The sequence below is a fragment of the Pseudochaenichthys georgianus genome, chromosome 17 (assembly GCF_902827115.2).
Source record: "Pseudochaenichthys georgianus chromosome 17, fPseGeo1.2, whole genome shotgun sequence".
Taxonomy (NCBI): domain Eukaryota; kingdom Metazoa; phylum Chordata; class Actinopteri; order Perciformes; family Channichthyidae; genus Pseudochaenichthys; species Pseudochaenichthys georgianus.
In genome coordinates, this window is record NC_047519.1 from 8310905 (window position 1) to 8382993 (window position 72089).

General features: G+C 41.2%; 2 protein-coding genes across 5 annotated transcripts in view; one reads left to right on the forward strand and one right to left on the reverse strand.

Annotated features, from left to right (window-relative positions):
* Positions 1-21746: 21746 nt before the first annotated feature.
* Positions 21747-49772, forward strand: LOC117462831 (Y+L amino acid transporter 2). Of its 4 annotated transcripts, none has more exons than XM_034105172.2 (11): positions 22749-22895; positions 23854-23921; positions 32431-32955; positions 40724-40849; positions 40923-41067; positions 43368-43491; positions 43606-43709; positions 43797-43893; positions 43978-44127; positions 45212-45395; positions 48110-49772. In XM_034105172.2, the coding sequence occupies exons 3-11, from the start codon at positions 32436-32438 to the stop codon at positions 48202-48204; spliced, it is 1545 nt and encodes a 514-aa protein (XP_033961063.1). In that variant the 5' UTR covers positions 22749-22895; positions 23854-23921; positions 32431-32435; the 3' UTR covers positions 48205-49772. The 4 variants fall into 4 exon arrangements, with proteins under 4 accessions (XP_033961065.1, XP_033961063.1, XP_033961064.1 ...); XM_034105173.2 differs by having other exon boundaries at positions 23857-23921; XM_034105174.2 differs by lacking the exons at positions 22749-22895; positions 23854-23921 and adding an exon at positions 21747-21932.
* An 18053-nt stretch (positions 49773-67825) lies between these two features.
* The window catches only part of ccdc39 (coiled-coil domain 39 molecular ruler complex subunit), a 20279-nt gene continuing 16015 nt past the window's right edge, over positions 67826-72089 (reverse strand). Inside the window, exon 20 of the mRNA XM_034103704.1 lies at positions 67826-68278. Coding sequence (XP_033959595.1) covers positions 68101-68278 — 178 coding nt within the window. The 3' untranslated portion in view covers positions 67826-68100. The remainder of the gene's footprint in view (positions 68279-72089) is intronic.

Consider the following 72089-nt stretch of genomic DNA (forward strand, 5'->3'; position numbering starts at 1 on the left):
GGTGAAGTGGCATTTTATCATGTTCCGAATCATAATAATGACAACTTTTTTTTTTAAATAGTTTGTCTTGAATTGGATAATTTGACTTTATTCACCTCAAACTGCTATTTATTGGTTAAATGTTTGGAATCACATTAGGTCAACATTTTATCACATGTTTTTTCATTACCTTCATTTTAAATAATGTCCCTTTAAAATGTATGGAGTAGAAGTAAGAAGCATTCAAAGTACTTTTAACAGAACATGAGAACAGTACTTGAGTAAATGTTACTTTCCACCACTGTTAAAGACACACATACTTTGATTGACGCTGAATGTGATGTCACACTAATATCATGTGACTTCCTCACTTGAAAAACCTTACATAACTTGTGTGATAGAGAACTTTTTTCTTCCTATCATATTATTGTAGTTATATATATCCAAATCGGTTTTTTTTAATCACATCCATCAAGCCTCTTTCTTCAGAAGAAGAAGTATTAGCACAGTTTGTACTTTCTCTAGCTTTAGGCAGCCATCTGCCTCTTTGTTCCCTAAATGGATTTTCTTTCCCCCAACATCAAGGGAATGTAAATGTACTTAAATTGTATAACGCTGTTCACAAGAATGAACATTTCCCTAAACTATTCCGGACGTATTTACAGTTCAACTCAGGTCTTCCCTTTTACCAAACCAGACGTTCTTCTTGTTTAAATATACACATATACAGTGGGTGAAATGTACTAAAAAACACTTTTTAAAAGTCAAACTTTTGAAATGTAGTTAGGGTTCATTCTTATTGCACCCTTTAAAGAGAAGTATCACTCAACCGCTCACACAGTTTTTTGGGTTTTGAACAAGCGACAAACTCTGGGGCAGAGTGGGGAGGCCAATAAGGAAGTGCCTCAAACTGCAGTTCATCTAGTGGCCAGTAGGAGCAGTCTGCAGAAGGGAGCAATTTCCATAGACCCCATGTTAAAATGCCCAACTTTACAGCTTTACATCGTGGTTAAAAAAAAACATATTCTCTGTATAGTTAGATTCCCCTTTCATGACTACTGTGTGTGAATTGTTTAATAACATAACCCTTTTAGTTATATTAGGTCTTAACGTTTTTGCATAAATTAGGGCGTGGTAACCATGAGTGACAGGGCTCTGCAGTGAATGTTACTTCCAGCTTGCTGTCTCTCTGCTAGTAGCTCCGTTAGCTCAGTAAGCTCCAGGATGCAACAGGGGCTCAACTGCTCGGCTGATCCTGGGAACACAACTTGAACCCGGACGTGTTTGCAGTGTTGGTGCCTGTGGAATATTCTTCATTTAAATATCGGACTTATCTTATGGCGCTGCGGTTAAAACAGACTGTCCCTGAATGCAGTTTCTTCGGTAAGTGAAATTCAAGCACCTTATTTCTTAGTGGTCTTTTTATTCAGCTAACGAGCGAGAGGAAGCTACCTCTGTGCTAATGATGCTATCCGTAGCATCCAAGTTAAAACATAATAGAGAAGTGTAAAACATTAAGAAGGATTATACTGTAGAACAAACCGCTTCTGTGTGAGGTTGGTATAATAAGGTCATCCTCGTACATTAGTTAGTTTGCTAGTTAGGTAACTGTATGCATTGATATTGTTGATTTAAATTAGCTATGTTCGACGATGCAGACAGCTAACGTTGTTGCAGTATAACTTGCGACATGACAACTCGCTACATTCTATTATTTTCGTCATAGGAATCCGGGGCGTGTACATTGAAGACCCATTGTTGACTTACCAGGAAATAAACATGTCGATCGCCTCGTTTGTCGTTTACGTTCATATTTTGCTATATCTGCCTTCCTAAGATCACTTTGATGCACATTCAGTACTCGTATGTGAGGTTGTGGGTGAGAGGTCGATATCGTGACGCTTACAGGGAGGTATCGAACATTACAAAGTAGGTTACTGTGTGGATGCCTGTTCAAAACATTGCAAACTTGAATAAATCATTTAAATTATATATTTGTGACCGACTTTCATTTGTACATCGTTCTTAATGTGATGTATAGTAGCTTTGATAGCTGTCCATAACTTCAGACAGCCTAAAAGTAAAACACAAGTTGTTTATTCGCAGCCCGAAAGCAGCATTGAGATGACTCCCATATTGATATTAGGGCGTAGTAATCAGCAGTGAACCGCTTCAACACATGTATTTCGGTGTATTCACGGCATTCATTTTGTTATTCTACAGTATTGTTGTTTTATAGTTATTTGTTAATGTAACCCAATTTGTGTTATTTGAAATGGAAAAGGATATCGTATTGTGTTTGTTACTTTCGTTGCAGTTGTATATGTCTTAAGTGTTATTTGGCTTGGCTTCCTTATTATGGACATGCTTTTATTTTGAATCAAATCAAATCAAGTTTTATTTATATAGCACATTTATAAACTATTTTTGGTCGAGCCAAAGTGCTGTACATATAATAAAAATAGCCTACAGTAGAGACACTTTACAGCAAATACAACAGCACAGATTGTTCAGAATATCAGTATGAGAAAAACGACACCCTCTATCCTTAGACCCTCACATCGTACAAGGAAAAAACTTCCAGAAAAAGGAGAGGTAGCGCTGTTGACAGGAAGTTGTTGTTGCTATGGAAACAACGTGACAGAGATAAACGGAGAAAAGTCATATCTACATATAAAGACGGAGAAAGTAAACAAGAACGTTTATGGTTAAGTGTTAGGACCCCCGAAGAGGCACAAGCTCTTACGTTGATATTGGAGATTTCAATAAATTCAATATGAAAAAAAAACGGTGGAAAAACAAACAAAACGAATATCCGAATAGTACTCCAACGAACGAATATTCGGATATTTGGGTACAGCCCTAGTATGTATACATAAATACTAGTGACTAGGGATGCTCCGATCGATCGGACACTGATCGAGATCGGCCGATACTCACTCTCTACCGATCGATCGGTGCTCTGTAAACATGCCGATTGCGAGAGCCGATCGCGAGAGCCGATCGCGAGAGCCGATCGCGAGAGCCGATCGCAAGAGCCGATCGCAAGAGCCGATCGCAAGAGCCGATCGCATGACGTAAAATACATGACACTTTTCTCTGTGTGCGGCAAAACAAGCTCGCCAAAATGGCTTCACCAGTCTGGCATTATTTTAAGGTGTCCGAAAAAGACAGTAAAATAGCGGTATGCAACATGTGTGAAGCAGAAATCCTGCAGCTCCGCCCGCCGGACCGGTAAGCGGAGCGAAACACACAAGAGTTAGACCTAACACACCTACCTCTGGAACAAGCTAAACTAGTCATTATACATATATGTATTCTTCACTGTCGGGTCACTCATTACTGGATCAGTGAGCTGCATGAGATACTACAGGCTGTCAGGAGAGGGAGAGAGGGGGAGAGAGGGGGGAGAGAGAGAGGGAGAGAGGAAAAGAGAGCACTTCCGCTCATTTCTCCCGTGTTATTATCCAAAGTGAATGTAAACTTGAATAATGTACATCATTTGAATGTAATAATTAAGTTGATTGTTGTTTGTGGAATCTCCAGTGAATGAGCCCCATTAACTGAGTTTTAAACATCACTTTAAATGGAAGATTTAAAGTGATGTTTAAATCTTCCATTTAGGCCCCGCCCACTCGATCGGATCGGCGATCGGTATCGGCCGATACTGATTCCGGGTCTGCAAAATGTGTTTGTGTGTGTGTATATACAGTTTCAAGAAAAAGTGAACCCTTTGGATTCTCCACACATAGCGTTGTGTGTTCCTTCCAAACAACTCAACTTTGGTTTCATCTGTCCACAGAATATTTTGCCAGTAGTGCTGTGGAACATCCAGGTGCTCTTTTGCAAACTTCAAACGTGCAGCAATGTTCTTTCTGGACAGCAGTGGCTTCCTCCGTGGTGTCCTCCCATGAACTCCATTCTTGTTCAGTGTTTTACGTATCGTAGATTCGTCAACAGAGATGTTGGCATGTGCCAGAGATTTCTTTAAGTCTCTAGCTGACACTCTAGGATTCTTCTTCACCTCATTGAGCATTCTGCGCTGTGCTCTTGCAGTCATCTTTACAGGACGGCCACTCCTAGAGAGAGTAGCAACAATGCTGAACATTCTCCATGTATAGACGACTTGTCTTACCGTGGACTGATGAACATCAAGGCTTTCAGAGATACTTTTGGAACCCTTTCCAGCTTTATGCAAGTCAGCCATTCTTAATCATAGGTCTTCTGAGAGCTCTTTCGTGCGAGGCATGGTTCACATCTGGCAATGCTTCTTAAGAATAGCAAATTCAAAACTGGTGTGTATTTTTTATAGGGCAGGGCAGCTTTAACCAACACCTCCAATCTCGTCTCATTGATGGACTCCAGGTTGGCTGACTCCTGACTCCAATTAGCTCTTGAAGAAGTCTTTAGCCTAGGGGTTCATCCACCCTGCACTGTGAATGTTTACATGGTGTGTTCAATAAAAACATGAAAACATATAATTGTTTGTGTGGTATTAGTTTAAGCAGACTGTGTTTGTCTATTGTTGTGACTTAGATGAAGATCAGAACACATTTTATGACCAACTTATGCAGAAATCCAGGTAATTCCAAAGGGTTCTTCTTGCAACTGTATATATATATATATATGCTCTGAACGTTCCACTTCCTGCCTGCTTTACCTTATGGCTGCGTCGCGTCGAAAAATAGACTTCAATCCTATTTCGAGCGGAGCCCAGCGGCGAGACGCTTCTGGGACGCTTCTGAGCCGTAACGCGGCGCATCTGGTGGAATTGCACCCATTGCCTAGAGTGGCCGCGATCCTTGCGGACGCCGCAGCGCAGCCATAACGCGCCGCAGACGGACCCGGTGGAATCTAGGGGTAAGAAAAGAGCCCCAAGTGCAGCAGCCAACAGAGTGCTGACTGTTGCTACCTGAAAAGAATTTCAGCCAATCAGCGTCGTCAGATCTGATAGTCCAAGGGTTACAATTTTCAATCTGTGGAATCTCAGCTTGTTAGCATAAGCTTGTTTGTGCATATCCGATAAGTATATCGATCGATTTATACCTAGAGTGCGTTAGCATTTTTTCGCTCAGGGCTCATTTAGCAAAAGGTTAGCTTCTTGTGAGTCTTGTGTTTTATTTCGTTAAAAATGGTTCTTCCCGTTAAATGAGTATGACACATGAATAGTTTATTACATTTTAAGAAGCCCTAAGACACAGTTTCGTGAGAAAAAAAAAAAGGGGAAAGCCCCTTAACAGGTTCAATGGGAATTAAAGGACCCATGTCATGGCCATTTCTACTGATCATAATTCCATTGTTGAGGTCTACTAGAATAGATTTATATTGTGCAATTTTCCAAACTCACATTGGTTTCTCATACAGGATCTCTGTAAAGTATGTGTATTCACCGGTATTCACTCTCTGTCCTAAACGGCTTGTTCGAGCTCCTGCCCCCCCTCCCTGTGAGCCCAGTGTGCTCTGATTGGTCGAGAAGCTGACCAAGGCTTGTTGCTGCTCGCACACACACAGACACACACACTGCTGCGGCTGCTGCAGGAGCAGGCAGGCTTGGCGATACAGCTAGAACAAGCGACTCATCCTGAGCACACACAAATACTCACAGCCGAAGTAAAAACAATAAGTGTGGATTGATATTGAGTAAGAAAAAGGTTTATAACGCTGTGAGCATGGGTCTGCGGAGAGCATTTCTCCGCGATCCCAACGCATACTTGCCAACCTTGAGACCTCAGAAATCGGGAGCATTTCAAAACCACAGCGGGGGTGGGGATGCTAGTGGATCACCGGAGCTGTATTAGATTAACATTAACATGCTTATTGTAGTTGTAAGTGCACTAGTGTTGTCACGATACCAACATTTTGGTTTATATACCGATACCAAGTCAAGAATTGCGATTCCGATTATTTTTCGATACTTTTCTTAAAAAAAGGGAAACAGTCTTAAATGTAATTATTGTACTTTATTTCACACCAGGACCATAACACAAACTTTTAAACAATGAGAACAATAAATAAAATAAATGACAAGAATTCGTATTAAATCAAATTAATAAATTTCTTACAGACAGGCCTCGTGGTGTCCGTAGGCTTGCCCATCTCCTTGATGGAGCATATGTGTGGGCTGGACCTGTATTATAGGAAAGGAGTGAGCAGAGGGTGGAGTTGTCGATTCTTGTTCTGTTTTCTGTGACTATCTTCCTCACCCTCTCAGACTTTCAGTTGCGCGCGCTAAAGACAGGCCCTACCATGGAAATCAAACAATAGGCGCATTCACACTGCGGTAATTTTCCCACAAAGGTTCATGCGAACTTAGTTCATGATCGCGTTCACACCAAAAAGAGCCGGTACTAAAATTAGTTAATGCGAACCTTTTTACTCCCTCGAAAGTCCCTGCTAGAGAGCAGCGACTTTCGAGCGGCTCTTTTGTGAGAAAAGAGCTATATTTCTGATTGGCTGGGCGGATTTCAAACCACGCCCCGTAAAACTCCGAAAAAGTTTTGTGAAGCCGCCATTTTATTATCCTCGCATTAGCATTATTAGCATTAGCATTAGCCCAGCGCAGAAATGCAGAGAGACTAACTTATGGCAACACAAAATAAAACATGGGAGCGGTGGAGATGAGGAGGTGTCTGCGTTCTGGCGATTTACTCGGAAGGCTTCAGTAGAAGCTGCTGGGACTCACAGCAGCTTCTACTGAAGCCAGTCCCCAACTCCGGGGACTTCCGGCCGGGGACTTTGGGTGGCAGTATACGCCGTGAAGTGGTTTGCGGCCTGCCAGTAAACCCAAAGCAGAAGAAGAAGTGACGTCAGCGGCTTCATTTGCCTAATCCACCCCCAGGGACTTTTTCCGGTGTGAACGCGATCTGTACTTCGAGTTCGCATGAACTAAGTTCGCATGAACCTTTGTGGGAAAAGTACCGCAGTGTGAATGCGCCTAATGGTGTAGCTGTATTAAAGTCCGAGTAGAAACAGTCCTGAGTAAATCTGATTTTGTCAGAAATCGGGAGAAATGCGGGAGAAATATGACCCCTGGAGGAAACCAGGAGAGGGCAATGAAATCGGGAGTCTCCCGCAAAAACCGGGAGGGTTGGCAAGTATGTCCCAACATAGTCCGAAAAACGTTTACCCATTTAAACAGTCGTGGTAGATACCTTGTTTGTTTTAAACATCATAAATACACAAACAACAATGAATACAGGTGTGTACCCAAATCTCCCGCTGGTCCAAACAAAGTAGGAACAGCATCGTTCTTCAGTGCCCTACGCTGTGCATATCCGGCATGAATCGCTGAAAGGTTTGAGAAGCTTTGTTTCGTGAAAGGCTGGCAGAGGGTGCGGCCATAGCTCTGGGTGTGGCTACTGGGTATCCCTACGTAGCGATACCCAGGAAGTAAACAATGGAAAATGAGAAATCTCCAACGAGGCGTTTTGGGGAGGTCTTTTCTGTGTTAGAGTTTTACTCCCTACAGGGTGTACTTTCAGGGTTTTTGACTCTGCAGACCGTTTACATGCATAAAAACCTTCATAACACACAAGGGGACGGGTAATAACCGGAAAAGCATGACATGGGACCTTTAAATCAATTGAGTGTTCCCAAAGCCCCGGTGTTCTGCAGTTTGTGTGGGCCTACTGTACTGTTGCACACAGTTTATATTGTAGAAACTATGTCCAGGACAAGGTGTTTCGAAGTTTTGGAAGATTCATAGCTGACCACACTGAAGATTATGGAGGTATTGATCTGTCTTCTCATATTTGTAAGCCTCAATTTGTCCTTTCCCCCTCTAACATCACCAGAAGTAATAATTTAAGGGGTAATTTCTCAATTTCTTTTACCAGGGGAGCATCCCCCCGGACCCCCCCTAGTATTGTTTGGTCACCATTTCCACAGCCCCACCTAAAATATTTCCCACCAGCCGCCACAGATAGATAGATAGATAGATAGATAGATAGATAGATATAGATATAGATATAGATATTAGGGGTGTAACGGTACACGTACCCGTACCGAAATTATTCGGTACGGGCCCTTCGGTTCGGTACATGTGTGTACCGAAGTGTACCGAACGAATATAACGTTAAACGTAAAAAATTGAGAACGTGAACAACTTCTTGGAAGTAATCTCAGGTGCTGCGTCGCAGCATTCAGAGTAATTTGCTCCCATTGTGTTCAACGCGTCATAGAGCAAACAAGTCATTTCATTGGACGAGCTGGTCAGAGGGATGCGTTCAAATGTAGTCAGTGATTTGAGGAACTGTCGAAATGGCGAACGCAGATAAAGTTGAGCTGGAAAATCCTCCAGCATCATTGAAGTCTCCGGTTTGGGAACATTTTGGTTTCGCAGTTACGTACCAGGATGACGGACAAAGACAGGTGGACCGAACCAAAGCTGTTTGTTGGCATTGTTCAACTAAAATTGGTTACGCGGCTGGCAATACATCAAACTTGCACACTCATTTGAAAAGGCATCACCTGAACGTGAATATCACCGGTACCAAAAGACTGAAGTGCAAACCCAACTCCCGCTCGCATTTAAGCCTCCACCATTCGCAAAAACATCAGACCGAGCCAAAGCTATTACAAACGGCAAATATCCTTATGTTGCCATGTTAGCAAAGCGCTACCTGGCTGTGTCTGCTACCTCTGTCCCTAGCGAGAGGGTGTTCTCCACAGCAGGAGACGTTGCTAGTGCCAGCAGATCTGCCCTTTCGGCAAGCAATGTGGACAAATACATTTTTTTTAAAAAAACATGAAAATACAATGACAAGCAAGTCCTAATGTCAAGCTGGCTGCTTAGATACAGCACAGTTCAAATACAGATGATTTCAGTTAATCGAAAAGCTGCACCTTAATGTTTATTTTATTATATTTTATATTTATTTGAGTGAATATTCACAGTTTAATAATAATTAAAAACCCAAAACTAATAGTTTATGTTTTGTGAGTACTAGTACAGTACAGTTCTAATACAGATTATTTCAGTTCATCGAAATGCTGCACCTTAATGTTTGTTTTATTATATTTTGTATTTATTTGAGTGAATAAATTATTCACAGTTTAATAATAATTAAAATATATATATATAGATATAGATAGATATATATATATATATATATATATATATATATATATATATATATATATATATATATATTAGGGCTGTCAGTCGATTCAAATATTTAATCGCGATTAATCGCATGATTGTCCATAGTTAATCGCGATTAATCGTAAATTAATCGCACATTTTTGTATCTGTTCTAAATGTACCTTAGAGGAATATTTTTCAAGTTTGTAATACTCTTATCAACATATGAGTGGACAATCATGTTGCTGAGTGTGCTGAGTGTGCTGACTTTTAGTACAATGTCCCACTGTCTGGCTCCCTGCATAAAGTCAAGTGCTCGGCACAGTTGTGGCGAAATGTCGCCGTTTTCATTTAAACAGCTCCTTATATCCGTTAGCGCAGCTAGCTAGCACCAGATGCTAACAACAACAATACACGTACACACGCCCTCCCGGTCCTCCCGATGGCCAGTCGGTGCCTGCGGGTGAGCGTGGAAGTGTGGTCTGCCGCAAGCAGGCAGCAGGAGCGGGGCTGTCAGCATCAGCTTGTAGATGCTATTTTAAACTCGATGCACTCTGAAACTACGGGGCGGCCGAGGAAAAAAAAGACATGCATTAATCGCGTTAAAATAATTAGTGCCGTTAATTTTTTTTTTAACAGCCCTGATATATAGATATATATATAGATATATATATATATATATATATAGATATATATAGATAGATAGATAGATAGATAGATGTTGTAAATGTATTATCTTTTCAATGTACACACGGCATCTATTGCACGTCTGTCCGTTCCTGGGAGAGGGATCCCTCCTCTGTTGCTCTCCCTGAGGTTTCTCCCATGTTCCCCATTAAACTGTGGGTTTTCTCTGGAAGTGTTTCCTTGTACGACGTGAGGGTCTAAGGACAGAGAGTCTGAGGACAGAGGGTCTAAGGACAGAGGGTGTCGTATTGTCATACTGATATTCTGTACAAACTGTGAAGTACACCGAGACAAATGTAACATTTGTGATATTGGGCTATATAAATAAACATTGATTGATTGATTGATTGATTGATTGATTGATTGATTGATTGATTGATTGATTGATTGATTGATAAATGATAGATGGATAGACAGATAGAGAGATAGATAAATGATAGATGGATAGACAGATAGATAGATACTTCATTCATCCCAAATTGTGAAATGTGTGGAAACAAGTATAAACATAATAACATTAAATACAAACAAAAGCAATAGACAGGAATATATGCATATACAGTAGAAAGGACACGATGAATAGTATAACATTTAATGTAGTCTTGCTATGAAGGGTGCCTAAATACGGTGCTTTTCTACAGATTACTTTACCACTGCACTGGTAAGGTAAAACTAAGCCAATTAATTATGGGATTAGTTTTGTTTCATAAAGATAAAGCAACACTTTCTCAGAATCAAGCAAAAATAAATTATAAGTTGCAAACAAATCATTTGTGTAATCATGTAAACTATAAGTATTTTTTCTTTGTTTTAACATGTCTTTTTGTTTACAGTTCTCGTTGCTTCTTTCTCAATGATCAGACTTTTGCTCTCGCTGCAGCTCTCTCGTTTTTTGTTTTCAATTTTGACACAAAGGTCCCAGGTGGGCGGGACTTTCAGGGATGCGTCCCCATTGGCTACTCAGTTTTTGAGTGACAGCCAAACCACAGATCGTATACAGTGCAACTCATGCAGCACACTCGTCGTTTGTGTCGGTGTCTCCTGGGGAGTTTTCATGAAAATATCGGACTTATCTTATGGATTGCTGTGCATTATACTTGTGTTGTGTAGTTTATACTTTATTCCAACTTTAAATATTTTAATACCTGAACACACTGCTGCTGTAAAATAATTTCCCAATTTGGGATCGACAAAGTGTCTGTCTGTCTATTTATTTATTTTATGGATAAAAAACACATCCATCTATTTTCAAGCTAAAGGTGATACACAATATAAACTATATACTGTTATTTTTTCAAATACATGTTACATTTCAAAAGCATATGGCTATGTTTAGGACAAGCAATTAAAGACTGCTTTAATTGAACAAATTCTGCAATATAAAAGTGGCAGATTTGCTTTATTAAACAGACCAGACCTAGGCTGCATACCAACACAATTAAGAACATGCTCACATCTCACTATGTTGGTCTGAAGAGCTGAAGCATTCACACAATGGATACAAACTGTGTTGTCTCATTCTATATCCTACATACTATTCCTGAGGAAGATATGAATGATCAACAGATTTGAATGGAATCTCTAACATTTTCATGTAGAATAAAGCCAAAAGAGTGATTATACAAATTGCATTTATTGAAATTTGAACCAGAAGATGAAGTCTCAAAGAATGTTTTAAATAATAATAAAATCTATTAAATGTATTTGTAAAGACATTTGGTCAAATGAAATGACACTGAGCAAGTGATAACAGCAACGCCAGCGTGGATGAAGCTGGTGCAGGTCTTTCTTCATGCCCCCCCCTCCGTGCCCCCCCCTCAGAGTTGCACAAACAACACAAATGATCAATACTTGCATATATTTTCACTTGTAGTATTATAATAATTGAAATGCTGGAGGTGTTCTATCCACGCTCAGCTACCGCACCGCAGCTGCACTGTACAATCGCTGGAGGACTGGGCTGTCACTCAAAAACTGAGTAGCCAATGGGGACGCACCCCTGAAAGTCCCGCCCACCTGGGATGTTTGTGTCAGAATTGAAAACAAAAAATGCGCAAACGAGAGTGCTGCAGCGAGAGCAAAAGTCTGATCATTGAGAAAGAAGAAAAGAGAACTGCAAACAAAATATGTGTTAAAACAAATAAAAAAAGACTTATAGTTTACATGATTACACAAATGATTTGTTTGCAACTTATAGTTTTATTTTTTAAATTAAATGTATTTTGCTTGACTCAGTTTTTTTTGCCTCTTAAACTCTTAGCTTTGCTTGATTCTGAGAAAGTGTTGCTTTATCTTTATGAAACAAAACTAATCCCATAATTAATAAGATGTGAAGTGCTTTTTAACTTTGACCCGCTTGACTGAATACACAAACAACAATGAAGAAAGAGTTATCTCTGGGGTTGCTTCGCTGCTGTAGCTCCCGGGACCCGGAAGTGGCGTAGCCTAAGTAGCCTACTTCTGACACGGTGGATTCACAAGAACTCAGATGCACGATTCTTTCTTGACTTCAGAACTATCTTTTAATATAAAAAAGACTTCTCAAAGTAAAAAGGTATCTAGGATCTACTAGGACACTCAAAAGTTCACTAGGTTCGACTAGGTTGCTCAAAGTTACACGAGGAAATACAGACATGGACTTAGTGTTGAGACAAGACGAACCGACAAAAGACAACAGGAAAACAGGGCTACATATACACAACAGTTAATGAGGCACAGGTGCAAACAATCCAGAACAGGAGATCACCATCAAGCTGACAAGTGACACACCACCACAGGAAGTGATGACACCTGAAACGAGAGGACAGAGTCAACATCAAAATAAAACTGCAAGGCCACCAGAATAAACACAAAACAATAAGCTCACAGACTCTAACGCTGAAACCTTACAGTACCCCCCCTCTTACGGACGGCTCCAGACGTCCCTGAAGCCTGAGACTGTTCTCTATCGAAGTCCGATATAAGGGTCTTGTCCACAATGAAGCTGCCTGGGATCTAGCACCTCTCCTCTAATCCGTACCCTACCCAGTCGACCAGGAACTGTCTACCTCTGCCCCTCTTCCTTTCAGACAGTATTTTGTCCACAGTGTATACTTGACCCCCGTCGACAATCCGGGGAGGTGGAGGGGGCGTGGAGGCGGGGACCAGTCTGCTCTCTTTGACTGGTTTCAACTTGCTGACATGAAACGTGGGGTGGACCTTGATGGACTTTGGAAGACATAAACGGACAGCAACAGGGTTAATCACTTTGGCTATGGGAAAAGGACCAACGAACCGGGGAGCCAGCTTCCTGGAGGCGACATGGAGAGGAAGATCCTTGGTAGATAGCCACACTCGTTGTCCGGCCTGGTACTTGGGGGCTGGACGTCGTTTCCGGTCGGCCAATACCTTCATGCGAACGGCACTCCTCTGCAACATATGGCGAACTCCCGCCCAGACCCGACGGCAGCGGCGAACCAGAGCATGGGCTGATGGTACGGTGACCTCCTTCTCGAGCTCCGGAAACAATGGAGGTTGGTACCCATGGACACATTGAAACGGGGAGATACCAGTGGCTGATGTGGGTAAAGTGTTGTGCGCATACTCCACCCAAATCAGATTCTTACTCCAGGTGGTAGGTTTCTCGGACGCTAGACATCTCAAACAGGTCTCCAAATCCTGATTCATCCTCTCCGCTTGTCCATTCGACTGTGGGTGGTATCCGGAGGTCAGACTAACAGTGGCTTGGATTAGGTGACAAAACTCCTTCCAAAATCGTGACACGAACTGAGGGCCTCGGTCTGAAACGACATCATTGGGGAAACCATGGATCCTGAACACATGGGACAACATGGCCTCTGCTGTTTCTTTGGCATTAGGTAACTTGGGCATGGCGACAAAGTGTGCCATTTTAGAAAAACGATCAATCACAGTGAGTATGGTGGTATTACCTGCCGATGTTGGTAATCCCGTCACAAAATCCAACGCAATGTGAGACCATGGTCTGTTGGGAATGGGCAGAGGTTGGAGAAGACCTGCCGCAGCTTGCCGAGAAGTTTTGTTCCTGGCGCACACAGGACATGCCGCCACATATTCTGCAACATCCTTCCACATCCCCGGCCACCAGAATCTGTGTCTCACCATGAACAGGGTCCTTTTGTTTCCAGGATGACAGGTAAGTACAGACGTATGGGCCCAATGAACAACTTGAGATCGAAGTTGCTCCGGCACAAACAAGCGATTCTGAGGACACCCTCTTGGGACAGGATTTCCAACATTTGCCTGTTTGACCTTGGCTTCAATGGGCCAGGTCACCCTCCCTATCACTCGGTCTGGCCGCAGAATGGGATCTGGACTCTTGGGGACTGGCTCAGGATCAAACATCCTGGAGAGTGCATCAGGCTTTCCATTCTGCGAACCAGGTCGATATGACAGAGTGAACCTAAATCTGTTAAAGAACAAAGCCCATCTGGCCTGCATAGAGTTCCGACGTTTGACCTTCCTGATGTATTGCAGGTTTTTATGATCCGTCCAGACCAGGAAATCCTGCTCCGCTCCCTCCAACCAGTGCCGCCACTCCTCCAAAGCAATCTTCACCGCCAACAGTTCCCGATTTCCCACGTCGTAATTCCTCTCAGCAGAAGATAGCTTACGGGAGAGATATGCACATGGATGAAGCTTGTTGTCCCCCGCTGACCTCTGAGACAGTATAGCTCCAACGCCGTCGTTGGAGGCGTCCACTTCCACCACAAACTGTCGGTGGCGATCAGGTACCGTCAGGATGGGAGCTGTGGTGAACCTCCTCTTCAGTTCCAGGAAAGATTTCTCTGCCTGTGGATTCCACACAAACTGAACATGGGGAGAGGTAAGGGCATGGAGAGGAGAGGCAATAGCACTGAAATTGCGTATGAACCGTCTGTAAAAGTTAGCAAACCCCAGGAATTGCTGAACTTTCTTTCTAGAGTCTGGCGTGGGCCAATTAGCCACGTCACTGACCTTAGCTGGGTCCATTTCCACCTTGTTAGGGGAAATCACAAAGCCCAAAAATGCCACAGAGTTCACATGAAACTCGCATTTGTCGGCCTTTACAAACAAATGGTTAGCCAGGAGTCTCTGAAGAACAAGGTGAACATGGTTAACATGAGTTTTCTTATCTGGGGAAAAGATGAGAATATCATCGAGATACACAAAACAGAAAACATTCAGGAAATCTCGTAACACATCATTAATGAGGGCTTGGAAAACAGCAGGTGCATTGCAAAGTCCAAAAGGCATTACCAAATATTCATAATGTCCCGTAGGTGTATTGAAACCCGTTTTCCACTCATCCCCCTCCCGGATGCGCACAAGATGATACGCATTCCTTAAGTCAAGCTTGGTGAATATCTTGGCTCCCTGTAACAGATCGAATGCCGTAGAGATGAGTGGAAGGGGATATCTGTTCTTAACTGTGATCTGATTAAGTGGACTGTAATCAATACAGGGCCTTAATGAACCGTCCTTTTTCCCTACAAAAAAGAAACCTGCTGCTGCTGGGGATGATGATGGCCGAATCAAGCCAGCTTTGAGTGATGATCCGATATACTCTTCCATGGCCTCCCTTTCAGGACCAGAGAGAGAATACAACCGTCCTTTGGGGATAGTAGAGCCCGAGAGAAGGTCTATGGGGCAATCATACGGTCTATGGGGAGGCAAGGAAGTAGCTCGTGTCTTGTTAAACACCTCCTTAATGTCAAGGTAACACTCTGGCACTTTGGATAAGTCAGGAAAGTCAGAATGTTTAGAAGAAGTGACACTGTCCCTATCTGACGCCAGTTTAAAGTTCCCAGATCTGGGCGGTCCACTCGAAACTGTATGAGAGGCTAAACATGAACGAGAGCACTCACTCCCCCACCCCTTAACCTTTCCTGTAAGCCAGTCCATGTGAGGGTTATGTTTAACAAGCCACGGGTAACCCAAAATGAGAGGCTGTTGAGCTGAGTTAAATAAATGAAAGCTAATACGCTCACGGTGCTCCTGATCTATGACAATTTCTATGGGTTCCGTGCGATGAGTAACTGTACATAACAGGCGGCCATCCAACGCGCTAGCCTCTAATGGCTGATCTAAAAGGACAATGTTTAAGTTCAACTCTTTAGCCAGCTCCCAGTCTAACAAGCTCTCATCAGCCCCAGAATCAATTAATGCATCCTGAGTCACAGTTTTATCATTCAGTTTCATTTGTACCTGAGTCAGTCTTCTCGAGGAAGGATCGAAAGAAGTCACTCGGCTCACCAGCGTCCCTCTTCCCGCTGATGAGCCTGATCTTTTGCCCGACAGGCTGCCAGAACATGACCCTGCTGGCCGCAGTAGAAACACAGCCGCTCCCGTAGGCGGCGCTGACGTTCCTCCGGAGTGAGTTTGGCTCTTCCGAGCTGCATCTGTTCCTCTGCGGCGCTAGGGGGCGCTGTTCGCTCTGGAGACGAAGTCCGGGTATTACTCCGCCAACCGTAGTGTTCCCTCTGTAACTCCCGTCCGAACAGTGGAGTGAAAGCTGTTTTCTCCCGACGTCTCTCTGCTAGACGTTGGTCCACCCGGATAGCCATGGCGATGAGCGAGTCCAATTCTACAGGCAACTCTAATGGAGCTAACTGATCCTTTATGGGATCCGCTAATCCATGCAGAAACGCATCAAAAAGAGCCGCTGAGTTCCATCCACTCTCCGCTGCTAGGGTCCGGAATTCGATCGCGTAATCCGCCACTCTCCTCTGCCGTTGTTTGATGTTCACCAGGGCTCTCGCTGACTCTCTCCCGGGTGCTGTCTGGTCAAAAATGTTTTTCATAGAATCCATGAATACCCTTAACGACTGGCAAACAGGCGAGTCTCAGGCCCATTCAGCTGTTGCCCAGGCTCCCGCTCTTCCCGTCAAGTGAGATACTATAAAAGCTACCTTAGCTTGATCTGTGGGAAATGCTGCGGGCTGATGTTTGAAATGGAGATCGCACTGTATCAGGAATGGACGACAGTTTCCAGAATCCCCGGAGAACTTCTCCGGTGAAGCGAGGCGGAGTGAAGATGATGGCATGGGTATTTGAACGGGGATCTCAGCAAACCCGACCTCCGCTGGACCGGAAAACTCTGCCGCAGGAACAGCAGGACGTGCCTCGAGGTGCGTAAGTATGTCACGCATCTTTTCCGCCAGGTGATTTATTTCCGTTGTCACTGTTGACTGGAAATGTTGCTGACGGGCATTTAAGTCCTGAACCCCCTGATTCATTGTTGTCAGCTGTTCCTCATGGTGATGCAGGCGTGTTCCTTGCGCCTGCAAAGCCGTCTTTAACACGGTGGAATCGGCTGAGTCCATCTTGTTTGGTCGGTTCGTTCTGACACGGTGGATTCACAAGAACTCAGATGCACGATTCTTTCTTGACTTCAGAACTATCTTTTAATATAAAAAACACTTCTCAAAGTAAAAAGGTATCTAGGATCTACTAGGACACTCAAAAGTTCACTAGGTTCGACTAGGTTGCTCAAAGTTACACGAGGAAATACAGACATGGACTTAGTGTTGAGACAAGACGAACCGACAAAAGACAACAGGAAAACAGGGCTACATATACACAACAGTTAATGAGGCACAGGTGCAAACAATCCAGAACAGGAGATCACTATCAAGCTGACAAGTGACACACCACCACAGGAAGTGATGACACCTGAAACGAGAGGACAGAGTCAACATCAAAATAAAACTGCAAGACCACCAGAATAAACACAAAACAATAAGCTCACAGACTCTAACGCTGAAACCTTACAACTTCAACATCAATGCATACGAAAGTGCTCGATATATGCTGTATTGAACAAATAAACTAACACAAACTAACTGTATCACTATAACATGATGATGATGGTGATATGAATGCATCTAACTTTCCATGGTCATAATAATACAAAACAGTGCATTAAACAAACCATCATGCTCTTACTTTGAAATCATGCAGAAATGTCCTCATCAGCAGGCCATCAAGTGGTTTCCGAAAATAACCGAGGGACACTCGGCCCGAGACCGGCGGAAAGTTTGTCTCAAAACTCAGTGTGTGTAAAAAGACGATCCACAAGCAGATATTTGAGATCCACAAGCAGAGATTTGAGATCCACAAATACAAAATGGATTCACAAATGCCTGATCGAAAGTTGTAAATGTTAAAGAGATATTCACAAGGCCGGATTAGTACCTCCAGGGGCCCCGGGGCACTGAGCGCTCATGGCCCCCCCCCCAACCAGTGGCGGACTGGGGGGGAAAAGTTGCCCGGGGATTAATTGACAAACAGGCCCTCTTAATGCGTGGCATCTTATTGTATTTTTTTTCAAATCCGAGCAGCCCTCCGGCCCACGTACAGCACCGGCCCACCGGGAAAACTCCTGGTATTCCCGATGGCCAGTCTGCCCCAAACCCAAACCCACGTACCAACAAGTAACACCATGCCTACCTCTACCAACATGTCAATCTGGCATGTCAAATCGCACACCTATTTGTCAAAAGCATATATTTCATATCAACTAAGTGATCAGTATATGTGATGAAAGATTGTGTGTGTGTGTGTGTGTGTGTGTGTGTGTGTGTGTGTGTGTGTGTGTGTGTGTGTGTGTGTGTGTGTGTGTGTGTGTGTGTGTGTGTGTGTGTGTGTGTGTGTGTGTGTGTGTGTGTGTGTGTGTGTGTGTGTGTGTGTGTGTGTGTGTGTGTGTGTGTGTGTGTGTGTGTGTGTGTGTGTGTGTGTGTGTGTGTGTGTGTGTGTGTGTGTGTGTGTGTGTGTGTGTGTGTGTGGAGATGTGAGAGGGAGAGCGAGAGATTGAGTGTGTGTGAGAGCCAGTGGATCTTACCTTTTAGAAGTGTTTCTTCCTTGCCTTTCTCTTTGAAAAGTCTGTGATTAGGTCATAAAAATCCAAGGCTCAAGGCTAACATTGCTCGCTAGCTCAACAACATCCTCCGTGACCGCCGTCACCGTTCCTTGTGGTTGCTGGCCTATTTCGTCACTTTTAAGCCACCATTCCTTGTGGTTGCTGGCCTATTTCGTCACTTTTAAGCCACCATGCCTTGTGGTTGCTGGACTATTTTGTCACTTTTAAGATAAAAAAATAAAAACTTTTTTTTATTTTCTTTATCTTGTCACTGTGGGCCCTCTTTTCTCAAGGGCCCCTGGGAACTTGCCCAGGTTGCCCATATGGTTAATCCGGCCTTGGATATTCACAGATCTTTTTTTTATTTGTGAAAATATTTAGCGTATTTGCAGATCCGTTTTACATTTGCAAATTTATTTGTGAGTTTCCAAATCTTTTAAATGCATTTGTGGATGGCGATTTACATTTACAAATCACATATTTACACACATTATTTTTATGTTCACACAAATAATGATGAGACAAATCTATGCCCATACAGACACTACGTCCATTTGTTCCAGTACGAAACATGGCCAAGACGCAAGCGACATGAGGCGACGGTGAGGCAACGGTGAGGCGACGTAAGGCCCTGACACACCAAGCAGACACCAGAGAACTCGCCGAAGCCGACTGTTGCGTCACCGTGTCCTCCTGCATCTTGGCCATGTGTCGCACGGGAACACACCGCAAAGACTTCAGTGCATGAGTGGCAATAACTCTCCTTACCAGCAGGCGGCGGTAGTGTGTATTCGTCATTCAAAAGAGGCAACAACCGGAAGACAGAGAAGAAGAACAGACTGCATGATATAAACAAACAACAAATAGCGTGTGCGTTCCATTTCCCTCTTGTCCATCGAAACCATGTTAGCACTGGAGCTATCAGCCATAAGAGGGGTTAGCGATAAGAAACAATAACAATGTGCCTACATAACTGTCAGTTGCAGCCCTAGCATTAGTATTGGTTATAGTAACAGCTACAACATTAAAATACTTCTAGGCAGATTGAGGAGGATAATGGGAGAATGAACAGAGGGGCAGAAACATCCATCTGAATAATAATAATAACTTTATTTGTATCGCACCTTTCATACAGGGGATTGCAGTTCAAAGTGCTTTACATCGGTAAGAAATAAGATATAAAATCAGCAGCAAGAGCAAAGCATAACGTGGGATAAAATAAGGCAGATATATATACAGGGTTGGGAGGGTTACTTTGTAAATGTAATCAGTTACTGATTACTGAATACATGGCTCTGAAAGTAATCCGAATACAGTTACAGTTACGTGTCTTAAAAAAGTAATCAGATTACTTTTAGATTACTTTTGGATTACTTTCTTTTTATGTTTTGGTGAACAGGAGACACAAAAGCAAAAGAAAACTGAGCGTATTTTTACTGTTTTAATGGCGTATCAAGAGCACAACTGAAACATCACCTTTGAAACGATGCAACAACATAATACACTTGTTGGGGATGCAGCTTGGGATGTGAGGAGTGAGGGACACGGCTTAGAACGGGCGTGTCGCCTTCTGTCCTGCCAGTGTTGGCAGGACATTAATTAAAATGTCGAACTCGGACTTCATTTTAAGGACATGTCGGCCAGGGGTGTAGAGCTATATTTGTTTAAGCACCGGATTGGCAAAACGGGAGACTCTGCCTTGTCTGCCTTGATCTATAAATTCATGTCTGTGACATTCACAGTAGCCTATCTGCTGCCCACAGCTGTTTTATAGAAGGAAAACCTCCTTCACTTCATGAAATCTCTGCAGCACCAGGAGGCAGCGGGAGGGTTAACTCAGAAGACGAGCGTGCAGTGCCTTTCACGCACCGGCTTCGCTGTGCTTACCTTCAGAATCATAAGGCAAAAGAGCGACCGCAGGCTGATGTGTTTTAACCACACACACCTCTACACACACACGACTTAAATGCAGACTTTTGTTCCTCCATGTTTCGTTGTTATTGTTTCACTGAGCGGACCCGCCCCTTTTTTATCGCTCCTTTTTTGGCCCATCTGCGGCGGTAAATGTTTTTGTGCGCTGTGATGATTCGGCTGTACCTTTAATAATGAATATTAAATGTTGTGAGGAAATATTTCCATCAATAATTCCAATGAGTAATCCAAAATGTATTCACTTCAGGTTTACGAAAGTAACTGTAATCAGATTACTCGTTTTTCAAATGTAACGCGAGCTGAATACAGTTACTTGATTTTTGTATTCTGATTACGTAACGCCGTTACATTCCGTTACAACCCAACCCTGTATATATATATATATAGTAATCCCAACAGGCCACCTTGTTTATGGTTTGATTCAGTTCTACATTACATTTATTTGATAACTTCAGTTAACTTTGAAGATTCCGAACACTACAAAATATAATCAAGACATATTTTATCATGTATTATAGTAGAAAGTAGAAATAGTTTGAGTAGTTTTTAGTAGAAATATCCCTTACAATAAAGGCAGTATAGTATGCCCGTGTGTCATCTCCAATAAATGGCTTCAACCATCCTTTAAACTCAGGGTTTGAATCCCACTCCTTTCTGTACTTTTGTGAATACAGTTTAGACTGTGACATGATGACCTACGTGGATGTTTAGCTTGTCACAGAGAGGCACACACACAGTGGACGAGGTGATTAAGTGACTGAAGCTGTCTCGACGCGGGAGAGTGTGGCTGTCTCCTCTCTGCTCTGACTGCAGCTGAGCTGCTGCGGGAGGCAACTGTGAGTCTGCGCGCCTGTCAGTACTATGGGAGGGCTGAGGGGCTCACGGCAGCTTGTTAACTGCAGAACAACACGTGAGTCTCCAAACACCAGAAAAGTCCCTAATAACACCATTACAAGTCGTTAGATTAGTCGTTAGTCGCTTTTGACAAAAATAAGTAGCCGGAGGGTTTGGAAAGCCGCCGAATTTAACGACAAAGTCGCCAAGTTGGCAACACTGGTCTGTGTGTGACTTCTTAAATCGTTTGTTTACGTCCCTCACTTCCGTTTCGCTTCTGATTCGCTAGCTGAACAGCCAATCAGAGTGATTGCTTGGTCCGACTGCCTGACCCGATGCATGGCCATGCAACATGTTGAATCGGCCATGCATCGGGTCAGGCAGTCCAAATAAGGCGTGTCACGGCAGACGGTGCGGGACACACCAACCTGACTAGGGCGCCGCGAATGCCCGACAGCCTCTGATGGCCTCTGACTCCCAAAATCGGGTTGGTGTGTCAGGGCCTTAAGGCGACGTTCCGTCGGGACCATACGTCGGGACGTGTTCTTTGGTGTCAGTTTGGTATGTAAGGACCTGTATGTGTCTCTAATCCACTCTATTAACACAGTTAGCTCATATAATGTGTTCATCTATAAAGGACTACTCCTTTTGAAGCGACAGGTGTAATGTATAGCCATCCAGCATATTCATATGTATATGTTCCCTGTTGCAGTGTGTATAAAAGACATCAGCTAACAGGAAGTAGAAATAGACCAAGGCTGTTGCATAGCAATGCAATACCGTGCAAACAGTTTATACAAGTGTGTTGGGGGGTGTGTTCCTGACAAATGCCTCATGTGGGCATGCCAGCTGGTTAGCTGGCCGGCTCTGTTGGGATTGGTCAACTGCTTAGAGATGTCCCGCTCCTTAGCCTCACGTACAATGTTTTGGAGCGCTAGCCCATAGAAGTGCAAATGTTACAGTGATGTCACTATGTTCTGGTGTTTCAGGCAGAGTGTGTGGGAGACAAACTACCTCTGGAGCGAACACAGGGACATTGATATTTTTTAACGTTGTGAAAACCCTTTGGCGCGGCCCCAATTCGCAGCAGTACATCTCTGAGCTTCCTGCTGCAACTCCTGTCTGTTCCTCTAAACTGGGGGCACGCTGAATTCCATGAGCTATAAGTGATACACCCTGAACATCATAGACCTAACTTCAGAACAGCTGAACTATCCCTTTAATGACCCCACCATTACATTGTGTTCTGTATCAGACAATCTCCAGACTGCATCAACCTGTCTCCCTCTGTCTGAACTGAGGAGCTGCCAGGGGGAAGGGGGGGGGCGGGGGGTCTGTCTGTCTCCCAAAATAGAACAGGGGGCACACGGCGGAGCTGGAAAAACACTACGCGGTGGGGCAGTGCATGCTGGGCCGCAGGGATTGCAACATTGGCTCAGATCTGTGATCTCTCAATGCCTGGTTCAGAGGAGGGTGACTCAGAGGAACGTGAACCTGTTGATCTTCTATAAGTGAGACCATCAAGTAAGTTCACTTTCTGTCCTTTTTACACATTTGGGTTTTATGCAGAGGAAGAAAAATATTGTGTACTTAAGTAAAAGTACAACTACCAAAGAGAAGGAATATTCTTTACCAGGAAAAGTCCTGCATCCAAATGTTACTCAAGTAAAATTATCAGTAGTCATTGTTCAGATTGGTCCATTTCAGAATAATATATATGATATGTTTTATAATGATTGATCATGAAAGTGTTCTCAAAGCTGGTGAAGGTGCAGCTAGTCTGAAGTACTTTGTAGACTGCAGGGTAGCTGGTGGATTTACTCCAGGTGGAACTAAAGTCTGATTCAACACTTGATTATATTTCACATCATTCATCCACATCTGTAAAGTAACTAAAGGGATTAAATACATGTAGTGGAGTAAAAGTACACCATTTACCTCTGAATTGTAGTGGATTAGAAGTGCAACGTATCTCAACATGTTACTTAAGTACAGTACTTGAGTAAATGTACTTAGTTACTTACATCACTGATTTTATGTCATAATTTAGCACACTACAGTATAAGGCTGTTTTCAGGTCGGATGCATAGAGAGTAGGATATGTGGAAACATATTTGTGTAAGGGATCCTCGTGTCTACGGGGTGATGTGGTCACAGGTTTGACCTTTTGCTTGTCAACTGGATGTAACTTCTTTAAGTGATTGGCCACATATCTACACTCTTGAAGGTTTTTTAGGAGTGGTTTCTTCATATATCAATCATGGCCTGATGTATAGAACATTGTATTAATTAATACATTGTTAACAATGAATTTGTATTGTCTGTCTACAGTATTTTCAGATGTATTGAGTGAAATTAGATCCAAATTCCCTCTGTAAAAATCTTTGGCTCTTATATGTCAACACGAGAAACATGAGTTGAACTTGGCTTAATTCAATGTAAAGATTTATGTTCCTAAAAATGAAAAGTATTTTTGTTAAAGCAGGGGTGGGGAACCCGCGGCCTCCGGGTCGTATGCGGACCGCGAGACCATTTGGTACAGCCCTCGAGGTAATTTATAAACACACGCAAAAAAAAACAAGCGAGTGCCTTTTTTTCCTGGCCGGTCAGGGTCCTTCAACTGAACACGAGCCTAACATGTCATGTCATCACGTGGTATGTCTCGCCTGACACATGCTGAAGTAGAGCACCGGAACACCGCTCCGCCACTTCAAAAATTGCAGTAGGCCTACCCATAAGGAGCCGTACACATGCCGCAGTTTTTGCGTGGCTGTGCCTTAGTTGTAAGCCCAGTGGCGATCTGCTCATCTGACATAGGCTACTGATCATACAGTCAATAACTTTGTTGTTATTAGCATCTGGTTAGCTAGCTATGCTAACGAATATAGGAAAAAATGTCTACAACTAGTGAGGTAGAGGAACATCTTTTGATCATTATAGTTATCCAACATTAAAGGTGGGGTAGGTAAGTTTGAGAAACCGGCTTGAGATACACTTTTTGTTATATTCCATAGAATGCTCTTAACATCCCAATAGCAATGAATATCTTAAAAAGCCTGTGACACCATCCCAACAACTGTTGTGCAATGAAATATTGGGCTACTAGTCATCTCGAACCGTCAGTTTAAAAAAGAAAAAGCGATACCGTTCCGTTAAATATCAATAATTTCGAACATCGCGGGGAAATTCCTTGACTCATTTTGAAGTTTTGGGGGAAGCCGGAAGTGACGTCAATGCGGGAACGCTTCGAGAGCCAAACACGGACAAAGTGTGTTGTCATGCGTAGAAATGGTGAATTACTGAGATTAGGCACGTTAATAACGTTGTAATGAAGTTGACTACAGTATATTCATATTTGTCAGTGCTTTCATGTCAATTCGGCGACATAAACATAAATGATCGTGGTGAAGATGATGATTACATTAGGATTAAAAATCGGGAGTGAGAGCTGCTGAATTTCCTCCCGTCGGATGTGATATAAAAACAAATCGATTATTTTTGTGGTTGTAAACTCAAGTGGATGAAACTACATTTATTAGTGCTTTCATGTCAATTCGGCGAACATATGATACATTAAATGATGAGTGAGGATGGTGATTAAAAATCGTTTGTTTGAGCCGGTCTGCATTTACTGATGAGAAAACAAACCGATGCTTTTTGTAGTTGTAGTACACCAACAACATGGATTAAACGTGTGTTTTTTTTACCACAATGTTGGGGAAATTAATGGATAAAATGCACGGATTATTATTATTATTCCCACTCCGATCGGGACACTAGGTCCACCGTTTCCCCGCAGCGAGGCTCCCCCCGTTGACAATGTACGTGGGCTGGGTGCAGTGGCAGACTGGCCATCGGGACGAATCCCGATGGGCCGGTACCGAAGTGGGCCGGTCGGATAAGTAACTAGCACATCCCCCATAGGCGGCGCGTGAGGCTCAGGTTTGAGAAGGCTAAATAACTTCTTTTACCTGACGCTGCCCGCCTCCGGCGTCTATAGAAAAGAGATCAACTCAGTGTGCGGAGTTTAAATCTCTCAAGTCATATTACAGGATAAAGGAAATACAGTTTAAACTGCCGTATGCAGAGAAGACGCCGACGTGTCGCACTTATCATTCATATTACATCATCAATCAGATCATCGATCATATAATATCATAATATATCATATATTTCCTTATCTGAGTCAGCTTCTCCAGCCTCATCTGGCCGTGCAACACTCACAGTGTCACAGACTGTATGCAGAAGTATTATTTAACACATTATGTTGACGAAACACTCGAGACAAATGTAATTAAAGTCAGATCCAATCGTGTCTTAGACGTGAACGCGCTCTCAGCTGGAGAGAGAAACCCTGGCTTGATTTACCGAGTTGATAACCAGCGTCGTAGGACCGCTTAGCGATATCTCGTTTGTTAGTTTGTTGTTGTTAGTTTTTTTGTTACTCAAACATATCCAGGGTCTGTTGAACTGGCTTCGTAGTACAGGGCACAGGTGGCTAGCAGCGCTAATGTCAAAGACACAGACATTATACATTATATTTGTATTTTACCAGGATGCAGTGACACAAATATTTACATATTTACATTTACTATCTACAGCACCCTGACATCCCCCACTCCCCCCGTTGACAATTTACTAGCGGTACCGAAGTGGGCCGGTCGAGAGTCCCGGGATGATTTTTAGTCCCATTCCACCACTGGCTTCATGACCATATGATCGCCCATATTGACGCACCTCATTCCTAAACTTCTAACAGATACAACATAAAGCGATCCTTCAGCCTCATATGAGCTCTCAGACACGTTCAACATTAACCTGTCATCGCTGTCTGAGCTTGCTGCTGTGTGCGCCATCGTGCGTTTACATCTGACTGTATATATATAAAGGTTTACATGCAGAAGCTGGGATCCTGGACGGTGCAGCTGGAGCGCTGTGCCCGCAATGACGTCACCCATCATTTGGCGGGACTTGAAGAATCCCCGAGAAGATCCAGAAAATTGTCAACATTGAAGGCAGATTAATGGTTATCAAAGTACAAATATCCAAAATCAGTTCAGTAACGGTTTTCAAGGGGACAATATGTACTCAAATTGATGGGTTTGGATGATGGGGGAAAACCGTGTCACAGGCTTTTTAAGTGCTTTGACAACAAATCCATAAAAAAATGTCATCTGTGGAAGCCGTAGTACTGTAAAAAGCACGGCCCGGCTAAAATAACTGGATGGCCTACCTGCTTGTCAGTCTTCCATCTGTGCACAAACTAATCTCGTGCCCTCATTAGCCGCTTTTACACCAAGTACTTTGCCGTACTTAGTGCCGGCACTTAGTGCCCTGGCACTTAGTACCCCAAGACACTAAGTACAGATTGCGTTCACACCAGAATAAGTTCCCTGAGGGAAGATTACGCAAATGAGCCGCTGACGTCACTTTGTCTTCTTCCGCTTTGGGTTTACAGGCAGGCCGCAAACAACTTCACGGCGTATACTGCCACCGGAAGTCCCCGGCCGGAAGTCCCCGGAGTTGGGGACTGGCTTCAGTAGAAGCTGCTGGGACTAACCCTAGTCCTAACCCTAACCCTAACTCCCAGCAGCTTCTACTGAAGCCTTCCGAGTAAATCGCCAGAACGCCGACACCTCCTCATCACTCCACCGCTCCCATGTTTTTTTTTGTGTTGCCATAAGTTATTCTCTCTCCGTTTGTGCGCTGGGCTAATGCTAATAATGCTAATGCCACAAATACAATGGCGGCTTCACAAAACTTTTCAGAGTTTTACGGGGCGTGGTTTGCAATTTTTTGGTGTGAACGCAACATAAGGGGTACTAACGGAACCAAACAGGAAAGGTACGGGGAAAAGTACTCTGGTGTGTGGTGTCCGGTGTGTTATGTGCGCGTTCATGTGTGTTGGAGGAGGGGCTCTGTAAGGAAGTGGCAGATTTTTTCCGGTTGTGTATTTTCAAATTCTAGCGCCCTCGAGCTGGTTTCTCCAAAATTACCTACCCCATCTTTAAGAGAATAAAGGAAAAACTGGTATTAAATACTATATGACAGTAAAAAAATAAGTTGTTATTAATAAACAAGAATACAGTTTAAAAGTGATTTGTAAAATATCCATAAAGAAAAAATAAAATCTGCTTACAGTTCTGTTTCATATGGGTGTTGAGAGATGTATCCATAGATCTCCTAATGTTGCTCTCAAAGTGCACCAGATTGATGGTTTTAACAAATCTTCCCGGTGGTGCATGCCCCCGGACCCCCCTAGAGGAGGTTATGTCCCCCCCACACACTTAAATCATGTTCACATGGATAGGACACTAAATACATTTGCACACATCTTGTGTCCATATCTTTTTGTTTGGGTGGTCATGCCGCAACCGTGCACGTGAATGCATGCGCGAGTCATGGTAAAATATCTGGATTAAGAGGTTTCTTTTTCTTTGCACAGCATGAAAGAAAGGCGAAATGAATGGGCTGTGATTTTAGTTTTTTTAAGCAGAGGTTGAGTTCAATAATTTGTATGGCCCTCGGAGGATGTTGTAAAAATTGAAATGGCCCTTGAGAGGAAAAAGGTTCCCCACCCCTGTCTTAAAGGTAGGTAAGAATGGAGAAACCAGCTCGAGTGAGCTAGAATTTGAAAGTACGCAGCCGAAAAAAATCTGCCCCTTCCTTCAGACTTCCTTACAGAGCCCCTCCTCCAACACACACGAATGCGCACATGACCAATGAGGGCACGAGATAAGTTTGTGCACAGATGGAAGGCTGACAGGCAGGTCGGCCATCCAGTTATTTTATCCGTGCCGGCTCAGATGATTGGTTGTGCTTTTTACACTACCACGGCTTCCAGATGACATTTGTTATGGATTTATTGTCAAACCATTTAATACATTCATTGCTATCGGGATGTTGAGAACATTCCATGGAATATAACAAAAAGTGTTTCTGAAGTGAATTACATACCCTACCTTTAATGTAAGAAGTTTCATGGTGTTTTTTTAAATGTATTTATTCATCAGTAGGGTCTTCCCTTAATTCCAGGCTTGGGCATTACATGTAACATGATTACATCATCAGGATACAAAAAAGTATATTCCCTTACAGTTACGGAAAAACCAAAGGTAACTTTTACATTTTAAAACAATGGGATTACTAGCAAGATTACAATGTTACATTACATTTTAAAATAAGTATGCACATGGGCACACATTTCTAACCCTAACTTTAGTCAACAAGTCCTCCAACTCATACGACCAAATGGGTGGATTGTTTAAGCCCTTATTACGACCAAATATGTTGTTTGTTCAAGCGCTTAATACGACCTATAATTACGTTTTAAAATTGTCGGCCTCTAGTGCTCCCGTTGAATGCAAACGTTACAGAGGGTTGTTTATTCACAAATAACCCTCTCTGTAAAATCCTAAATTGTAGGATAGTTTGGCCATTAAAACGCTTTATGATTAGATTTCTAGCGAGAAGTATATATTGTACTTTTAGAATCCACGTCCAGTCGATATGTAGGATCTATAGTTTGATAGATATTACGAAGATGATTTGAGATTTCGTCAGGAGAACGTGTATATGCGGCAAGCTTCCATGTAAAGTTACGGGTTGAAAACAGTATTTCCGGTCTCGCCGTTTTCATAATAAAACCAATGATCAAATGATTTAACAGTGATATCTGCACTACTCATCCACTAAAAAACATCAGTTTATCCTAGTTAATTATACGACATTAATTGGTTTAAATTCTGTACAATGCTTTTGTGTTTTTCCCATAGGTTTTTCTCTTTCGATTCTGAGAGACACATTTCTGTTTTCAGAGGTTTTGATAGGCTAAAATCACGCCGCATTGCACGTCGGGATATGGTGTTTATGTGATATGAAATCGGAAAACATTAAAAAAAATTATAATAATACTTTATTCCGAGTGTTCTTGCTTTTCTCTTTGAAAGTCATCACATAACGGCATTGTAATACACGGTTCGGCTGCATTAAATTACATATCTGCCCTAGATATGTATTTATAGAGCCCTGATCAGAAGACCTTTTGACAAACTGGAAGAGATGCCGCCAAAACTGAATACGTGACGTGGACCATAAATATATCAACAATTAAACAACATCTTCCATTTCTTTTCACACAATACGTCTCCTTGCAGTATCAACACTAATTCGGCTGACTTTTATATTTGATCCAATTAGTAGATAGTCTGTATTTACACCATAACGGTCTGTATTTACCATAACGGTGCACAGCTGATAGAAAGGGACTTTTTTGTAGTTTTTAAAGATATTACTGATTTTCTGAACTACCTTTCCAACTCCTCATGCAGTTGACTGTTACAGGTCTATACAAGTTCATGGTACAATGCATAAGCTTCACATCGAGAGACTGAAACTGTATTTTCCTTTAACGTTCTGTTTTAATTTCACAATAAAGTGTATAGTCATATTATGTACGATATTATTATGTTATTAACTAGACCACTGGTCTAAACCGCACCTCCTAGTAGTTAAAGCACGTTATTGAATTTAGTTGTAGAATAAGTTATATTTGATGAAAACATTTAAATATTAAGAGTAGCCTACATACAAAATAGGGGTCAATGATAGAAATATAGAATGGAAAATATCAAGAAGATACTGTAGTGATCTCTACAATAAAACAGTTTAGTGCAGGACGTCCAAAGATATTAACAGGAGGATGTGCAAAACAGACAAACTGATAAGGCTGAATTTTACTCAGGTGTAACTAAAGTCTGATTTAAGGGTTGTTTATATTTCACATCATTAATCAGAATCTGCAAAGTAACACAAATAAATATAGTAGAGTAAAAATACCAGGTTAACCTCTGAATTGTAGTGGAGTAGAACAAAGTAGTACATGCTGCTGTAACAAAAACATTTCCCAACTTGGGATCAATAAAGTATCTTAACTTAAGATGATCGATGGCTACTGCCATATTTGCTAAATGTGCATCTGAACCTTGACAAGTGCATGTTTCAGGCTTATCAATTAACAACAGGAGGGGTCACAGACATAAGACCAGCTGTCATGTGGTATTAATGCTGCCCATTATGGACACAAGCAATTTTCACCCATGTATTAATTATATGTTTTAAATTTGATAACACCAATGTGTTTCGTATCCCCTAAACCTCCAGGGATGTATACAGTTTAATACTGGCAACTTCTAATTGTGGGAAATACGAAAACGTCTTTTAAAACTACATTTCCCAGTAGAGACGTGCCATAGAACATGTTGCAAAACACACAATAGCCAGCAAGTGTAATTCTGGGGGGGAGGGCCGGGCTGGACCCGTCCAAGTCCAGTTTTGCAAAGTCTGGCGTGGTTCCATTCCATTTCAAAGAGCTGTTTGACAGCGTAACCTTGTCGCACTGCCACTCCAATATCCAATCACAGAGCTTGAGGGCTAATCACGGGGTTTGTAAAGCAAGGCGGATGTTGTAGTCCAAAACGATAGCTGGGGATTCTGGGTAGTGTAGTGTCTTCGGAAACTCTGTTGTGTCTAAACTCCGAAAAAACAATTTGTTTCTCCGAATCGAAGGTTAAAAACACAAAAGCATTGTACACAATTTAAACCAATCAATATTGTTTAATTAACAAGGATAAACTGATGTTTTTTAGTGGATGAGTAATGGAGATATCACTGCGTAATCATTTGACAGTGTGGGGAATACTTCCGGTTTTATTATGAAAACTTCGAGACCGGAAATACTGTTTTCACCCACGCTAACTTTACATGGAAGTTGCCCCATATACAGTACACGTTCTCCTGGCGAGACCTCAAATCATCTTCGTATATCTATCAAACGGTAGATCCTACACATCCACTTGACGTAGATTATAAAAGTACAATATACACTTCTCGCTAGAAATCTAATAAAAAAGCATTTTAATGGCCAAACTATTCCACAATTTAGGATTTCCCAGAGAGGGTTATTTGTGAATAAACGACCCTCTGGAGCGTTTGCAATCGACAGGAGCATGTTGTTTCTTACACGACCACTAGAGGTGCTACACTTTAAAACGTGACTCTGGGTCGTATTTAGCTGCTGAACAATCTACCTATATGGTCGTTTTTTGTAGGAGGACAGGCTGACTTTAGTATGTGGTCATGTGTTTTGCACTGTCATTGCTGGTCTATAGACTACTGCACACAAATGCTTAATGATGCTCAAAGGTTTTTCTTTAAAATAAATACCAATTTAATAAATATTTTCCATAAGTGAAAGCCATCTTATCGTTGTTTATTTTCAATTTTTCTATTGTTTACATTTCAATATATGATATTGCGGGTTTATGAAAGTACTGGAAGGTAATCAGGTTACTTCATTTTTAAACAACCCTATTATGCTTGTTGGGGTTTCCCCTTTCCTGTAGTGTGTGCTATAGGTTTATGTGCATGTAAATGATATGCAAAAGCTAAAATCCCCAATTTCCTTCAAGAGGGAGTTTCTCTCCCACAGAACCTCAGCTGAATTGGACTACTTTTAACTTCTGTACATCACTATGTGACCAGTGTTGTGCTAGTTACTGAAAACCAGTAACTAGTTACCATTACTAGTTACTTCATTTCAAAAGTAACTCGGTTACTTTACTGATTACTTACACCAAAAAGTAATGCGTTACTGTGAAAAGTAACTTTTTAGTTACTTAAAAAAGGGCTCCCATTAATGCCCTTATAGCCTTCATTTCAGTACTGTTATTGTATTGGAGAATAATACAATCTGTTGATTAACTTGACATGCATTATATGCAAATCACAACAGATCTGCCCAGATAACCAATCAGAGCAGACTCTGGTTGCAGACAGAGGGTGAAAAGAGGTGCTACAGCACAGGCAGTATTAGAAAAATAAAGAGCTTTTTGGACATTAAAGCATTAAGATATGTCACAGAGTAGAGGCACAAAATACAAATATGAACCTGAAAATGAGCATAATAGGGCAAATACATTTTGTACAGGTAATTAGTAATTGTAACGGATATATTCTTGAAAGTAACCCTCTTAATTCTTTCCCTATTATCCCCAAAAAGGTCCGATGGACGATCTAAGGAAGAGGTTGGGGGTCATGTCGCAGACAATATGTCCAAAGTGGTGGGCTTCATCTGAAAAGACTGTAAAGGCCCCGGTTAATGAGAAAGATGAGAAAATGCAGTTGAAGAGAGAGATCTCCCTGGGGAATGGGATCTGCCTCATCGTTGGTAACATGATCGGCTCCGGGATATTCATCTCGCCCAAAGGTGTCCTGATGCACAGCTGCTCCTACGGGCTGTCGCTGGTGATCTGGGCCGTTGGAGGCCTCTTCTCCGTGTTCGGGGCTTTGTGTTACGCAGAGCTCGGCACCACCATCACCAAGTCTGGAGCCAGCTACGCCTACATCCTGGAGTCCTTCGGAGGCTTCCTCGCCTTCATCCGTCTTTGGACATCCATCCTGCTGGTGGAGCCGGCCAGCCAGGCCATCATCTCACTGACCTTTGCAAACTACCTGGTGGAGGCGTTCTACCCCACATGCAGCCATCCGTACGATGCTGTCCGGCTCATCGCTGCAGCCTGCCTCTGTAAGAAACACTTCTCTCTCGCTATATAGTTTATCTCCCAGAAAAGCAGCCTCAACTGCTATGAAACATTAAAGGTCCCATGTCATGCTTTTCTGGTTATTACCCGTCCCCTTCTAGCTTTTTCTGCATGTAAACGGTCTGCAAAATCGCAAACCCTCACAGTACACCCTGTAGCGAGTAAAACTCTAACACAGAAAATACCTTGTCTATGCTGCCCCAGAACGCCTCGTTGGAGATGTTTCCTTCTGGGGCATATTGACGTAACGAAGTCCAAATGGACCAATCCGCGGAGCTCCGCACACACCTTCTCACTCAGCCTTGTCTTTTCTTAGCCGCGGTGCAGCGCGGAGCTCCGTACACACCAGGCCCGGCTCCAGGATGAAATTACTGAGGGGGCTGATAAAAAATCCGAGGGGGCAATTTTTCACAACAACGAAAAATACTGGCAATGTAATTAATTGACACACCAAGCTTTTTTCCTTCTCACTGCTCTACAATCTCTTTGGTTCTTTATTTGTATTCTGGATTTACCCCTCTCATTCTGTTCTTTTCCTCTGATCTTTAATAATAGATAGTACATTATTAGATGGCTGCACTTTGGTTAACAGACCAACATTGATTTCCTCAATGTATAAATTGACAGGCTCTGTAATTATACCATAACCTTTTCTCCTCTATCCCTTAACTTGTCTTCCTTTACAGATTTACTTACTTACTTACTTACTTACTTACTATCTACTCTATATCAGGATTAAAGAAAAATTAATCAGGTTGATCTTTTATTTCCAGGATTGAATGTTCAAACCAAGGCCTAAAACCTGGCATTTCATAACAAAGTGACTAATATATCAACCAAATGTAATATTGGATAAAATACTACACCAAATGGACAGACACAGATAAACATAAAGTCCCCTGGTTTGTCTCTAGAGTCTAACTGCCATGAGAAAAATCCAATCAATGTTCCAAAATCCGTCACTAGATGTCGCTCATTGTACCCAGTGGCGTTTCTATATGTACAAAAGTGGTGGGGCACAAAAAACTTAGATGTCTATATATAAGCTTCTGCAGTGAGGTTCATGGCTAGTGACGCACTGGCACTGACTCTTCAGGTTTACAAATATATATATTATAGCTTTTTTTGTCTGATGCTTCATTTAATTTTAAACAGACAGTTCAACAAAAGGATACCCAAAAAATGTAATTTTATCATTTAAATATTGAATTGTTCTCTCTTAGTAAGATCCCATTTTCAATAAAATTGCAATCTTACCTTGACTTGAAGATGAAGTCCATTTGCCTATCCTTCTGGACAAAAATCGCTATTACTTTTTTGTTTCACTTGGGGTTGAGGCTTGTTTACACGTTGCTTGACTGCCTGCCCACATATCTGATCTAGACATAGTAACGTGTGTTGGGGAAAATAATTATTTAATAATTGTGACATTTATTTTACTTTTCGATGGATGAATGATGCTCAAAGAGAGGGGGCAAATAAGACAACTGAGGGGGCAATGCCCCCCTCTTGCCCGCTCGTGGCGCCGGGCCCGGTACACACACACACTCGGAGCTCAGACTGTGAGTGTGTGTGCTCTGGCTGAGCTCTGCGGTGTCTCGCTGGTCTCGCAGACCCCACGCAGCAACCAGGAAACGACACCAGTAATCCAGCTCACGCTGTCCGCTCCTCGAACCTCAAAGGGCGGAGCAGCGAGCCCCGCAACATCCCGCCAACACGGCACCCAGAACCCATTCTCCTCTGTTTGTCATTAGTGTCATTTTCTGGTTGCTAACAAACGCCATTGTAACACATAATCACTGATGTTCAGCTGTAACGGTGGTTGACTAATCAGAACAGAGTGGGGGATCTGACCAATCAGAGCACAGTGGGCTCATAGGGAGGGGGGGGCAGGAGCTCCAACAAGGCGTGTAGGACAGAGAGTGAATACACAGACTATACAGAGATGCTGTGAGAAACCAATGTGATTTTGGAACATTGAACAATGTAAATCTATTCTAGTAGACCTCAACAATGGAATTATGATCAGTAGAAATGGCCATGACATGGGACCTTTAAAATCTGTGCAATTATACATTTGTGCTGAAGAATACAGCCATGAAAAACTCACTTCATTGCCACCTAGTATTTCAAATGTACCTGTGTTCAGTCCAGATTTAGAGATGATTGATTTGGAAATCCTTGAAATGTTAAGTCAAGAGATCTTTTTTTTAAGCAATAGCCATTAGATTTATGTACGAGCAGTGTTCCTTTTTAAACAACTACAGTATAACAGAATTCCCACTTAATGACACATGTCATTGTCTATTCTACTCTAAAAGACCCTAATTTACCAAAAGAAAATCATGAAAAAGACTTTCAATTGCAAGACATGCAATTGAGACCATGAAAATATTTACTGAGGTTCTAAATCAAAAGAGTAGGGTATTTTTCTCATAGACTTCTATACAATCAGACGTATAGAGTACTTGCAACGAGTGGAGTCGCCCCCTGTAGGATATTTAAAGTTAAAACCCAACATGTTGTCTATTTTCTTGGAACTGTATTTCAACAGCACATCTTTAGCTCTCCATTCAGCCGAGCTCCAAACTCTGTAACCCTGTGTGACTGGCATCAGCTATAGATAGAGCGCCACACTGTAAAAATACCGCTGCCTGGCTTTGTCCTGTGGAGAATGTAGTTCACAGAAGTGTTATTTAGGTGAGAGATTAGTTGAGTTACTGTACCCTCTTACAGACTGTGGCCCATGTGACACACTAGAGGTGGTTCTGCTATCTCCGACATAAGGACGATCTACCGAATTTTATTTAACGTATTACAGATAGTTTCCAGATGGTTGACCCTTGTTTCCTGAATGTTTTATTGTTGCGAGTGCAAACCAAGCCCAAGGAAGCATGCCGAATGTTGAATGTCTGTCGTGGTCAAACGGTGATACTACAACTTCTGTGTCAGTCAGCGACGTCATTGGGCCAAAATAGCTTATTCCCATTGATTTACATTGGAGGGGGGGGGTTTCAAAACTAAATCAACAACCCATTACGAACCCTTATTAATCATTAGCGTCTTAAAGTTATAAAATGCGCTGAAGGCCGAACCCAGAGTTATTTTCGCCGTGAGTGGGCGTGACGCTGCGGATGGAGGCGGGGTTTAAGCAAAGTACATGTACGCATTGTCTATGGGCCCAGGTATGAGTATTTTAAAGTGGACCTATCATGCTATATTTGAACAATATATTGTAGTTCCATACCTATATAAAGTATATAAATATAGTTTTTTTTGCGCAGGAAGTCTTCTTCGCTGCTTTTGTGGCAGACTACAGTGCAACTTACAGATCTGGCATATATGTACTACAGCGTCTCCAGCGCTTTCGAGCAGCAATGGCCGGCCGTGGCTCAACCCCACATTCCCATGATAGGTGGAGAGTTGGCCATATAGGCGGAGCTCCTCGTTCCTGACGTCAGAGAATTTTCAAATCTGGATCAGTCTGTATCAGATCCGTTGCAGCCCCGTTTTTAGAGATTTGGGTATGGAGGAAAATAAAGAGGGTTGTGTTTTCTGACACTTGGTGAGTTCCCTGACACACCGGGGACACATATTCATGTATAAAAGACGTACAAAAGTGCATTTTGCATGATACAGTAGGTCCCCTTTAACACTCAAGAGTCAGGCTACTTTGGCTTAAAGCGCCACTGAGCAACTTTCATAGCAATGAACAGGGTTTCGTCTCCAACACTGTATCCAGTTCTCTTTTTACATCCATGGTGCCAACTGACAAGAAAGCAGAAGTGGCCCAGCTGTTTTAGGCTTTTCTGTGTGAATTAATGTCTCAATCATGCAGAGGAAAGTACACAACAAGTCCTCCAACTGATACGACGAAATAGGTCGATTGTTCAAGCGCTTATTACGACCAAATCCGTTTAGCCGGGCCGGCTAAACGGATTGGATGGCCTACCTGCCTGTCAGCCTTCCATCGGGGCACAAACTTATCTCATGCCCTCATTGGTCATGTGCGCCTTCGTGTGTGTTGGAGGAGGGGCTCTATAAGGAAGTGGCAGATTTTCTCCGGTTGTGTATTTTCAAATTCTAGCGATCTCGAGCCGGTTTCTCAAACTTACCTACCCCACCTTTAAACAACATCTTCAATTTCTCTTCACAAAATACGTCTCCTTGCAGTATCAATAGTAATTCGGCTGACTTTTATATTTTATCCAATTGGGAAATAGTAGGGATGTAGCGATATACCGAATATCGCGGTATCGCGATAAATAAACGTTCCAATACCGTTGTGAGACTGACAAAATTTAACGCGATAAAAAAAAAAAAAATGTTTTAAACACTTTATTTAACCAGGTGGTCCCATTGAGATCATCGATCTCTTTTTCAAGAGAGACCTGTCCAACATGGCAGCAAGTAGGTTACAACATGAACATAAAACAACAGAACACAAAAGGACATCGTATTTTCAGGGCTACATTTACACCTCGAGACATTGACAAGTACCAACAGTATATGTATATCTCGCCCTGTCAATAAGCCTCACCTTCTTGGCAAAAACTGTATTGTTTTTTAAGTGGTGGAGAGACAATTCACACTGCCAAATCATATCTCTCTGTCCCACTGAGGTGGCGTTAGACTTTTTCGCTGTCCGTCATTTTGACAGACAGGATCGTAAAATATCCGTCATAATCCATTATTACCCGTTGGGTCTGAACTCGCCACTAACGTGTCGCGCTGCCCACCGAGACATGCATGCACCTCGCGGGAGCGCGCACAGCGTAAAGCAAAACCTCCCAGACATTTCAATGATCTGTACGGCAAAGTACGGTTTGGAAACTATATAATTTCCTTTTGGAGGGCATGCATAACACGGCATAACACCAGAGCCTCGCTGCGGGGAAACTTTGGCGCTGTTCCAAGTTTGTTCTAATCTGTCAAAATGACAGACTGCTTTCAGATTTTTCCGTCATTATTAAAAAATATATTCAGTTAACGCGACCACTGCTGTCCCAGCAACATCAGTACCAAGCGAGAGAGTTTTTTCCACAGCAGGGGATATTGTAAACGCCCAAACATCCTAGCTTCTACCTAAAAATGTGGACATGCTCATATTCCTAAAAACCTGTCTGATGATGCTGAGTGAGTGACTTAGTGAGTTTTACTGGTTTTCTTGTTCCAGTCTGTTACTGTCACTTTGTTTTTGACACTTTAAAATACTGCTATCTTACTAAAATGCTGTACAAATCAGATTTATTATTTAATAAAGAACATTTTTACAAGTAAACATTTTTTTTAAATGTTTTTTTTTTTTTGTATTCTTCTTTATTATTCAATATTGTGATAAATACCGTACCGTGGACTTGTTATCGAGATATTATTTTACCGTGAGTTTTTGGTATCGTTACATCCCTAGTAAATAGGCTATATTTACACCATAACGGTGCACAGCTGATAGAAAAGTAATTGTAAGATATTACTGATTTTCTTTGAATTAAAGAATGTAAATACTGAGTTGAGAGAATAGTCAGGGGTTTTGGGTGATGGGAGACACATCTATGGAATCAGCATTTCAATAGCTTACCATTAAATGACGGATATACCTTTCTGTCTATGATGTTTTACACGTCAGATATTAATGTGTAGAACTACAATATGTGAAATAATATAGCAATATCCTGTAAAATTATGTGAAAACATGAATAAAACTACACATCTTCAGATGTTATATATATACATAAGTGTCCTACACTAATAATACAAAGTTATTATGGCATTGTATGTTGTGTGTTATTTGTAACATCTTCAGAAACTACCTTTCCAGCTATTTTTCTTTACCGTTCTGTTTTAATTCCACAATAAAGTTAATAGCAATATTATGTTTGATATTATTGTTATAACTAAACTGGAAATTATACTGAAAAAGTATAATTTATTGTGTTAACACTGTAAACTTGACAGTTTTTTAACCTAGTGGTTAAAGCACGTTATTGCATTATTTGTTGAATATGTTATATTTGATGAAAACATTTAAATATTAAGAGTAGCCTAAATACATAGGGGGAAAGTAGAAGGTCAATGATAGAAATATAGAAAATAAAATATCAAGAAGATACTGTAGTGATCTCTACAATAAAATAGTTTAGTGCAGGACGTCCAAATATATTAATAGGAGGATATGCAGACAAACTAATAAGGCTTTATTTAAACATTAAAGAATACTTTAAGGTCTTCTTTTGAATAAGACAAAAACGTTGGGGGTATCTACAGATAAATATTAAGTCTGACAAAGTACTTAACGTACTAAACTATGCAATATATTGCATAGTTTATTTAGGCACTTGACTAGGGATCATACAGTCTATGCTAGGGATGCTTCAATCTCTAGGGTTAGGGTTGACTCAGTTATTGGGGCTCATTCACTGGCGCTTCCACAAACAACAAACAACATAATTATTACATTCAAATGAAGTACATATTTCAAGTTTACATCTCTTTTTGGATAATAACATGGGAAAAATGTGCGGAAGCGCTCTCTCTCTCTCTCTCTCTCTCCTGACAGCCTGTCAGTATCAGTTGCAGGTCTCCCTTGAAAAAGAGATCTATGATCTCAATGGGACTAATCTGGATAAATAAAGGTTTGAAATTAAATGAAATGAAAATCTCATGCAGCTCACTGATCCAGTAAAGAGTGACCCAACAGTGAAGAATACATATATTTATAACTAGTTTAGCTTGTTCCAGAGGTACATAAAATAGCTAAGTGTGTTAGGTCTAACTCTTAGTGTGTGTTTTACTCCGTTCACCGGTCCGTCACAGCGGGTGGAGCTGCAGGATTTCTGCTTCACACACATTGCATACCGATATTAAAATATCCGTTCAAGTCCAGTTTTGGATAGTCTGCCGTGGTTTCATTCCATTTCAAAGAGCTGTTTGACGCTCGGCGTAACCTTGTTGCACTCCCACTCCAACATCCAATCACAAAGCTTGAGGACTAATCACGGGGTTTTTCAAGCAAAGCGGATGTTGTAGTCCCAAACGATAGCTGAGGATTATGGGTAGTGTAGTGTCTTCGGCCATCCTAAACTCAGAAAAAACTATTTGTTTCTCCGAATCGAAGGTTAAAAACACAAAAGCATTGTATACAATTTAAACCAATCAATGTTGTGTAATTAACAAGGATAAACTGATGTTTTTTAGTGGATGAGTACGGCAGATATCACTGTCAAATCATTTGACGGTGAGGGGAATACTTACGGTTTTATTATGAAAACTCATGACTGTTTTCACCCCGTGAGGGTTGAAGCCAACTTTACATGGACACTGCCGTCAATAGAAATTAATTGGGGAAAGACGTAGTATATACACGTTCTCCTGGTGAGACCTCAAATCATCTTCGTAATATCTATCAAACTATAGATCCTACACATCCACTGGACCTGGATTCTAAAAGTACAATATACACTTCTAGCTAGAAATCTAATCAAAAAGCATTTTAATTGCCAAACCATTCTACAATTTAGGATTTTCCAGAGAGGGTTATTTGTGAATATACAACCCTCCAGAGCGTTTGCAATCAACGGGAACATCAGCCCATATGCCCGCAAATTGTTGTTTCTTACACGGCCACTAGAGGTGCTAAACTTTAAAACGTGACTATAGGTCGTAAGCTGCTGAACAATCAACCTATTTGGTCGTTTTCTGGAGGAGGACAGGCTGAAAGTACAGTATGTCCAATTTTCTTCTGTTTTTTTCCAGGTATGCTGATCTTCATTAACTGTGCCTGTGTGAAGTGGGGGACTCTGGTCCAGGACATTTTCACTTACGCCAAGCTCATGTCGCTCTGCCTCATCATCGTTATAGGAATAATAAAGATATCTGCTGGTAGGATTACATAAAGGTTTGAATGCATTAACGGATTAACATGTGTTTTAAATTTTGACTTCTCTTTGTGTAGGAGAAACTAAGACCTTGGAGAGTCCGTTTGAGGGCTCCTCCACAGATCCTGGAGCCATAGCTTTGGCCCTCTACTCAGCTCTGTTCTCCTACTCCGGCTGGGATACACTCAACTTTGTCACTGAGGAGATAAAGAATCCGGAGAGGTACGCACACATTCACAGACTGAAAGACAAACTAGTTTAGAGGCATGGAAACAGACACGTTGGGACTTGTTAGCTTATTTTGGTTGACTGGCAAAGCATCTGCTTGTGTACTTTGTGTACAGAATGTAAATCTATGGATTTGGATGTACTCACAGAGAATTATCCAGCAGGCAGCTGTTTAACATTTAAGGCTAAAAGGAATACTTCACCCACAAACTGAACCTTTTTATATCAACAACTAACCCTGGATAACCCTACATACTTGAAGAAAACATTGTTATGTCACGAGCCTCCTTGGTGAACAAAGAATGGGAAAAGCAGCATATAGCTGGATGAAGGATCTCTCACAGGCTCCGCCCTCTACTGGACTCTATGGGTACTACCTTATCCTGCGAGCATTCTCCCACTGAGACTTCTATAGACGTAGCCGGGCCTTGGGGCGGGCCTACCTGAATGCGCGCGCATCTCACCGTATAAAAGGAGGCCTCGCCTCCTGACTATCATCCTTTTCTCTTCAGCTGCGGAAGTGAGAAAAAGAAAAGTGAGAAAATAGAGAGCAATGGAGTCAGTTCTTGACCACAGGACCGGCCCGAAATGTCCGAACCTGATCGCGGGGGCTGATCCGTACCCCTTCTGTTTTTTGTGTATGGGGCCTGACCACGCCGTGAGCGGCCAGTAGTGCACGTCTCCACCCCACAGTGGGACCTGCCCCTAGTGCTCGAGGCTCTGGCCTCGGAGCCATTTGAGCCTCTGGAGCTCTCCTCGCTGAAAGCATTGTCGTGGAAAACAGCTTTGCTTCTTGCCTTAACGTCAGCCAAAGGGGTGTCCGAGTTAACTGCTCTGTCGGTGCACCCGAGTTGTTTACTGATTCGGGGTGACCGGAACGGCGTGACACTCAGACCGAACCCCTCCTTTGTGCCCAAAAACCTAAGGAGTGCGTTCAGGTCAGGGGCTATTCAGTTAGGGGGTTTTAGTCTTCCCCACCATGGTGGGGACAGGGAAGCTAAACTGCACCTCCTCTGCCCGGTGCGTGCGCTAGCATATTATGTAGAGCGCACGGCTGCCCTTAGACGCACCGAACAGCTGTTCGTGTGTTTCGGGGGCGGTGTGATCGGGAAAGCTCTGTCTAAGAAACACCTGGCAGGCTGGCTCTGCGAGTGCATTGCACATGCCTACGGACAGGCAGGGAGAGCCTGCCCCACGGTGATTCGTGCGCACTCCACACGGGCTTTGGCTGTGTCATTAGCCTTATTCAACAGTGTGAGTGTGGAGGATATATGCACATATAGGATATATGGTCGACGCTAGGCCCCTTCTTAAGGTTTTATCTCTTGGACATGTCTGGCTCGTTCTCCTCGTCTGTACTTGCAGGGGCAACACAGGACTGGTAGGGGGGGGGGTTGTGGGTGAGTTGGGTCAGTGGGGCATCTGACACCCTCCCCGGACGTAATGCGCCTTCGCTGTTCTCGGGCCCTCTGAGGTTCCCGGGATGGGCGAGGAGCACGCAGGGCCCTTACAGGGCTGCCCTCCTCCTGTAACCCTTGTTATATTAACACAGGCGGAGCCCTCTACTCAGGGCACTGTCTGTCCTATTCCGCTCGCTGAAGAGAGGTGTAGGATGATAGTCAGGAGGCGAGGCCTCCTTTTATGCGGTGAGATGCGTGCGCATTCAGGTAGGCCCGCCCCAAGGCCCGGCTACGTCTATAGAAGTCTCAGTGGGAGAATGCTCGCAGGATAAGGTAGTACCCATAGAGTCCAGTAGAGGGCTCCGCCTGTGTTAATATGACAAGGGTTACAATACGTAACCCAACTTTCTACTACACAGGTTTTCTGGGAGGTTGTAAATGGATGTATGATATGGTTTTTCTGTTGTTAAATGCAGTGACCATTTATTTCCATTCATCGGGACTTTTCTCCGTTTTTCTTAATTCTTCGTTCATTCACAGTAGAGTTATGAGAGGAAAATAAGGTTTACCTTGAGAATTCAAGGTAACACAGGGTTTAAAAGACATGTTAAAGCTTTAAAATTCACACAAGTGGGGTATAAACTGATGTATTTTAGATTGTAGAGCAAAGGTTTAAAATCTCTTAAAATTGTGTTTACCACAAAAATCGAAAAACCTATTCATTGACTTTGAGACGAGGAAAGTGGAATTGCAAAAATGCTGACTAATTTCCGGGTTGAAGCACTCATTCCTGCAGCTTTCAATTGCCACTTGGGTGAAATAATGTTGTCGTCACATCAACTTCCTGTAATCCACGTTTCGGTAAAACAGGAGAATCATGTTTTCTTGTTCTAGGAATCTACCCCTGGCCATCGCCATCTCCATGCCCATAGTGACCATCATCTACCTGCTGACGAACGTGGCGTACTACGTGGTTCTGGACATGCCGTCTCTGCTGGCCAGTGATGCTGTCGCTGTGGTAAGAAACAAACCATGTCCTGAGGGAGATGATTCACTCTGCTGCTAAATATAGTCTAGCTTTGGCACACTAACTTCAGACAGTGTAGTAAACCATGTTGATCTGACCCCACAGACGTTTGGGAATGCAGTCCTGGGGCCGTTCAGGTGGATCATCCCTGTTTCGGTGGCCATGTCCTGCTACGGAGGACTCAACGCTTCTATCATCGCTGCCTCCAGGTAAACAGGAAGAACTGAACTGACCAGGCTCTTATCTTGATAAACGTTCTGAAAATAACTTGCCAACTTTGTTAATGCTTCATGCAGGTTGTTTTTCGTCGGGGCCAGAGAGGGCCACCTCCCCAACAGTCTGAGTCTGATCCACCGGGAACGCTATACCCCCATACCTGCACTGCTCTTCAATGTAAGGAAACTTGTCTTTGAATAAAACTGATATCACATTCCTGAAATGCATACAAAGTAGTGTATGTGTATTGTTGTTCTGCAGGGGCTGATGGGGCTGATCTTCCTGTGTGTGGAGGACGTGTTCCAGCTCATCAACTACTTCAGCTTCAGTTACTGGCTCTATGTGGGTCTGTCTGTGGCCGGCCTCATCTACCTGCGCATCACTCAGCCAGACAGACACAGGCCCGTGAAGGTGAGGCTTTTTTATTCTTCAGATCATACTGTAATGAATACCATGCAATGCATACACATCGTGTATATGTATGGACGAGTATAAGGGCCAAGGCGGAAAAATTAGGCGACTGAGAATTAAGTATAAAGTGAAGTGTCAAGCCTAAATCTATACCAACATTTATTTTCAACATTTAAACTTTGTTCTCAATAGGCAAAACAGAATTATAAGTCTCTCTTCTTTAATTTAGTTTTTCTTATGCCTGACTATTAAAAGTTCAGTTTTATTCATTAACAACTCGAAATGCTAGCCAAACATCTTCCTTCACATTATGACTGGCCCTAAAACGTTTCCATAGATACAGTATGTGCATACATAGACAATTCTAGTTACTGTGAGTATTTCAAATATTATGGTTTGAAGTAATATTTTCTGTAATAATTGCACTTCGAACCTCCTATGTATCACCGGCAGATACATCTGTAGTTACATTAATAATCAAGATTAAAATGTATTAATTCAGACATGGTAATGTTATGAAATGCATATTGTTAAAGGGGCCCTATTCTGCTCATTTTCAGGTTCATATTTGTATTTTGTTCCTCTACTCTACTGTCACAGTATGTGTCTCCAAGCTGTCTCCATGCTTTAATGTTCAAAAAGCTCTTTATTTGCCTCATACTGCCTGTGCGGCAGCACCTCTTTTCACCCTCTGTCTGAAACCAGAGCCCAGTCTGCTCTGATTGGTTAACTGCTCTATAGGCCCATATTACTAATAATAATAATCACCTGAGAATATAGACACCAGAGGAGAGACTCCAGCATGCTAGTGGCCTAAAGGGCTCTGAGGAAGGTTTTTATTTATTCTCTTCACTGCACTTAAGTTGTAACAGCGCAAACCCAGTGACCTTTTTGTGTTAATCAAACAAAGAGCGGAAAGCTAAGAGGGTCTTTCATGCTGTGCCTGCTCTTATGAACATAACATGAAGCTCTGATGATACCATAGTTAACTAATGGTTTTAATCATTATTCTGCATGTTAAACATAAAAAGAAACTCGGATGTCAGTCACCAAACTGACCTCTTCTGTCTTTTTGTCTCCACAGTTGTCTTTATTCTTCCCCTTCGTCTACTGTCTGTGTAGCGTGTTCTTAGTCGTCGTCCCTCTGTACGGAGACACCATCAATTCTCTAATAGGAATAGGCATTGCTCTAACTGGAGTTCCTGTCTACTATCTGGCTATTTACCTGCCTGAAGATAGAAGGCCCAAATTCATACGCACGTTGAATGGTAAGTTCTCAAAATGGCCTCAATGGCCGTGTAAAGAATGTATTATTTTTTAAAGGTGCAGGATGTTTGCCATCTACTGTACTTTTTGGTGATCCGTCTTCAAAGCATAGGGACAATGTGTCGCTACTTACCAACTATACAAAAATTAAGTCAAAAATCGTGGATAGACTACTGCAGTGGTTCCCAACCTAAGATCGCAGGGGGGGGGGGGGGTGCGCCAGGCCTCAGATGATTTGAGGCCAAATATCATATTTAAACTTTTTTTTTTACATATAATTGTAAGGCAATACATGATTGTCACTAAAAGCCTTGTCTCTACATTACAATAAAAAATAATTGATTAATTAATTTAAATAAAAATTCAAGTTAGTAGCTAATATAGGCATAAAAAGACAGAAATGTATAATTTTTTCTTTAATAGAAATGTTTCTTCTGCCCGTAAAGAGTCAAAACCAGGCTTGTCTGGATAAGTGCATTTTTATAACATAGTCCTTATCCATGCCGGTTTCAGTTGGATTATTTGTCACAGTTGCTCCGATCAGATCGGTCTCCTCCATTTTGTAGATTATTTACGACTTTTGAATCCACATAAACACATGGGCAAAATCCGGCTTACTTTGAGCATGTGTTTTAAACAGTTTAATCCCTTTGTGAATTGTTTCCTTTAATTTCTTTATACAGCGGGAATCCAAATTAATTCATCCTGACGGAGCGTCCACACTACAGCTCCAAAAATAGCTTGGAGCTGGGCGTGTCTGGAGCTTGGGGATTTTATTCAAGCAACACGACCAACAACCAATCACATGAATCTCCCGCCCCCGACATACAAAGCAAAAACCCCCGGGGATTTTATGCGAGCAATATATATATAAACTCCCCAAACATGCGAAAACCTACCAGTTTTCCCCCACTGTCTCTGCCACCTCCCTCCATGCCTGGTTCCTCCGGTTTGTATCCCGGGAGGTGAAGAGGGTCTGGTCATACAAAACCGGGTGATTCGCTACGGCGATAGTTAGTTTCTCCTCCGACTTTTTTTGAAATATAGAAATGAACGACGGGATATCTCTCCTAGCTTAGACGCGGTTTGATTGGCTACAGCTTCAGCTGTCAGATTTTGGGAAACGGGATTTGATTGGCTGGCGCTGGCTACTCCGGCGTCTCAGGCGACAGAAGTTGAACATTGTTCAACTTCTGTCGCCTGAGACGCCTGAGACGCCTCGCTCTGCTACCCACAATTCAGTTCGGCGAAAAAGCGCGGCTACGTGACATCACCCCATTGAAAGTGAATGGGCAGAGTGGAGCAGATTGGAGCTTTCGACGCTGTAGTGTAGACGGGCCGTGAGTCCAATAACCATCAACGTCACTCCAACAGTGCTCCTTAATCACGCTTTCATCCTCCTTTAACAACATACTTCACAGTCATCCAGTTTGTGACAGTAGTTGTAGCATTTTTGAGACTTTTAAACTTGAATTACTGCTGTTGCGCCCCCCCCCCCCCTTGTGTGTGTGTATGGGGGGTGGGGGGGGGGGGCGCAACTTCCAACAGGAGTCATTTGGGGGGGCTCTTGGGATAAAAGGTTGGGAACCCCTGCACTACTGTATATGCCATCTTGGGGTTTTGATTTGATCAGTGCCACGTTCAAATTCAATGCAACTAGCATGGCAACAGATGATTAGCATTGGCCTTATAGCTGCTATGTTAGCACCACGCTACCTTTTAGTCTAGAAAGAAACAACAACTCACTGTCCTAGCACTATATATACATGTATCGTGAAATGCATACATGTTCTATTACACGTGATTCGTGTTTCAGAAACATGATTTATTCTGATACATTCTAGGAAACGAACACACATGACGGTCAGTAACCATAGACTTACTTCCAGGCGAGCTATCCTATCCTTAGCATTCAAGGTCAATGCTTACTTTCAAACATTTTGCGAGAATTTTGCCAATTGAGGATGACCATACATACTACTCTATATTGCTACTTTCAAGCCTGAAAATGGCTTAAAAATGCTAGTCAAGTATGTCCAGTAGCCTAATCTTAAATGAAATAATCAAAAGATCTTGCTGATACATCCAGGCGTTTTGAGCTAAATCTAAAAATCGCCTGAACATGCAGTAGGTGGCAATTTTCATGGCAACCTTTGTCACCAGTGTATGATGGGTTAATGCTGGATTTGTTGTAAAAGTGGTTCAGTGATGTCAAAGGACTACAAAAGGTGCTATATTAATGCAGTCCAGTCCATTTAAAAAAACATTTCCTGTAAGTGAATAATATTACCCAATCCTACATGCTACATGTGTATCACTAAACAATCTTGCATGCTAAATGCTAGGCTACATGCTTATCGTAACACAATCCTCCATGCCATGTGTCTGAAACCTGGGTAAGATTACTGTGATGCTACATATTAACAATCAAACTATCATGAATGCTACATGTTTATCATTACACAAATATACGTGTTATGTTTATCATTACTCAATTCTACATGCCACATGTTTATCATTACTCAAGTCTCCATGCTATGTTTATCATGACATTATCCTTCATGCTACATGCTTAGCATTATACAGCCCTACATGTTATATCAATTCACCCATGCATCCCACATGATTTTGTTTTACTTTCAAAATACAGCGTTACTCATCATGATCAGTCAGCTGTAACTGACCTCTCCACATTATTCCCTCTTTCCTCCTCCAGAATTTGCCACCATAAACACCCAGAAGCTGTTCTACTGCTGCTTGACTGAATTTGACCCTGAGACAGAAGTAACAGCAGACAGTAAAGCGCAGTGAGCTGCAGACACATACCGCTCAGCAGCCGGCTCTCTGCAGGAAGCCTCATCCTGTCCACGTGTCGACGGTCACTGCTCCCAGAACGCAGAACAGCAAGGCCTGGAGTGGGCCGAGGGGTGCGGCGCAGCACCGCTACATTTGAGAGGACTACTTCTCCCAGGTCCGATGAAAGAAATGCCTGACATCTCAAATGACTCGCGATGAAGGAGCAGGATCTGCAAACTGTTGTTTTCTTCTGAAATAATGCTGTATATTTGTGTACAGACATCAAGGAGCATCTGCTTGAGAAGATGATACAATATGGAACAAATATGGAGCTCATATTTTTGATTTTTTTTTTTTTAGAGGACTTGCTGTGTTATTATTATGATGTTGTCCTTAAATGGCATTGCAATATAATGTCTACAACACTTAATGACCCTGACTTTATTTATGTTAAGAATTCATTTTAATAAGGCTTTTCTTCAAATGACGCAACACATAACAAACAGACATTACACTTGATTAAATGACTGCCATTTGGTACACATTTTAGAGCCGTTTTTTTGTAAAAGCAGAACACTTCCTGTCACAAACTCTCATGAGCAGGCGGAGTGTCTCCACGAGGGGGCGCTGCTTCATCATGGTCAGACTGTAACTGCAGGGCCACTTCTCCAATGATAATGGACCAACACTTATGGTACCATTTATAAGATGGACATGAGTTTGTGTTCATATGCATTAGAAAATGATATTTAAGTAAAAGGTCAAACTTTTCCAAAATGAAATAATTTGTTTAATAAGATGAATGTTTACATAATAAGTGTAGAGTTGAACAGATTCAGTCATATTTACAGTTTACCAGAAGCTCTTATTATCTGTATCTGCTCAACAAGGCATTACATTGCAATAATCCTGCATGATTTATACTTAACAGTGTGTATGAGGAGCCTAATGCGCTGCAGGTTTGTTTTGTTCTAATCGTAACACATGTAGGTTTAAAGTGTTTTTCTTATACATAAGAAAAACACTTTAAACCTACATGCGTTACGGTTAGAACAAAATATCTGTCTAAATGCACTCCGTTTTTTTGTGACTTTGGTTGTACTATTTATGCTGTTTTTCAGCCTCATACTTGCATTTTTGACTCAAACAGGTTTGCATGCTTTAATGTTTGAAAAACACATTACTTTTCTCATTATAGCTGTCTGAATATCCGTCTGTATTCACGCTCGGTCTGAAACGCTCCGTTTTCGCGCCTGTCTCTTTAAGGCCTTCCTAGAATGCCCAGTCTGCTCTGGTTGGTGTGTGCTTCTGGGGCTTGTGTGTCTGTCCTGTCTGCTTTGGGCACCATCACTGCCATATGATGTGTGTATATCCTGGCGGCTCATTTAAAGAAACAGTTACTGATTAAGAGCATTTTGATACTTTGACAATGTTTATATATCATCTAGACCTGCTTGAAAATCTCACCTTAAATGTTTTCAGAATCCATTTTGGTGTTCTGTTTGACTGAGCACTCGCAGTAATTGGTCGTGTCTTGAAAGCTTTGCAATAAATACATTCTCGTTTGTATTCTGTCAACCAGACCGGGATTGTTGTGTGTTTATTCAAATCATTTATTGTGAAAACCTGTAATTCATACAACACTAAACACACAGCAACACATGGTAACATATCCTGCAACTGTCATTAAAATAAACAACTAGTAGAATATGTAAGTAAGGCAAGGCAAGGCAAGTTTATTTATATAGCACTTTTCAACGCAAGGCAATTCAAAGTGCTTTACAAAAAAAATAAAAGACATTAAGCATTAAAAAAGAAAAGCTAATAAAATAAACATTAAGGAAAAATACATGGATAAAAAAGTAACAATATTGACAATGTTTTATGTTATGAACACAAATCTTAATGAGGTATTTAGAAATACAACAGAAAGATCCATTTTAAGGGGAGACACAACAGGTGTTAACAGCTGTTAATCGACAATATAGATCAACAAAAAAGCCTGCCTAGTTGATTGCTTACAATAAAACAATTACTTTTTTTCAAAGTTTAGTCAAATGGTATGTTTAAATATGCAAATCATGCATTATCTCACGCTAACTTTTTATGAATTGAGCAGTAATTTGCTAATTTGCAAATAGACAAAAGTTATTAAAAAGAAAACCCTAAATGTAGTCACTGGAGTCAGTCGTTTTTCCTGTTGCACAAAAATAAAATAAACTCAACTCTCAAAGCTGAATAGTGCATGGAAAAATCAATGTTGTGTTTCGACTTAAGAACTGCTTTTCTCTGAAGTCCTATTCCACAGAGGAGGTGATACGGAGTGACTATAAGGTGCAGTTGGCGGCCTCGAACCCGGGACAGATCCACTTGTTGCTGAACTGTTGGTATCCCTCAGCGCTGATCAGGTCACTGCCTGAACAGAGCACACAGCACACGTCAGCGAACACTGATCGAGGTGAATTAGTCATATAGTGAATGAAGTTCCATAACGAAATACAAACCATCCATCAGGTTCTGGAGGCTGCAGTAGTTTGTGCTGTCCTCCGCTGCATTCTTAGAGGACTCAGACACTGCATCTCCCTGCACAACATCAGGATATCAGAGATGCACACCGCAACAGAAGCTGATTTCTCTTTTTAACTCTTCAATCCAACACTTTCAGTAGCTTTAATTCACATAATGTCTCCACAATCTAACGCACATTATCCAACTAATGGTTTCAATGTTTCATCAAAGCTGTGAGACTTGAACTGAGTACAATATCTTAACCTAAACGTTGACACTCTTTGTTTGCATTATTAAATTACCATTTAGACTCACAAAAAAAAGGTTATTACTATACAGTTTGCAATAAATACAAATGTTCTTTTAACAGAGTTGAAGTTTCGTATGAGCATTAGCCTGTTGTGCCATTCAGAAGAAGGACACTTACAGTCAGCTTGCAGACCATGGACTGCTCCAGGAGAAACTGGAGGTCGGTGACCTTCTTTGCATCTGGAGACGTGTGCGTGGCTTTCACCAGGTACGGAGCAGTGGACACAAGCTGCAGAGCATTTCTCGTTCAGTCAGGTCAGAGACACTCGACACAACATAATGCCAATAAGCATCCACATCAAGGTCATTCTACACAGAAATTAGCAATTCTTTGTTAATGTGCATCATTTTGTCATCAACTACAAATTATCCTATGAAGACATCAATCATTACAAGTGTGATTATGCCCACTGAGCAGTTATATACTGTATTTATATTAAAAAACAATTGTATCTTCAACTACATCCAACAACCAAACAATTTAACAAATGTTGATGCTCCATAGTTGGGGTAAGTACATTGTGAACTAGAGATGGTACAACATGTTCCCATATCTGTTGCCCAAGATGTGAAAGAATAGGTGAAGGATATACATATTTAACATTTGAATTGTTACGCAGAGTTCTGCTGATGCTACTGCACGCAAAGTATATCTTTATGTATGTCACTTGTGAACCAATTAAAATGCACATTTTGATTCATTCGTATTTCTAAACACTATAATATTTACATCATTTGGTGGCTGCCTGGATTCTGACTTTAGGTTGAATGAATGCTGAAAATGTGGATTATTTTTACAGAAATACCATATTTATAATACTTAATTCTCAATGAATGGGTTGACTGCTGTGTTTCTGACCTCGTAGGAGCACTTCTCTCCTTCATACTGACAGCTCTGCCCGATCTGCCAGGCTTTGATCTGGTTCACCAGCTTTTCCGTCACATCTGCGCACGAGATGCCAAACATCCTGCAGGGCAGAGCAGTGGGCGTCAGTTGGTCCTGTAACACTTGCTTAAGGGTGTTCAAAGCATCAGGAAATTAAATCAAATATAACATTTAGATTATTTTGATCTTCGTTTTCAGCACGAACATTAACTGAGTCCTGTCGTCTCCCCATGTCCAAGATAAAATGCGTGAGAATTGTGGCTAAACAGTTCTTTGACTTCCTAAGTACCTTGTATAACATGCGTTTGACCCTTTTACACGGCAGGTTTCACGCATCCCAAAAACCACCATAAAGCTTTATCTGTCCAGCTGGTCACATGTTGCAGAATTTACTCTGTCACACTCTGCAGCGTGAACAAATCACTGATCGAGGGGACAAAAGTATCAGGGGCCTGTATGGTATTCCCCTACTGTGACGGAGCGGGTCACATGAGTGACTGACTCCGCCACTGACAGCCGACACACACGCACACACACAACACACCAAACATTTAGGAGAAAAGACGGAGGCGCATCACTTCCGTGTTTTAAATTCCTGCTATGAACCATGCAATTATTTAATTTACGTTTGTTAATTATGGGGAATGATTATATTAAGAGGTGGTTAACCTGTTTATGTTTGGGTCGGATTTTTATGTTGAAATGTGGTTTGGAGTGTAATTGTTGTCACCTGTTGACGGTAAGCCTGGTGGGAGGGGCTACGGGTTAATAAGGGACGGGGTTGGCCCTGGAAGGGGAACTCCGGGAATGTTGCAGAGAAGGCAACAGCTGGGACGTGTTCGAGAGATCGTTGCAGAGAAGGCAACAGCTGAACACGTTTACTCTCCGGGAGTGATGAACGGCCTGTTTGTGGATTTTTATTTTGTTGTCTAACTTGTGCTGGTTCGCTATTTATTTTTTTGCTGCTGAAAATAAATTGTTGGAGCTTAGCCAACCGACTAGGCCAGTGTTTTCGGACGGACAATTAGAACTCCGTCACACCTACAAAATGTCCCTCACAAGGAGACACATTTAGATGGCTGTAAAACGGGGCAATTCAAATTGTTTGTTAAATGGCCAAATAGAAACACAAAGCAACTGCAAAAAGGGAACAGTAAGCCAGGCCAGGAATTGCTGCAAAGAGACCAAAACAATTACAGTCACACAAAACATCTATACACAATAATTAGAGCCAACAAGAACATGGTAACAAAAACACTAAGATATACAAAAAATAACCACAAATACAAACAAAACACATACAGAAAGACATAAAACTACTTCAAAGAGACACAAAATTACAGTCACACAAAACATCTATACACAATAATTAGAGCCAACAAAGACATGGTAACAAAAACACCAAGATATACAAAAAATAACCACAAATACAAACAAAACACATACAGAAAGACATAAAACTACTTCAAAGAGACACAAAATGACTCAAAAGACAATATAAATTAAAACTGCGGTCGCACTTGTGCGCGCAGTGATGAGCGGGCCCTCGCGTCCGTGCGCCTGTCGGGGAGGGTTGCTGGTCCCCCCCCTCAGTCCTCCGAAATGAGCCGTTTGTCATCCCTCTAAATTGTTAACCTGACTTTGCGTTCCTTTGTTTCTGACCAGGAAATCTTAGGCATGTGCGCCAGTTCTGTCGGTACCATTTTTCCTGCATCAACCAGTTAGCGATATGCCGACAGTGAAGAATAAACATATTTATAACTAGTTTAGCTAGCTCCAGAGGTAGATGGAATAGCTAAGTGTGTTTGGTCTAACTGTTAGTGTGTGTTTTGCTCAGCTCCGCAGTCCGTCACAGCAAACATTTAAATGTAAACCTAAGACGCAAAGAAGTCCAAGATAACAGATAAATATAAACAACCATAATGTAGATTCAATGATATGAGAGAAGTTGTAGATTAAGTGTAGACAGTATTTAAAAAAAGACAATGTTAACAGCAATGTAATAAGTATATACAGTATTATGCAAAATGACAAGTACTACATGGCACACAGATGTAATTTTTTAATTATAAGTAAAAGTATGTAAGGCTGAAGTGACAGCAGTGATGAGCATTTAGATTAATGACGGGCATATTTATCGACTGAACATGCTCATTTTCTACAGTAATGTGTCTGACCCTCCACTGATGCTGTATACTAAGTTTGGCGTTGAAAAAGAAAACATGGAAATTTAAGGTAATATTTCACTGTTTTTAACATTATGGTAATTAAAAAAAATGAAGGAGGTGGAGCTTTCGGGTTCCAGGACATAATATGTAGAATAGGTCCACCCGAATAAGTGGGCACAATTTCAGGTCATTCGGAGTTACGGTGCCACTTTGTAAAGGTTTCCAAAAATGGAAATGTAGTAGTGTGGATGAATTTGCGACATGTAAATCGTCAAAAATGGTGTATTCGCTGTTAGCTTACGACCTCCACGAGTAATTTTTCAAAAATGTGCTCCGCAATTAAGTATCATATGGGATAGGGGCTGAACCTGTCATGCATTGGAATTTTTCCGATCATTCCCCTAGGAGGAGTTCGCAAGAACGTGCATAAAATGGCTGAAAAACGCACATATTTCAAAATGGCCGACTTTTTGGGGGGCGGGGCTAATGGAATGTATTTACAAATATATCCGCAATTCCATGAGAAATGTCTGTGCCAAAATTCGTGAAGTTTTGAGAAACTATTTGTGACTAACACAATAGGGGGCGCTAGTGAGCAGTTTTTTTGAAAATGTACGTTTTTTTTTTACATTTTCGAAAAAGTCCTGGGATCTGACTTGTGTCCCAAGTTTTGCGTCCGAAGCTCATTTTATGCTATCGCAATTTAAAAATAATGTATAGGCCACGCCCACATTCTGCACATGTTGCGACACTTTGAATATAAGTTCGTAGTCGCCCCGAGAGTATGTGTAAATAAAAAACAAAAAGATTAGTCCATTCCCTCTTGAGTTATAAATTGGTGGTGTTTTTGGCGCCCCCTATAGTCCAAAATGAAAATACTTTGGTGTGCCTATTCCCCAAGACAGATTTAACGTTTCCACCAAAATCTGTAATGTTTGGATACATTGTTGATGAATTAGGAGCATTTCTTTCTAAGCCCCGCCTTTTTGCGAGTACGTGGCGGAAATATTTATCGTTTGAACATGCTCATCTCCTAGGGTAATGTGTATGACCCTCCGACGATACTGTATACGAAGTTTGGTGTTGATAAACTAAAAATTGAAATTTAAGTGAATATTTAAGTGTTTTTAAAATTATGCTAATTTAAAATTTAAATTAAAGTAGGCGGAGCTAAGGATTCCAATTGGATTATTTGTAGAGCAGGTCCACCTGGATATGTTTGCAAACTTTCAGGTCATTCGGAGTTACGGTGGGACTTTGTGAATTTTTCCAAAATGGAATTGAAATAGGTGGCGCTAGCGAGCAAGTTGGACAATGTGAACCCATTGACTCCAGAATAAGGTAGTTTTCACCAGTTCTGGCGTCCGTGCAAAATTATACAACTTTTTCAGCGTCCTAAAGGCCTCAAAAACAGGAAACGCCAGCAGAAAAAAAATAATACCACGAATAACAATAGGTATCCTTGCACTTCGTGCTAGGACGCCGTTGGGTCCTAGCACTCTCGTGCTCGGGCCCTAATAATTTCAAAGAAAATCTAAACTACTACAAATAGACACAAAACTACTACAAAGAGACACAAAACAACTACAAAGAGACACAAAACCTTCAAAGAGACACACAACAACTACAAAGAGACACAAAACAACTGCAAAGAGACACAAAACATTCAAAGAGACACACAACAACTACAAAGAGACACAAAATGACTCAAAAGACAACATAAATAATTTCAAAGAAAATCTAAACTACTACAAATAGACACAAAACTACTACAAAGAGACACAAAACAACTACAAAGAGACACAAAACCTTCAAAGAGACACACAACAACTACAAAGAGACACAAAACAACTGCAAAGAGACACAAAACATTCAAAGAGACACACAACAACTTCAAAGAAAATCAAAACAACAAAGAGACAAACAAAATCACCACAATGATAAAACAATTAAAAAAGGCTACACATCATTCAAATCTGTGTGTCTTGTATAGAGATGGGGCATTTTGCATCTCTGTGGCCTGGGCATCAAACCAAATTGATAAAGACACTGTAGATTCACTTATAGTCCCTAAATGCACCCACAGAAAACGCATACATATTTAAATGCCACACAGGTTCATCTCATCTATAAACACTGTACTAATCAAATCTACATTACCACTTGACTTTGCAGGTATCTGCCAGGGAGAGTGTGAGCGTGGCCCCCAGGAGCAGAGCCACAGACAGGAGTCTTAGGTCCATGGTGAAGGCAGGTCGATCTCCACGTCTTCTGAATGTGTCGCCCCGATCTGCCCGAGGCTTAGAGAGCGGACCACAGATCATGTGGAGAACTGGAGACGACGGTATCATTGATTATCACAGAGCCACGGCATGGGAGAGCACTACAGCAGAATTAACACACAGAGACATCTGTGTTTACAACAGTTAGGGTGCGTTCACACCTGCCTTGTATAGTCCGGTTGAATCTAACCCTCAGTGGTGTTTTTATATGTACAAAAGTGGTGGGGCACAACAAACTTAGATGTCTATAAGCTTCTGCAGTGAGGTTCATGGCTGGTGAGGCACTGGCACTGACTCTTCAGGTTTACAAATATTATATTTTGACCTAAATCAAAATATAATATTATTTTCAAAAGCTTTTTTTGTCTGATGCTTCAATTAATTTTAAACAGACAGTTCAACCGAAGGATACCCAAAAAATGTAATTTTATCATTTAAATATTGAATTGTTCTCTCTTAGTAAGATCCCATTTTCAATAAAATTGCAGTCTTACCTTGACTTGAAGATTAAGTCAATTTGCCTATCCTTCTGGACAAAAATCTCTATTACTTTTTTGTAAAAGTCCTCCTTATCTTCTTGTAGTTTCAAAAGTCTATCATAAATCTAATCTAATCAATAGATTTATAAAAGTAGGGTAGACATGTGGATATTATCCGGCTGAACAAAACGTGCATTTATCTAACAGGTTTGTTTCCGACAGATCTTATTTGGAGCTATTTTCTAAAATCCTATGGAGAAATCTCATTGCTTTTTTGTCAAGGGAAGCCATGCGCAGCTTACTTCCGGGTTTTAGGACGCCTCACTGCAGCTCTCTCGTCTCCTCTTCACACACCACACTTTTCGCGGCACACGTACTTACAGCCAATCAGCTCTGAATTATGTGAGATGACGTATGGTGGGGATGGCAGCACTATGCCCCTATATGGTCATTATTTGTTGCCACACACATTAAATAGGAAAATACTCTGAGCATGCGCAGTGTAGTTTTTACAGTCACCGTTCACTTAGACAGTAAGAGGGAGGGGCAGGATCGGGTTTTGTCCCACATGGCTCTAAACAGCTCAATAGGCACACTGTAGACACTAATTAGAAGAACACAGACTAAAACAGCAATGTACAGACGATTCAGATGATTAAACATGATCTTAAAATATATTTAATATATTTTTTTATTTTTTTTTTGCATTTTTTTGTAATCATTATTTGTAATACTTTCTGCTGACACTAGGTGGGGCTGTGCCCTAATGACCAGTCACCACTGCTAACCCTGGTAAGTTTAGCCGCTTGGTGCGGTTCATTTGGGTCGGTGTGAACACAATCCTAGACCTCTTAAGTGAACTAAACAACCGGACTCCGGTCCGGTAAAATAGGTGGTCTTGGAGCGCTTGCTTGCGAACTCTGGAGCGGTTCATTGCTGGTGTGAACGCAGTCTGCACCAAAACATAGAAAGCGTAGTATTTACGTGTCACAAGAACGCGGATATCTTCAAAAATCATTAGCGAAAGAGTCTTTCAAGACATCCGCGGTTGTTTAGTTAAAGAGTGAAGTGAATGAAGTGTTGAACAGTGTCGTGTAAAGTAAACATTCTCCGTCAGCTACATAAAAGTAAGAACACCTGTTGTCGGTGAGACGTCCTCCTTACTGCAGAACGTCTCTCATTATGTTATAATGTTTTTTAACGGACATTGTCTGATTATATAATCATATGCGCCGCTGGCCGCTGGCAATTATAAAAAAATCTTTGCATTTGATCTTTAAGCACCCACCCTAACTAACCACTGTAGCAGAACTAGCACAGAGCTACACAGAACATAAGGAGAGCACCGAGAGCCGTCTGACACAGATTCAGACCTCTCCTGTCTAACTGAGATGCACACACTCTTGTAAGAGTCCCCGGAAGGTGTGGGCAGGGATTGGTGAGTCGGCCCAACCTGCTCCAATCCAGATCTTCGGTCACGCCTACCGGAGGAGGGACAGGAAACTGGCATCCAATGGCGTCCGGGCAACGGCACATCTCATATACATATAACATACACAGCTGAAAACAATCCCAGACAGGTTAACGAGCAGACAGCAGCAGCAGCCGTGACACCCCCCCCCTTAAGACACAAACTCACAGTTTTGTTAACCATGCCTACTACTACACCTACCTAATCATTCTGAAGGACTCTAAAAGACTCGAAGGAAATCTCTACACACAATACACATAACGACCAGGGTTGTAACAGTTTGCGTGGAGGACCGCACATTTTCCCACCAAGTTAGTATTTTATAAATCGCAAACATTGCGTAGAAACTGGCGTACGCCATCTTTTGAGCGTATATCCTTTATAAATGAGGCCCCTGGTGCGCACCAGAGAAGCGGACTATTAGGTGTGAATGCACCCTTAAGACTCGCTGACTGAGGGTTGTATAGTCATTAAAAGTACAGTTGAATAAAGAGTTTGATTCATTTATTCTTGTATTTGAACAGTTTGGTGTTTGCATGCAGATAGTTAGGATATTATTTGCAGAGGTTTTGAGATAATTGTCCCTACAATTACTGCTGCCTTCTCAATGAATGGAAAGCTATATGGAGTTTTGTTTGTGTGTGGTGCTCACAGCTTTGAAGAAATTGATGAAACAATAAAAAAGCAACATTTGTTATTCCAAACAGCTACTCACCACAGAGCAACAGTTTTAATACAAGATAATGCTATGCTACATTCATTCATTTAAATAAAAAGTTATGAAAGAAAACCTTTTTCAGATAAAAAATAGGACATTAGACATCCATGAAGATATGGACATATCTTCATGGATGTCTAATGTCCTATTTTTCATCTGGTACCGCCTCCCTATTCATGACCTAGATTCCTATCAGTCAGAAAAGGTTTTTCCCGCACTGGAACAAAAGTCCTCATGAGTGATAGTGATCAGAGGATGCAGCCAGAAATAGAAAGAGTCTTCAGAGTCTGCAGCAGACAGGGCCTCTTTGCTCGCACAGGCCTTTTTCCAGATAGATTGGATCATGGATTTAGATTTGCACGATGATATTACAGTATCCAGATGAATGGGATCATACCTGGGGGTAGAGTTCTGGGTCTGGAGGTCCTTCAGTTGAACCTTCCCTGCTGCAGTGTGCTCACTCGTATACCTGGATGGATCGGGTTGCACTGTGAGAATCACCTTTTTTTATTTCTCCAGCGCTTTCAACGCGATCCAGCCTCGGCTACTGAGTGACAAGCTGCAGGCTATGAGGGTAAACTCGTCCACCATCTCCTGGGTTACCAACTACCTCTCAGACAGACCACAGTACGTCCGGCTGGGCGGTGTGCTGTCTGATGTGGTGGTTGGTATGGAGCCCCTCAGGGGACTGTGCTGTCTCCTGTCCTGTTCACCTTATACACCTCTGACTTTCAAGACAACTCAGAGTCATGCCACCTGCAGAAGTCTTCAGATGACTCTGCAGTGGTAGGGTGTATAAGGGATGGACGGGAGGACGAGTACAGAGCATGGTGGGTGATTTTGTAGAGTGGACTGGAGGAAATTATCTGCTTCTGAACGTGGCCAAGACCAGAGAGATGGTCATTGATTTCAGGAGGAAGAGGACGTCTCCTCAGCCCCTGTGCATTCTGGGAGAGGATGTGGCTGTTGTGGAGGACTATAGTACCTGGGAATGCACTTATGGGCTGAACTGGAGGATCAACACTGACGCTGTATACAAGAAGGGGATGAGCAGACTCTATTTTCTGAGGGAGCTGAGATCCTTCCACGTGTGCAGCAAGATGCTGGAGATCTTCTAGTCTGTTGTGGCCAGTGCACTCTTCTTTGCTGCGGTCTGCTGGGGGGGGGGGGGCAGCATCAGAGCCGGTGACACCAGCAGGATCAATAAAGTGATCAGGAAAGCTGGGTCTGTCATCGGCATCAAGCTGGACCCCTTTGAAGCTGTGGTGGAGAGGAGGACACTGAACAGGCTGTTGTCCATGATGGATAACCCACCCATCCTCTCCACCTGCTGAACAGACAACGGAGCTCCTTCTCCAACAGACTGCTGCAGCTCCGCTGTCACAAGGACCGATACAGGAACACATTCCTGCCCACTGCAATAACTCTGTCCAACAAATCACCTCTGGCTGTGTTGAGAGCTTCATAGTATGTTGAATACTTAAAACGAAAGTTAGTTATAATCAAATATAATCAATTATATTCTTGTATAACCCACAATGAAAATGCTTCATATTTTAGGTTTTTCTATATTTACAGCATAAACAAAACAAAATGGTTTGTTAAGATTGAGTGTAAGGCCTATAATGATTTATGCCCTACTCTCTGATAAGAGAGTAGGCAGGTTCTTTCCTCTCCTCTCACAGCAGGGAGGGGGGCTCCGAACTTAAGGAGAAACACATTGAGGCCTCAAAAAGGTGGTTATGTCATAGTCATAGAATATGTCTAGTCATGTTTTGTTTTACACAAACTTGGGAAGGTGTGTCTTATGCCAGAGCCAATAGAATATGTTGGTTGGGTATAGAGGAGGTGTTTGTGGGGTTTTCTATCCGGTTTTTTGAGCATAAAAAGACTGGCTTTTTTGGATTTCGTGGGGAGAGAGGGGGAAACCCCTGGTATACTATCTCCTGGTAAGCTCTGTCCTTCAGAGCTGAGTTGATAGCTCTCGGTAAGTGATACCTGGAAGACGTTTTTAGAACGACCAGAATACATAACATGATTAGACTTTTCCTGGAAGACGTTGTTAGAACGTACAGGATACATATACATGATTAGACTTTTCCTGGAAGACGTTGTTAGAACGTACCAGAATACATAACATGATTAGACTTTACCCGGAAGGCGTAGCTACGCACGGGAATAAAATGAATATGAATTAAGGTTTTAGATAAAAAATATAACCCCAGCATGATATGTTTTGTATGATTATAATGTGTTAAAAGGTAAAGACTCTGTATTGGTTTGGACCTACTTTTTCTTCAAATAAACTGATCTCACCTTTTGGATTGGGACAATAAAAGGGAAAATCTGTGCTCTCCTCTCCTGCTTCAAAGGTAAGACTGCACCCTGCCACACACGTTTAGGTAGGAACACACCCCATTTACTGATACCAAAATCCTTCGGGATCGCTTAAACAGATTAAAAAGAGTTGTCTGAATTGAAACAGCAGTTAATTGAACCTGGTTCTTCGGGGAGTTGATAGAGGTGAGATCTTGCAGTAAACTTACATAGACTCAGTAACTTCGGTCAGGTCAATTAGTGAGGTCAGAGTAATTTACCGGAATAAATTATCAGGACCTCACCTATACTCTAAACACTGGAAGAGAACTCTCTGCTCCATAGTTTCTCTAATACAACCTTGCTGTACATTTTACACATATATAATCTGTTCATATTTAATATTAATATTCCATATGTCATATATTTATGTATTTATATATTTGTATATATAATACCTTGTTAAATTCAACATGTATATTTTCTACTTTCTTGTTTATTTCTAGTTTTGAATTTGTATTGTTTTATTGTAAAATGCCGTGTCTTTTATGCTGCTGCAACACAAACATTTCCCAAATTGGGATCAATAAAGTACCATCTTATCTTATCTTATCTTATCTTATCTTATGGTATTTATCCAGTTCCTTTGAGATTAAAGCTGGATGCACACGATGAAGGCTCTGCTCTCTGCTCACGCTGAAGCTGGGTGCTGAGCCTTGCGACAACAAGTTTTGTTACTATGGTTTCCTGCCTTTTTCTTATTGTGGTGCCATATTGATGCAGGACATGTCCTAATGTGGTTTTAGTCTCTTCATGTGGATATTGCATTTTCCTGTAAATAAAAATATTATATATTTATTTTCCATCATCTTCAGAACATCCTGAAATTGAGTTTTATTAAATGTTCTGCTTCACATATTGTTACATTCATTTGAATACAATACAAGGTATTACATTTTCTTTTCTTTTTTTTAATCAAATAATTTAACAATTTTCAAGAAAAAGAAAAGATAATAATACAAAATATAAGTAATTTAGCATGACAAAACTTAGAAGCTTTAGACCCCAATTTTGTATGTTGCATAACTCATAACTTAAATAATGACATTTATTTCTCCAAATTAAACCATATAGAACTGGGTAAGTAACTTTGTTCCATACACAAGTATCTTAATCTGAGCATGGGAAACCCTGAGGTACAAACTGGGTTGCATGATGGGAAACATAGTATCTTGTGTTCTTCAGGATGGCCTGGTAGTGCCCTTTGACACAACCTTGAAACCATGTCTTATGCCAAAGACATGGTGCAAATTCTTACTGATATATATGACCCCCGGGCCTCTTCCCATTGGTGACCGCAGTGAGGTCCAACAGGTGCTACTGGAGACCATTCACTCGCACACTGACGATAATCCGTTTATGTAGTCGTTGACAGAGATTCAGCTCAACAAACTGCATGTGTCAGCGTCTAACACAGAAGAGATTTCTTTGTGTTCTTCTTAACGTGAAAGGAAATTGTTGAGAAGATAGAAAGCAGAGAACAGATAAAGGTGGCGGTGCAAATAAAATATTTAGTTTTTCACTATTGACGGGTAAAACATCTAGCTTTGGAGCAAAATGAGCATAACTTTTATTGTTAGCCTTTGTTGCCCTCTATTGGCTGAAAGTGCAACTATAGCAAAATAAATGTAGTTACAGTTCATTTAAAACGTCCCTCTCTTAAGATATAAATGTTGATGATTGCACTCGTGTTCTTCCCAGTCTATTCACATTCAGATCTGCTGATGTTCAGATAACTGAGGCATGTCTATGCACTGTAACTTGTATTCATGTCTTTTTTCTTTTTATGTTTATTTTATTATCTTTGCTTTTTAATGACTGTTTTTAAATGCCATTTTCTTAATGTCTTTCATTTTTGTAAAGCACTTTGAATTGCCTTGTGTTGAAAGGTGCTATATAAATAAACTTGCCTTGCCTTTCACTCTTCATTTGACATGTTTGTCATGTAAGCGCCTTGAGCAGTTTGTTAATATGACAATCATTTGTTTGCTTTGACATGTTCAGCCATATTGGACAGGAAGTCAATCACGCTTAAAGGTGGGGTAGGTCATTTTGGAGAAACCAGCTCGAGTGAGATAGAATTTGAAAATACACAGCCGGAAGAAATCTGCCACTTCCTCACAGAGCCCGCCTCCTCCAACACACAGGAACGCGCACATGACCAATGAGGGCACGAGATAAGTTTGTGCACAGATGGAAGGCTGACAGGCAGGTAGGCCATCCAGTTACTTTAGCCGGGCCGGCTCAGATGATTGGTCGTGATTTTTACAGTACCACGGCTTCCACAGATGACTTTTGTATGTATTTATTGTCAAAGCACTTCAGATATTCATTGCTATCGGGATGTTAAGAGAATTCCATGGAATATAACGAAAAATGTAAATGAAATAAATTACATACCCCACCTTTAAAGAAATACTTCACAACCAAAATGATAATGTGTGTATCCATTACCTTGACATCTCGAAGAACATTTAGTTTTTCTCGCATGCCTTCACGGTGAACTAAGTATTCGTAACAAACAAAAGTCTTGGGGCCAGCGTTTGACAACAGAAATGTACATTTATTAAAAAAATCTACAACCAAACTACAGTATTATCCAAGTGTTATGTATGCAGTCCCAAATGTATTAAATACTTTAGAACATTGAGTGAATATTTGACAAAAACTCTTTTTGTGGGCAAACTATTTCCTTAAAGATATTTTGTTTCAATTCCCACCATTAGAACCGGTTTTATTTTATTATAGTTTATATCATAGGCGAAAATCTATCACTGCAATGACGTTGCAATCTAAGATACAGTCACGAACTTCAAGATCAAGATCAAAGGACTATTGAGTTTCGAGGAAATGCAAAAATACAGGAAGATGCAAAATAATCTCTAGCTTTTCTAGTTATTGACAATCAATACATAAGAAGTCAATATGTTGAAAACCTTATTTTATAAATGTATAACCATGGTTTAATGGCTTTCAATCCCTGCCCACAACTTCAGACATCCCACGAGTCAAGTATTACAAGGCTTCTGGAGAGGATAGCGCCACATCTGACTTCTTTGTCAGAAATCCGAATTTAAATTGAAAAAGAAAAATCACATTTGGTCAGATCTAAAAAAAAAGATGTTTAGTCCTCTTCTGTAGAATGCAGTCATATGAGGCTACTGATTTATTTGTTCATGCACTTTCATTAAAAGTAATAACAACTCGGTGAACATGTGTCTTTGGTGATAGAAATATGATTGAACATCGTTACTGGAAGAAAAACAAAACAGTGTCTATGTATTTCTGTTTGGCTGCAGCGTTTAGATTTGATGTTTGAGCCGTAAACATGGTTTCAAATGTTTTAATTTTAAACAAACAACCAACAACAAAGTTATGGATAGCATTATTAGTTAATATAATTAAATAGATAATAAAAGCAAGTTAAATAAAAAAGCACAATATATGTTGTACAATTACAACATGATTTACAATGTGTGATGCACATTTACATCTTTGGCAAGGGGTTCCAGTTCAATAACCATGGTTACAGGACATTTGGGAGAAACACATTTTGATATAATTTCTGATACTTTAACTTTGACGACATGTAGGTCTATCCATTTTTACATAACTCTGTTGAGAATAACATGCCCTTCATGGTGCACATATTTATTTCGTTTGGTGGAGTTAAAGAGTCCATATTCTGCAAATGTTCAGGTTCATATCAGCATGTAGTGTCTCTACAGGGACATGTCTCCATACTTTAATGTTCAAAAAGCTCTTTATTCTTCTCACACTGCCTGTGCTGCAGCACCTCTTTTCACCCTCTGTCTGAAACCAGTGCCCAGTCTGCTCTGATTGGTTAGCTGGCCCGCTCTGTTGTGATTGGTCAACTGCTTAAAGATGTCTCGCAACATAGCCTATCACGTACAATGTGTTGGAGAGCTAGCCAATAGAAGCACGCGTGTTACATAGTGATGTCACTATGTTACATAAGTAAACAGATGAGTCCAATGGAGGCGTTTAAGGCATGGCAGAGGCAGAGTGTGTGGAAGAGGGAACTTTGGGATTGTAGCCTTTGCAGATCATTTATATGCATCCTATAGAACACACTACAGGAAAAGGAAATCATATAGCAATTTAATATTGTGTGATCAAATAACATATGCATTCACCAAGGAATTGAACAATGATAAGCATGTAAACCAGGGGGCTGTCGGGGGGGGGGTCCACTGAGGTTTCAGACTCTGGTGATTTTCTTCACTGTCAGACGGATGTTGGCCTCAGGTGCGAACTGCTGGATTAAAGTGTGCAGCTGAAAGACACAATGATGTTCATGTTCTGGTCACATCAGGTTCTGCACAGAATGTCACAAAGCACTAAGTACTGCATTGTTTCTCAGGATATGTTTTCAGAGAGAGAGTTGGACATGAATGTGGATTTGTGAAGACGGAGCGAGGCTAGCTACCTCCTGCAGGGTCAGACCTATGCTGGTCAGATTCAGCTCCTGGGTGGACTGGAGAGACGCCACCAGGACTACCAAAGCTGTGGGACCTATAAAAAGATACGTATTAAAGTCATGTCAGTCGTTAGGTTGAATGAAATGATGCAAGCCTGAATGCACTTACCGTCAACAGGAACAGCCATGTTCAGCGGGGCGGGGCCTGTCTGGGTTGTCTCTGGAAACGAACAACATTATGTCATTTTATAACCAGTTTTTAATAAGCTACGCTTCCTGCCTTCCATCTTTAACTACGTTTGTGTTATTTTACATGTGGAACATAATGATACAGGATTACCTTGAGACGTTTTTATTTATTTTGTATTTACTTTGAAACCTTATATTCTTATACATTGTGTAGCTTTTTCAACATAAGATTTCGGTACTTGACCCAAAATGATGTGCTATTTTCTATAAGCCATGGTTTGTGCCTTCCAGATTTAAGTATATTGTCTTGAACCTTAAGATACGTGTATATGTACTGTATGATTACATTGAGCCCTGAATGTTTGTATCCATTTTTTTAAATCTTTATTTATCATGACGTTTGTAATATTCTTTCCATAAGATAAGAGCTATTTGATGATGAAACTGTAAAGCTAATTTATTTTTACAAGCTGTATTGTCTGCCTTTGCTATAAATTACTTTGTGTTCTAGTACCTTGACTGTACATAATATTAATATTGAATTACCTTTATTTATCATAACGTTTTGTAGTTATTCTGCCATAAAATTAGAGGTATTTGACCAAGAATGATGTGATGATATAGCTATTTTTTATTTATATGCTATATATTATTCTGGCTTCCGGTTCAACTCACTTGTTTGTACCTTGACTCAACATATTAATATTGAATTAGCTTGAGACTTTAATTCTTTATAATGATATCATATTGTGTTACCCCTTATTTATCATAAAGTTTGTAGTTAAATTAAATATATATAAGATTTGATTTCTTACCATAAAACGATGTATTTTTATATATTCTTTTTTATAAGCACTGTCTGCTTCACGGCTTTTTGCTTTATTGTAAGCTGTATTTATTCATAGTGAATTATCCTGAGACTAGAATTTTGTTGTAGGTTATATACGGTATACATTTTAAACCTGATTCATCGTAATCTTTGTAAAATGTTTTGCACTTAAAATGTCACCTCTTGACCAAAAATGTAGTATAGTATAGTAAAGCATTGTTTATAAGCTCTCTGACTTCACGCTACAACTCACATTGTTTCATGTACCTTGTCTGTATACATTAACGAGGAATTAGTAACGATTCTTCTAAGTAGATTTCAGATCCAAATAGGATCTTGTGTTCTCACCTGTCTGAGCAGCAGTCAGCGAACATCCAGCCAGCAGCACCAGCAGCAGCAGCGGCAGCATGTTGGAGCTCGATCCGAACACAGTGAAATCTGAGAGCAGTTGTATCCCCGCAGAGCGTCTGTCTGAGTGTGACCTGTTCCAGGGAATGAGAGAGGTGTGGCGGCAGACAACAATACAGGTAAATCAACAAGTTACCTGGACTGGCCCAAACCCAAAGACCAAACAAAGGGCAACAATGGCATGTCTGTAATGCTACTTCCTCAAAGCGAAAATAATGCCCTGCCCCGCGTTGTGTCCAAAGAAAAATTTGAATCCAGCTTGAAAAAAAACAAAAAACTGCTGAAACACCGCTCTACATTTAGTTAAAAAGCAAGAGATAGATGTTAATAGTTTTTTTCTTTTGAATGTAGATGTATTTATTGAAAGCATTTTCACGTAGACATTTTTTATTTTTTAAAATACTAAATAATATTGTATTTAAAAGAACAATTTTCACAAAAAGTAAAAACAAAAGAATTAAGATAAGAGGGTCAATGTTCTTTTTTAAATAAAGGTAAAGTGAGTTTTTTTTACAATAAATAGGTTTATTTATTATACCATTTTCACAAAGAAAAAACATGGAGATAAAAGAGTTTGTATAGTTTGTCTTTATTTGAGTCACACTGTGGGAACATCCAGTATTTTAAGATTCACATTAATAAATATAATAACTACAAAGTCCTAAGAACAATACTAAAATCACCAATAAAATACTTTTTGTTGCATTAAAAGGATAGCACATTTGCGAACTGAACACTGCATCTCATCATGTGATTAAACGCCACTCTGTGCAACCATAACAAACTAAAACTATAATATCCTCCTTCTCTTGCTCTTCATCCCCAGCAGTTAGATAATACATCTGCATCACTGCGGCTTTCTTAACTTCCTGCTGCTGCTGCTGCCGCCGCTGCTCGCAGAGCTGGATCCTCTGGAGATGGTGAGAGGGGGGGAGGTCAGATCCAGGCCCAGCTCCACAGTCTTCATCAGAGGGGGGTGCAGAGCAGAGGCCCGGGGGCTGCTGCCGGCTGAGGACGCGGGAGACCTTCACCGCAGAGAGGAAACAGAGATACAGGCAGAGCGGTTATATGTCGTGTTGGTCAGTCATTATAGACGGTAACCTATATGTTAATATTGTATTTAAGATTAAGTAGATTATTGTACACAAAAAACAGGATAGTATTTGGGATATCCTCCCAATAACCTTTTTGATTCAGTTGCTATATCAACTACTAAAATGTGACATCATTTAAAATACTTCTTAAACTGGTAAATGTTTATAAGCTCGGCTTGGTTAAAGCATAACATGTGGGTTAGTCACAAACCTTAAAACCATGCCTTTGCCAGACATAACTTTGCAGTATTTACGGAATTGAGCATGAAAGCATCGCAATCTCATCCATTAGCTGTAAACTCCGTTATTTAGCCAAGCAGGACTGTGCTGCCAATGAAGCTACAAGCTAACAGCTAACTCCTAACTATAACTAACGGTCCTCCTGCAGATTTTAAAATGGATGTAGAATTATCGCCATCGTTGCAGCCCCTTCTGGACTTTGGCCGTGCACGGGCTGGAATGAAAATCAGTTTTATGGATACAAGGCTCCCATTTACAGACATCACATTTGATGCTAATCCCATGCATTTTGGGGCAAAAATAAGTTGTTTTATCCACAATGTTATTTTTGACCCATTTATAAAGGATATATTTAAATATTCATCCTACTTTGGAAGGTACAGATCTCATTTCGGCAAACATTTCAGGGCTTTGTGGACTTAATCCATGACAACTGGAGTTGAGACCAGGAGGCGGAGGCGCAGTCTTACACGCTTCTCTGCGCTCTCTCCTAGGCAGTCATCCATAGGAATCCCGAACCCAATAAAATACCCAATATTAGCGGTGTGTGTGTCTGCCCAAGGACAATTTAAGGTAAAACCTAATAGAGGTGTCATACATAATAACCTAATAAAAGTAAATGTAACAACTACTACAGTGCAACAAAACAGGAAGATTAAATGTGGTCTCTTAAACATAAGATCTCTAGCATCTAAAGCAATATTGGTAAATGATTTAATATCAGATTATAATATTGATATGTTGTCTCACTGAAACTTGGTTGAGACATGAAGAATATGTCAGCATAAATGAGGCCACTCCACCCAGCCATGTCAACACTCATATTGCTCGAGGCACGGGCCGAGGAGGTGGAGTTGCAGCAATCTTTGACTCAAGTTTAATTATCAATAATTAACCAAAATTAAATTATACCTCTTTTGAAAGCCTCGTTTTTAGTCTTACGCATCCGACCTGGAAAACTTTGCAGCCAATCTTATTTGTTACAGTGTATCGTGCACCAGGTCCTTATTCAGAATTCTTATCAGAATTCTCTGAGTTTTTATCAACTTTGGTTCTTAAAACAGACAAAGTAATTATCGTAGGTGACTTTAATATTCATGTTGACGATGATAAAAATAGCCTTACTGTTGCATTTAACTCTATATTAGATGCTGTTGGTTTCTGTCAGAGTGTAAATAAACCAACCCACTGCTATAATCACACTCTCGACCTTGTTCTGATTTATGGTATTGAAATTGAGCAACTATTAGTCGAACCGCATAATCCTGCTCTATCCGACCATTTCTTAGTAACTTTTGAAGTACTGTTACTAGACTACAAAGCATTAGTCAAAAGCTCTTGCAGCAGAAACCTATCTGTTAGTGCTATAGCCACATTTAAGGAAGAGATTCAACCAATACTTAACTCGATAGCATGTCTGCATGTAGGGGAGGAAACTTATACAAAATGTACACCACCCCAAATTGATCATGTTGTTGATGGTGCTACAGATGCGCTGCGAATAAAATTAGACTCTGTTGCTCCTTTGAAAAAGAAGAAAATAAAACAACATAGATTAGCTCCATGGCATAATACCGAAACCCGCAAAATAAAGCAAAAGTCTAGACAACTTGAAAGGATATGGCGTTCCACTAAACTTGAAGAATCTCGTTTAATTTGGCATATTACTCTCAATGAATATAAGAAAGCACTGCGTAAAGCGAGAGCAGCCTACTACTCTTCATTAATAGATGAGAATAAGAATAATGCAAGATTTCTTTTCAGCACTGTAGCCAGGCTGACAGAGAGCCACAGCTCGATTGAGCCTTCTATTCCCATAGCACTCAGTAGCAATGATTTTATGTGCTTTTTTAACGATACAATTGTTACTCTTAGAAACAAAATCAATGACCTCTTGCCTTTGACCAGTATAGTGTTATCAACAGCTCCCGGAAACGTAAGTTCTAATATTACACTAGATAGTAAACTAGAATGCTTTTCAGCCATAAACCTTGAACAATTAAATTCAATGATTCTCTCTTCTAAACCATCAACGTGCATGTTAGACCCAATTCCAACTAAGCTGTTGAAGGAAGTTTTTCCATTAATTAGCACTTCTTTATTAAATATTATGAATATGTCTTTATTATCAGGCTATGTTCCACAATCATTCAAAGTAGCAGTGATAAAACCGCTTCTTAAAAGCACAACCTCGATCCAGAGGTTTTAGCCAACTATAGACCTATTTCTAATCTTCCGTTCCTCTCAAAAATTCTTGAGAAAGCGGTCGCAAAACAGTTGTGTGATTACTTAAAAAACAATGATTTATTTGAAGATTTTCAGTCTGGCTTTAGAACACATCATAGCACAGAGACAGCTCTGGTTAAAGTCACAAATTACATTCTAATAGCCTCAGACAAGGGACTTGTCTCTATTCTTGTTTTGCTCGATCTCAGTGCTGCATTTGATACTATCGACCATGATATCCTATTGCAAAGACTAGAGCACTTAGTTGGCATACAGGGAACTGCTTTAGGCTGGTTTAGGTCCTATCTATCTGAACGCTCTCAGTTTGTACGTGTTAACGATGAATCTTCCACGCAAACCAAAGTTAGCCATGGAGTGCCACAGGGCTCAGTGGTCGGACCTATTTTGTTCACATTATATATGCTTCCGGCAATATTGTAAGGAATCATTCTGTACATTTTCATTGTTATGTGGATGATACTCAAGTATATTTATCAATCAAGCCTGATGAAATTAATCATCTAAATAAAATTCAAGACTGCCTTAAGGACTTAAAAACTTGGATGACCTTAAACTTTTTGATGTTAAACACGACCAAAACTGAAGTTATTGTACTTGGCCCGAAGAATCTACGAAACAAATTATCTAAAGACATACTAACTATGGATGGCATTAATTTGGCCTCCAGTGAGACTGTAAGGAATCTTGGTGTTATATTTGATCAGGATTTATCCTTTAACGCCCACATAAAATTAATTTCAAGGACCGCTTACTTCCATCTACGTAACATTGCAAAAATCAGGCATATCTTGCCTCAAAACGATGCAGAGAAACTAGTCCATGCATTTGTTACTTCTAGGCTGGATTATTGTAACTCTTTATTATCAGGGAGTACCAAGAAGTCAGTCAAATCGCTTCAGCTGATTCAAAATGCTGCAGCTCGTGTACTAACCAGAGTTAGGAAAAGGGACCACATTACTCCTGTTCTGGCTGCCTTACACTGGCTCCCTATAGAACACAGGATAGAATTTAAAATTCTTCTTCTCGCCTACAAAGCCCTTAATGGGCAGGCGCCATCTTACCTTAAATAACTCATTATACCCTACTGTCCTACTAGGGCATTGCGTTCCAAGAATGCAGGGTTGTTGGTTGTTCCTAGAGTCTCTAAAAGTACAATGGGAGCCAGAGCCTTTTCTTATCAAGCTCCACATTTGTGGAATCAGCTTCCAGTTTGTGTTCGGGCGGCAGACACCCTATCTGTTTTTAAGAGTACGCT

Excerpts from the sequence above, each read along its gene's own strand:
- LOC117462831 (XM_034105174.2), top strand. The coding sequence starts at position 32,436 with ATGGACGATCTAAGGAAGAGGTTGGGGGTCATGTCGCAGACAATATGT. Across the intron at positions 32,956-40,723 it reads CATCGCTGCAGCCTGCCTCT|GTATGCTGATCTTCATTAAC; the intron begins GTAAGAAACACT and ends GTTTTTTTCCAG. Across the intron at positions 44,128-45,211 it reads ACAGACACAGGCCCGTGAAG|TTGTCTTTATTCTTCCCCTT; the intron begins GTGAGGCTTTTT and ends TTGTCTCCACAG.